Consider the following 72,089-nt stretch of genomic DNA (forward strand, 5'->3'; position numbering starts at 1 on the left):
CCTGAGACTGTACACGAGCCGTAAGGAAGGAGGCAGAGGACTAGTGAGTGTGAGAGCCACTGTCCAGGATGAAACATCCAAGATCCATAAATACATCAAGGACAAAGCCCCAACGGACGATGTGCTCAGCGAATGTCTCAGGCAATGGGGAACTGAAGACGAGGTGCTAGAGGTATCATCATGGGAGGACAAGCCCCTACATGGGATGTACCACCGACAAATAACTGAAGTGGCTGATATCAGGAAATCCTACCAATGGCTGGAGAAAGCTGGACTCAAGGACAGCACAGAGGCCCTCATCCTGGCTGCACAGGAACAGGCCCTAAACACCAGAGCAATAGAAGCTCAGATCTACCACACCAGACAAGACCCAAGGTGTAGGTTGTGCAAGGAGGCCTCTGAGACAGTCCAGCACATAACAGCAGGGTGCAAGATGCTGGCAGGGAAAGCGTACATGGAACGACATAACCAAGTGGCGGGCATAGTGTACAGGAACATCTGTGCAGAATATGGACTGGAAGCCCTGAGATCGAAGTGGGGAACACCCCCAAAGGTGGTGGAGAATGACCGAGCTAAGATCCTGTGGGACTTCCAGATCCAGACAGACAAAATGGTAATGGCGAACCAACTGGACATTGTGGTGGTGGATAAAGAACAGAGGAAAGCCGTTGTGGTGGATGTAGCAATACCAAGTGACCACAACATCAGGAAAAAGGAGCATGAGAAACTGGAGAAATACCAGGGCCTCAGAGAGGAACTGGAGAAGGCCTGGAAGGTGAAGACCACAGTGGTGCCTGTGGTCATCGGGGCCCTCGGGGCAGTCACCCCCAAACTGGAGCAGTGGCTCAAACAGATCCCAGGAACAACATCAGACATCTCAGTCCAGAAATGTGCAGTTCTAGGCACAGCCAAGATACTGTGCAGAACCCTCAAGCTCCCAGGCCTCTGGTAGAGGACCCGAGCTCAGAGGATGAAAGAGAGAGAGAGAGAGAGAGAGAGAGAGAGAGAGAGAGAGAGAGAGAGAGAGAGAGACCACCCATGGAGGGTGAGAAGGGATTTTTTTTTTTTATATATAAGTGGAACAAACAATGTCAGGCTCACCCTGTTAAAAACATGGCATCAGGATAACTCTAGTTTTTGAGCTCAAGCATATCTTTGAATATTTTATTTTCCTGCACTGACCAAAGTCTTTACCACTATTCCCAAATCGTACTCAACTCCTCGTGAATTTAAAAGCCTTTTCAGAGCCTGTTTAGTGCTGCTAATTAAATGTAAAACCACCGAAACATGAATTGTGTGTGTTCCATCTGACTACAGTTTTGCACACACTGCAAAGAATAACGGTAGAGAATAATGGTTGATGAAGTAGGGAAGACATGTACCACATGAAACCACATTTTGGCTACACCACAAAATAAAATTTTATACTTCTGTCTGTCATCCAGGAAGTATGGAAAGGATTAAAGGTTGGGGAGGGGATCTGTTTAATTTTGTGGTTCACGGCATGTCAGACTGCTTCTGCTAAGCAGTGAGTTGCTGCCAAAAGAGGCACAATGCTAAACATCCTTGTTGTTGTTGTTGTTGTTGTTTTTTACATAATCCTTTTTTCGGTATGGATTTTTCCCAGTCTATGCACCTCTTCAACTGTACGACTTTGCTGAACTCTGATATTCTGAAAGTGACATTTTGAAATTTTTATGATGTCATTGATTTTATGCTTCTGATCTGTTAATTCACAATTAATGTTAATTGGAGAACATCTGTGGATATATTTTTAAACATACCCACAGATGTGTGCCATTTTGTTATGCTCTTCTTCTGTATTGTGTAATGTGAAAACTCACTATGTTTGCCACAAAAAAAAAAATCCCTCAGAAAAATATTTTGTTCTGTTAAGCATGTCTGTTCAAAATTTGTAAGGCAGCCACCATGCTGTTGCATCTAGGATGTCAGAATAAAACGTAAATATTATCAAAGGGCAAAATATTATCATGTAACATTTAATTAATTATTTTGGTTTTTCTGTGAAGAAAATTTCAATTTCTGCTTAAAGAGCAGATGCATTCTGTCACACCGCGTTCCAGAAAAGTCCAGGGAAAAACATAAGATTACAATAACATAACTTAATTTCATATTTTGAGTTGTGTGGCGTAGAAGCACACAAACAATTTCTCCAAAAAAATGTATCTCCAACCCTCCAGGAGGAGGAGACATTCTCCATCTTAACACCTGCTCTCGTTTCTGTTCTCAATCAGGTGACGGACCGACAACCATAAGATCAACCGTTACAAGGCTACAGACACTGCCAGCCATGTTCTGCCTCGAAAAATAAATTACTGTTTTGGGTTTGTATTTTTTTATTTTATTTCATGTATTTTTTTTAGCATTTAAACGGGCATACCAAGATCAGTCTCGGGGGGGCATATCTAGTTTTTGTTTATTTTTCTAATCACATAACAGGACATAAAGGGGAAGGATAATAAAATGTCTTCGTCGGAGCAGGAGATGAGGTCTGGCGTTCAGCTGGTGAGCGCGCTGCTGCTGCTGCTCTCGCTCTCTGGTAAGACGCAAAAACAGCCAAAGCATTTCACATCCCGACGCCGATAATTCGCGGATCAATCAGTCAATACGATGGCGTGATCATTGTTTTTTTTGTGTGTGTGTGTTTGTTTTTTTTTTAACCATTGATATTTGAGTGTGTGTTTCATTGGAAGGCTATGTGGAGACAACATATGGATAGATGGATGGGGTGGGAGTAGATGCAACATAAGACAGTGTAACCGAATGAAGCCATTTTTATTTAATTCACCGATAAGGCCAAACATTAAAACCCACTTTCCCCTCCATTACTCAACTGAGCTGATTTCTCACCCTAATCAAGGTCCGTATGCATTAAATCACGTCTTTGTTTAGTCTTGCAGTTGCACCGCGTTTAAATGCAATTGTGACGCACAGCATGGAAAAACATACCTGTGCAATGTTGTTTTCTAACATAACTGGATCTGAATCCAGTGCTGATGCATAGAAACGTACAATGGGATGAAGCAACGCAACAACACACTTGCTGTGTGTTATTACTCTGTATGTTTAGCCAGGGCCAGACCATGGCTAAGTGGGGCCACACACAGATTTTGCTAGGGAGCCCAAGTAGATAAGCCCATTGCCAACTAAGCACAAAATGACCACTCAATGACCACTCTGTTTGCCCAGAGGCAATACATGAAAATTAGAGAAATCAACATTAAATCCTTTAGATTGACTTAATGTCAGTTTGCATTAGGCAGATTGCAAGTCTCCAATCTTACATTTTTTTCATTTTCCTATGCTTGCTGCCGCCAATTTGAGCAGTTTGACAGGTTTCTTTTCCACTAAGGCTTATTACTGACTTCTCTGTTCAGTCTGATCCTTCACTTCCTGATTGACATCAGGGCTGCCATCTTCAGCAGATTTTATTGTTGCCATGAAAGTCAATTTTATGACTTTCATGGCAGAAATAGGAGAAAACATGAAAACCTCTGTTAAGGAAAGTATTTTCTAACTTGACAAACTTTATACCCTGTAACTACTACAGGTCTCATGTTCCTTGACTTACTTCCTGCCCACATAATGCATGTTGTATTCTAATCGCTCAGACTTATTTATCCCCTTAAATCCAACTTCTCACTTTTTTATGTAATCCAGTGGTAAGAGATGTTCCATAAAAGAGATTGCTGTGGTGGATATGGAGAAATCTGTCCTTCCACCTGTGTTTGCCTCTAAAGAGAACGTCATTGTTTCCTGCAAAGATGATCCCTAAAAAAAAAACATGCTCACTGTGATACCAATACGCCACAACTCACGCATTCTGAAAATTTATGTTAAAAAGATCGTTTTTTTTATGTTTTTACTTGAATTACAAGCCTGGCAGCCCACCAGGCTTTTAATACGCTGGGGGAAAACTTGGCTTTGGCTCACCTACAGTATATACACTCACATTTATGAACATTTCAAGTCTGGTTTCCGACTCCTATACTGAAACTGCCCTCATAAAAATCAACAATCTCCTGCTGGCAGCTGTGGTCGACTTTCTCCTATCATTTTCCTGGATCTGAGTGTGACCTTGGATACAGTTTCTCACGCCATCCTCCTCCACAGATTATTTTCAATTGGCATTGCTTGCACGCTCGTTGGTTAGTTTTATTCCTACCTCTCCAGCTGCACTCCATGCAACTGAAGTTCTTTTGTTCCCATCCTTCCCCTGTCCCAACCGGTGTGCCCCAGGGCTCTGTCCTGGGAACACTAGACTTTATCATTCTTCCTTTTGGCAATTCTGCATAACAGTGAAATAAATGTTAAGCTTCCAGAAAATATTAGAATACAAATATCTCCCATTGTGGTAGATACCAGCTCCCTCTTACATGTAAAGCCAAATGCCACACTTCCACTCTCTTCCCTAACCTGCTTATCTCAAATACAATCCTGGTTCTTCTCCAACTTCCTTAAACTAAAAACAGAGATCTTCCTTGTCTGAATCAAATCTGTAATATCCAAAGCTGACAGTTCCTACCTTTCACTAGATAGTGCTACATTCTCCCCTCACCTGAGATGAAAAGTCTGGGTGTTACCCTCAACAGCACGCATCATTAATAAAACTCCCTCTTTTCACTACATGGCCTCAGTCTTGCAGCAGCTCCACTGGCTTTTTGTCAAATTCAGAATACATTTCAATAATTTCCTGTATGCATCCAAGGTTATTCATCATAACCTTGCCCCTCCCTACTCTTCCTTCTGCTCGACTCAGCACCATCGGGAGCAGAGCGGGACAAAGCTCGGCTCCCAAATTCTGGAATTCTCTCTCTCCGGACAATATTGACACTGTTCAAATCAAAACTCAAACCTGTCTCAGATTGCTTGCTCACTGTGATTGCCTGTTCCTGTGCAACTGTTTATGTTTAGTGTTTTAATTTGTGTTTGCTTGTCCTGAAGTGCTTGAGCGCTTTTAAAACGCTTCTTAATTTATTACTTTTACTCTGCTTTGGGTAACATAATTTAGCTGAAGAAAACAATGCAGTTAGGCAATTAATTCTAATGTTTTAAGGAATACCCAGTGAGTTTACAGCCTGGTGCACAACCGAAGGCAGCTATCATTCAACAAGCAACCCCATGTTTATTCATTTTCAATGAATGAACACATCACTTTAATTTTTCAGGGTATTTCTTCATACTTCAGTCTAGGCATTTCAATAACATAATTCAAGCAACACCAAAGTTTTAGTATTGCCTGCGGTCAGAAATCAAAGTGGCTGATGGCAAAATTGTTGGATGAATTTGTTTTTCATGGTCATCATCTAAACTTTGCTTAGCAACTGCAGAGTCACAGTTCCTCAGACAATGCACTAGAGGGCAGCAGCACAAAGACATTGGCACAGTCAATAACTATTCATAACAGCAAGTCACTCAACATATTTTCACATTGTTGGGAACTATGCACTTTTCAAAAGTCATACAATTATTTTTGTAGTTGCTTTTCATCATAGCCATTTATTTTTAGCAGGACATAGGGACTTATACCTGAAATTGGAAATTAGAGGACAGTTGAAAGATGTCTACAGCAGAGAGGGGTTTTTGCATGATGCAGGAAGTACATGGTGTTACTTGTGGAGATGTATTTAAAAACAAAACAAAGAATTTGCTTCATGTAGTTATTCATATCACATTTTGAAAAAGCAACATAAACACCATGGAAACACAATGACATTACATTGTTCTACACACAAAGGCATGCTCCTCTGCTGCTTGTTTGAACGTTTAAGCTGTATTGTTGTAAAGTGCACCCTTTAATATCCAGAATATATGACTAGCACCAGCAGACATGGTTGCCAATAATGCATAGTATACTTAAGGGGGCATGAGGTGCCTTAGGCAGACACTTCTTATTGCTCTAAACAAATTCTGTTTAGCTGCTATTGACACGGTAAAAACAAGGTCAGCATGAAAATTAGGCCTAGTTTGTGCCTTCGCTGTTGCCTCCCCAACACTGTGGTAACATGCAGTGTGATGCATACCTTACCTGCACTTTTTTGCTTATTTAATATCCCCCAGAATGCTGTGCGGTTCTTCATCGGAATTCAGTGAAGTTATAAAAATTCACTATTTTTGATCAAGTGTCTGTCACAAAAGATGTTGTTACTGTTTTATAGCCCAGTTTTATATGTGCAGCAAGGCCAGCACAGATGAGATTTGAGTATTTTTTGGTGTTAGGCGAAAGCTCTCAGTTCCTCACCACCCCTAATTGCCTGGATTTTAATAATTGACATTGTCTGTTGAATTATCAACTCGCTCCAAAGCTCATATGTGACTCTGTAGTGGTCAGAGACATATAGGCATATATACAGGAACACAAGCCTTGTATATTTTTGATATCTTCTTGTGTGATCTGGCAGTCTATTTTAAAAGGCTAAAAACCGAATCAAACACTGGTAAAAATGTTTATTGTGAACTTAAGGAGTGGCTTGTTTTAAACTCCAACAAGTAATATTTAAACTATGGAAAAAATTATAAAAACAACTTTCGGTAAATAAAAGAAGGATGTTACACTTAAATTATGTCAGACAACTTGAGTACTAAAGAATTAAACACAATGGGTGCGTATTTCATCAGAATAGTTTTGTGCAGTCCTCAAATGTCACTGCTACTGATGAAAATACGGTTTACAGAGGTGGAGCGACCTGTTCTGTCTCTGCATACTTTACCGCAACCTGTCCAGCATCTGCAAATGTCACAAAGTGATGACGCACCAATTTGAAGCACTATATTTGCTTCAGATATGCCAGCCAGACTGTTTGTCATCACTTCAGAGGCGTGACACCTGCAGGTTGTGTTCAAACCTCTTTTCCAGGTCAATTCTGACAGAAAACATCAACAGCTAAATACACGTACAGTTAAAACCACAAGATTACTTACACCAAATAAAAAGACACAATCACCTTCTTTTCCCGCTGTCTGAAGTTAACTATGACCAAACTTCTCTGGTTTTATGTGAGCGAGAATATGCAATTAGCTAAGCTTTAATTTCCCTTTACTTTATTTGCTGGAGTAGAATGTTGTGGATTAGTGAACATTTAGAAAAACGAATGTAAATGCATCCAATTACAGTCTTTCTTTTGGAGTAATGTGTTCTTCCTTGCCTAGTGGTGTTTCAGGCCATGTCAGGAAGGGACACATTTCACTGTGGATAATGGCGCCGTCTCATCAGCTTCAGAACAAGGTCTTTGACTTTTCTTCTGGGGTTGATTTGCATATTTCAATCTAAACCACATTCACCTCTGGGACACTCCTTATGGAGCAATATTATGTTCGGAATGGACATCCTGATCATGTCTATCGTTGCATATAATTGTTTGAACAGATGAATCATCGATCATCTAGAAATTGTTCCAGACTGGTTCAGCTCCACAGTTTTCTTCTTCATCTTGTTGTTTGAGTTCTTTTCAATTTCCTACTATGTCAAACTAGAAAGCAGTTTGTTTGAGATGTGACTTCAGAAGACATTCAGAGGTATCCCTCCATTTTATTAGTTAACTTTCAAAGCCATGACGTCCTCAATTGATTGCTTAAAAATATAGTCATCATTCTGGATGCAAACTTCTGATTTTGAAAGCGTTAAAATACAAACCTCCGAGAATGAGTCATTCTCTCATTATTGTGGCATTTAGCAAATCTAAATAGTTTTGATAATTCTAACTTACCTAAAACAAGAAAAGTTTGGGGTGATTTAATTTCATAAAATGAAGGGGAAAAAAAGGTTTATGTGTCTTTTCATTTGGTGGTATGTACCCTTTCAGTTTCAACTGTAAGCACCAGACTGAACTGGTTTCAAAAAGGCTTGTGAATTTCATTGGAAGTGAACATCCCTTCAAATGACTGAGCTAATATAAGTTGAGTGGAAGTAAAACTGTTGTTGAGTAGCAGTTTCCTGCTTCCCACTTCATTTACGGTCCTGTGCCCTTGTACCACAAGGTCCAGACAGTCTTTTTCTGACCTTTTCCAATTATGATGCATAAAGAAGAACCAACTCAAAATATGCTCTCTCAAATGAAGCAAAAAATCGTTTGCTATGAAAATCCTGACGTGAAAGGGTAAAAAAAACAACGTGTTACAGACGTCTGAACATTTTAGAAATGCATAAGCTAAAGAAATGTAGGGAGTTCTGGACAGTTCAGATGCTAATGGAGTGTGAGGGCTGAGGGCTTTAGAAAGCTTTCAGGATGGAGGTGAGACGAGGAAAGGAAGGTGGACAAAGATGGGGAGAGTAAAAAGGGAGAGGCAGAGGGAGGGAGGAGCCACATGCAGGGGGGCCTCACTGCAGTATTTCATGTTAGGAAGTCTCTGCATTTGCCTCCCTTTTTTTTTTTTTTTTTTTTACTAGCCACATGACTGCTGAATCAGCAGGAGTCTGAACCGAAAGGTTTCTCATGCTGTATAGCTGAGCTAAACTGACTGCAACAAGGGCACATATGTTTGCAGCACTTCAGAGGTGTTTGCTTTAATGTGAGGTGTGTGTACATGTGGGCTTGTTTGCAAAGATGACATTGACATAGCACATTCAGAGAGGCGAGCTCACTGCTGATGATGCAGACCTAGAGGGTGAACCGCATGCATGTGTGTTTATGTGTTAGAGTCCTCTAAAGTAGGTAATGGCCCTGACCCATCGCGTATGAATATGTGTGCATGTGTAAACTATGTATACTTCGAGTAAGTGGAGAAAGGAGGGGTGGTAGTCTGACTGTGTGGTGCAGAGATGCAGGCTTATGAGTGGTGCAGCAGCTGTGGGAAGGGAGCCAGAAACACTCGACTGCAGAGGAGAGATTGGTGCAGAGTCCCATCGCACACAAACAACACAGCTGAGAGAACATGGGCTGGAGTGAGGTGGGGGTGGCGAGGAGGTCTGTGATGAGACAAAAGGCTTTCAATAGAAGAACAAACTTGTACAACTAATAATAATCTCAATTACTGTTAGTCATTACTTCTGTTATCACAGGTAATCTTGAATTGGCATGCAGAGGTTTGGGTCACATAAAATATCTTGGATATCATTACTTAATAAATAACGATATGCATATTAAACGACATGATGTTAAACACATCTTTGTTTCAGTTCGAGTGTGCCTGGGGCTCTCCTGAACGCTTAAATTGGGAAGTTTGTTAATCCCCAGAGGCGATGTTGCGTTTGTATATTTGTTCAGAAGGATGAACCATCCACACAATATGTGTTAAGATCCACACTGATCATGTCTATCTAATCTCTTCATCTTGTCCTGGTTAATAGGATATTTAACACTTGCCTCATGATGATGTGACAAAAAAATAAAATGTGTCCCTACTTACCACCTGTGCTCGACCATTCCTTGTGTCTGAAGAGTAAAAAGAAGAAAACAATTACTTCACTTTTGCTATCTTGTGAAAAAGCACCAAAGACAGTCAGTCATTCCTTTTTCAATTTAAGTTAGGTTTTGCCAGTAAAAATATTGACAATTTTTTTTTTTTTCTGCAATGAACTTGTACTGCATGTTCTGTACATTCTGACTTCCCACATACTCCACTTTCATCTGAGTGCATTTGTGGGCCTGTCTGCCATCCATCTCTGTGCCTTGCGCCTGATGGCTGACGGGGAGAATCCTGCAAATTCACTGTTCTGCAGAACTGGCCAACTGCGCCCAACTCAACATAAGCTTTATGTTATGACGGCTGAACTCTGGGCTTAAAATCAAAATCTGCATTTTTAAAAAGGCCAAACTAGTATTGGCAGCAAGAACCAGGATATAATTCTTGTGATTTATTTCACATTTAGCTAGTTAGCTGTTTTAATCTTATTTGAATCATCAACGTTATTTGTTTTTAAAACAGGTTGTTCGAGCATGGATGTGCTAGTGTCCAGTTACATCAATGCACTCAATGGAACAACCGTCACAATCCCCTGCACCTTCACTTCCTGCTACAAGATTGACCGGACCAAGTTTGCTATGAATTGGACTTACCAAGAGACCCTGAACAATACAGAGGAAAAGGTGAGCTGCCAAACCCTTCAATACATTAATACCAAGAATACTCGCCTTCAAAGCTTAAACCCGTATTTAAGCCACACTTTCTTTTCCTTTAGTTCATGACTTATGATAAGAATAAAGGAATGCAACCAGTACCTTCAAACCGGTTTGGAGAGAGGGTTGTGTTTTCTGGTAACCTGGAGAAGAACGACTTATCGATCACGCTGCAGGACGTTCAACTGGAGGACGAGGGGTTGTACCACTGTTATGTGAGGAACCCCCCAGATCGCATCCAAGGACATGGTGTCATTGACTTCAAAGTTGTCACAGAGCGTAAGATGTGACGTAACATTCTTCTGCAAATACATGAAGCATAACCCTGTGCAACCGTTTCCATACTTTTCAGCTAATGACATAAAACAACATGGGCAGTGGTATACATCTCCAACTATCACTGCTTGATGCAGACACTTACTGAGCCTAAGTGACAAGAAAAAGCATCTTGCCTCACTCTAGGGTTTTTATCCATGTATGGTGACTGTGTGTAATAATTAGAGGAAAAAATACTCTTAAAATTCATTTCTAAAATTAATTTTGTTTTCACATATCACCTTTAGTCCTCTAACTTTGTTCATCTTAACACCTCGGTTATAAACTATGGCTCTGCAGGACATGTTTTTGTGGTTCATGCAATAAATGTTTGTACATTGCAATTTAGGTTGTCCATTTAGGAAAATGTGACAATTGCTATTTAACACAGGATCTGCAAAAAAAGCTGACGAAATCATTAAAGAACCAATACTTTTCCATTGGACTGCAGGTTTTCAAATGCGACCTTTCAAACTTGGTCGCATTTGACCAAACAGCTGCAGACGGGTACAAAACATTACTTTACATTTTTCACGACGTAATAATTTTCATGCGTATACATGTAATTCAAGTAACGTTAGTGTCTAAATGTCTGTTTTCTTGGGAGTGTTGAGATCTATTTGTGATGAGTCAGCTTCTTACTTATTAACGACTAACAAGAGGTTGAACTTCGTGCATCACTCCTGCTCTTCCACACACACACAAGCCCACATCATATACAGGCTAGCTCAGCAGCACTTTCTTTCCACTTGTTTAATCAGAGCTTTTAGCGAGCGCCGCACTCGACTCCATTCTTTGTCTGCAGGAAAAGTTAACTCTCTCCTTTCTCCTTCTCTCAGTTCCCCCTCCGAGAGATTCAACCATTGCTGTTGCCATTGGGGCATCAGTGGGGGGAGCTTTAGCTCTGCTGATCCTTTCCATGGTGGTGGTGAAATGTCTCCGCCGACATCGGAAGCAAGAACTGATTTCAGAGGAAAAGATGGAAGAGGAGGGAAAGCTCGAGCCTGAAGCTGTTGCAGAGGAGGGAACAAAGTAAGAAATCGGAACATAAAATCCCTAATTTAAAAACTGAAGCAGCTTCAATGTCAAAGAAGAAGCTTTTAATCCAGCAAATCTCTTAGTGCCATAATCAAATCTATTGTGGTTTAGCAGCACCTGCTCTATGTAATTCAGCTGTGTGCACTGTGAGTCAGACAACCATTAGTTCTACTGTATATCAGATTAGATATAGAAGCTTAAAGGGGCAGTATTATGTACTCTCCAGGCACGTAGGGCTATTTTATAGCACAATCATGTACCTATGCTACCTTGAGTTATTATAAAAATGCTGTATATATCTCATAAAACGTTAAAAAACAACATTTGACTTTGCAGTTTAACGCCTTTTCCTTGTAAAGTGACAATGTTAAAAGATGAATGTGGAATTAAACACAGCAGCCCTACATTCTTTCCAAACACAAGTACACAAAAACACTGAAAGTCAGGCTTAGTTAGCCTCTATGTTAAAAAGACACCTATTAACCAAATTTTGCCACTGTATAAACAAAAGGTGATGTTATATATATATATATATATTTTTTTTTTTTTTTTTAATTGACAGTGGAGTTTGGGTCTGGAAATATGTATATTTTAACTTTCACTGTACAGAAAAATAAAACACTTTCCTAAGTTTAGCACTTAGGAAAGCACCAAAAACAAAACAGCTTACTGCTAAAATGTCGTGCTTTCCTTCTCTTACTTTATTTCAGATTACCACAGTAGTCCGAACCAGTCTCTGGATCTTCGACTTCCTGCTCCTCGTTTTGGTAAATAGATGTAATAAACATATCACGATGATTTTTTTTTGTTGTTGTTGTTGTTGAGCAGTAATTTATTTTTTCTAATTTGGGTTTTATCTTGAGGTTCGCGCATGCCGACATTGTACATATATGAATTGGTTTCTAAAGTCATAATGTTGTTTTTCCTCTCTTTTTTTATTTCAGAGCTGTGTGCCACCTCCTTCAGAAACTATAGTAACCACTGCTTGAATCATCTCACTGGCCAAACCTATTTGCATGTGTCTGTCTTTGTGTGCCACATGCACAAAAGAGAGAAGATCTTGTGTTTGTAAGGACTGAATGTATTGATGTACATATTCATCAATGAAATGGCTGTTTTTAGCTTTCTTCCTTTAATCATAGACTAAAAACTCCGGACTTATTTTATCTATATTCCCAAGATTTCATCAACAACAATAATGAATTTCCTGATATTTCCACACCTTTCCCACCATTGTCAGGTCAGTACTGGAAAAGTTATAATTTACAACTGAGATTTCAACACGACGATATTTTTGCTCTTCCTTTGATTTTTTCCCAACCTACACTACAGTAGTCTGGGAATGTTAAATTTTTACAGCAGACAGACATTTTGGTATTTAATTCCCAAATTAGCTAAATTAGATATACAAACTTCCAACCAGTAAATGGTTCCAATATGATTTTTGGTATGTGTTGCATATGAATTGACAGTTATTAGTGATATACTTAAATCACCTTGGCTGTTGAATAATTTGAGTCAAATACAAGAAAATAGCGTTTGAGGACTCAAAGCAGGTTAAAAGTTACAAGAATGCAATAACACAGAAATAACATATCTTTTGGCTAAAAAAAAATTTACAATATATATACATTTATTTATTTATTGTTCTTTATTTTAAAGTTCTAAAAGTTTACAGCAGAGTCTAGGTTCAAGATAGATGAAGCCAAATGAAGAAAACCAAGTTTTATTTTAATCCAGTACAGCACTGCTGTTCAGACAAGACAAATTTCAAATTTCACAAGTACTTCAGAACAACAAATAGAGGTTTACAACGCAGGCTAAAAGATCATTGGTGGTAAAAATGGCACTTTATGTTACCATAAACTGTTTTCAATCGCAAATTTTAGATCCTTATTGCAATTTTAAGGAGAACAAAGAAAAACATCAAAAGCTGTAATCTTACCGATGTCTGATGATAGGCTTATGTTGATATTTTGAATTTACATAATATAAGGCCAAGGGATCCTGCATTGTGCTCAGCTAAGCTTTTTTTTTTTTTCAGTTCACGTCCAGTCATAGCTAATGCAGCTAGCATTAGTATTGTTGACCGGCTGTCATCACAGCTGGTCAGCAGCTGCTTGACAACTCAGCCAAACGATGTTTTTGTGCCAGTAATGTCGACTTATGTCTGAGCCAGAGATTATTCTCAAACATTCCAACAATTGTGAACTTTTGACAAATCGGATGCCTTTATTCATTTGGCCTTTTTAGAGGAGACAATTTTTATTTTTTTTTTGTCACAGTGGAAAAAGCACAAATACAGCTAATCACATTCGCAATAGCGCCGGCCGATTTACACAAGTTAACGATTATGGTACGCTCTTTGCACTTTTGAGTCTTTAAATTGTTTAAGTGAAATGCCTTTTTTAGATATTCAAAAAAATAAAAATAATATAAAAAGAGTTAACAGAAAAACTCCAGAGGTGCACTGTGTCTTATATAGGAGCTGTGAAGGCGACATTTTAATGACATTACTACAGTCAGCGGGAAAACTAGAAGCAATCACAGGAAGAGACTAAAACTTTCTGGACCTGTATGCACACTGTCTTCTTTCATTGTCACTTTTTATTAATTGCATTTGTTAATGTTCATTGAGAGGTTAGTGATACATTTATGTTTTATTAATATATATATATATATATATATATATATATATATATATATATATATATATATATATATATATATATATATATATATATATATAAAATAAGTGACCTGGTTAATGTTATGTGAGTTGTGTGTTCAGAGCACTTTAGCAGATTTAATACAAACAGCCAAACAATGTCTATTATATTTCCGGAGAAGATTATAATATTGTATATTATCATATCATGGCCTAAACCCACCATACAAAAAATTCCCTTAAGGTTAGGATTATTCTTTTTTAAAAGGAGATAGATATAGATCTGGAGGAATGTGTTGCTTGCCTTGTTACGTTTTATATAAAGTCTAGAAGAAAATGAGCTTTTCCTGCAGTAATATGACCTTGCACTGACAAAAACAACCTCTATTTTGAATACATGGATGCAGTGGGGAAAATATTATAGGATTATTCCCATAGTAGTAAATACAGTTAAGTTATTAATACTCATTGCAAATTTAGATATGAACTTCAGTTTTTTTTCACCATAATGTTTATTTATGATCCTAAATGAAAGAAGGCTCTCTCTCAGAATATAACAAAATAGTCTAAAAGATTATTCTTATAAATATTGACCATCTTTTTGCAAGGTATTTTGACCATTTATCTTTGGTCATGAACTTCAAGTTATTATTGTAATCTTGAGCTCCCTTTAATATCAGATTTAAATTGAGTCTGGCTGAGCTACTGTGAAACATTAACTTTCAGGCAGAAGAAATGTTGGAAAAATTACTGCTTCTCTTGAACCAACTCTACCCTACAGATGTTCATTGGGATTTAGATTGTGATTTCTGTGGAAGAAAGATTCTTTTGTGTACAGAAAATTATTTATGTGCTTTGTGAGACCCAGTGAGGACCAATTTTTAACTTTCTGGTAGAGTCCAAAAGATTCTTATTAAACATATTTTGGTATTTCAATAAGTTCAACTGTATGTCAGATCCTCTACTGTATTTGACTGTGAACAAAGTGATATGTATTTTTCTGTTTAATAACAAAGGGTGATTGTGGTGAAAGGGTCGATTTTGGTCTCTTGAATTTAGTCAATTGGAAACATTAACATTTTTGATTAAAACGTTTTTTTTGGGTTTTTTTCCAGCACTCACACAACTAATTACCATGTACAAAGTGTCTGATTTTGTCAAAAACAACTATTTACCTCCCTTCATATAAATTACTAAAATTAAAGACCAAAGGCCTTTTTGCAGAACTTTACAAGAGTTCCTTGGAAAACACACATTTGTATGTGACAAAACTGATTTTACACAGTTACTTAAAGAACAAAACAACTTTAGAATATAAACTTACTCTACTATTACCTGGAGGTTCACTGGATTGACAGTCACATTGTCATTTCACTCAAAATTATTCTCATTTGTTCTTCTAGGAATGAGAATCATTTAGTGTCAGATGAAGTGAAATATTAAAAACCAGATTATTTCTTTTTGCCAGCCAGAAACATATCAATAAAAAAAAATGTATATTGCGCCCACAATCATGTTTCATAATGGTGTTAATAAATGTCGTCACATTTTATAAAAGTCATGAAATAAAGACACATAAACAACGGTTATTTAGTAATAACAATGCATATCAGGGACCCATAAGATCTTAGTACTAGCAGTGGTCATTTTACAAAACAATACCAAATGATGAACAACAAAATGTTTTACATTCTGTTGATAAACCGACTGGAAGGAGCACACAGTGTAGTGCTAATAAACCTGCTTTTCTGCGAGATTTAATCATCCACCAAAGCCAGTAAAATGAATTGTTTTGGCAGCTGAAGCATGCACATTTTAAAGCGCTGCCATGAATGCATGTCACATTCCACATATCAGAAGAAATATCTAATATGAAGGTAACAACACTTCTTTTTGATATAAAAACACATAGCGATGCGAGTCGCAGCATGTTTAAGCTTACATTTGCTTCAGCAGTCAGTGGTGCAGTTTATCACTCTTCGTAAGTTTCTCTTTATTTTTTTGACATGTATTAGCTGCACATATAATTTAGTGTCAGTAACTTATGTGCACTTTATTGTGATTCGTTTGTAACTGTTACCTTTGAAGCTGAATATATTTTAAAAGATCCTATGAGCTATATTGTTTATTGACAAGTGGAGTTTATTTTTAAAGACTGAAATAAAATGAGATTCACTGCAAAAAAAATCTGAAATGTAGAAAATACTTGTGAAGTTCAGCTGGTAATAAGATATGGCAATAAAATGTGAGCCAAGGGAAGCTGGATTTGCAAATAGTTTAAACTTTACTGTTAGATTTGAAAAAAGAAAAGAACTGCAGTTCTAAGAAAAAGCAACACGAGTTCAGTAGCTAAGATTAAAACAATCCTAGCTTCTTCGATTGATAGATTCTAAATGTTTTTATTGCCAAGCCACTCCTCTAACTATAGAAATAAAGACAAGTAGTTTAATAGCTGGTCCATTTGTGACTTTATGTGATATCGACTGTTGTTCCATTAGAATCAGCTTGGAACTGTGTGGTATCTTGTTGCTTATTAGCTGAAGCTTGGTGATGTCTTGTTTTGCTTGGGGTGAGGTGAAGTTTGGAGTTTAATAATAAGTCATTTAGGAGCTGTTTTTTTACAGGAAGAGAACACTTTTCCATGGAGAGAAAATCTATGAGTGCAATACAAAAAAACAGCAGAACTGTACACAATAAAAAAGAGTAGCTTTCTTTCCCCCTATTTTTATGTAAAAACAATAGTAGAAAGGGTTGGAAAACTCTATTACTTGAAAAGTGGGTGGAACCTATGTATTTAAATTTGAACTTTACGATGCAACAGTGATATAGTCATAATTACATGCAGTTTTCAAAGACCTCTAATTAGCATTAGACAACAGAGCTGTTAGCAGTCGGTACAAAGCTGTGATTTGTTGACATGTCGAATCGTTTCTGCAGAGTTGTTTCAGTAGGAAAAATTCAAATTTGTGTTAGCTTGGGCACATTGCTTTCTGTGTATCCACGCATGTTCTGTAGATCAGGAGGGGATGGCAGAATATTATGTGGGGTAAAAGGATGTCTATATTGGCTGTATGATGTCATATACCATACTGTTTATGATGGGATGTCTTGTATTTCCATGCAGAAAGAAATAAACAGAAAAAACATTATTACTACGATAAAATTTTTTTTGATTTTGTGTTATTGTATCTCACCTCTGGCAATGAATTTCCACAAACTATTTTTTTTTTTCACTTTGAATGTTAGTTGACACTATGCTACTTCTAAACAAGTTTAATCACATCATGTAATTAGAATGAAGATTAAGAAACATTCCTGTGATCATGTTTTGTTACAAACACACCACTAGTTTCTCATGATACTCATGAGGTTCAGTATTAAGCTAACTATCCTGGCCATTAGCTTCTTGTGCAATTACACAAAAAATAAAAATTCTCGCTTCCAGCACAGTCTGGGCTTTCTCCCCTTGACTTTGATTGTCTCCAGTAGATTTTTTTTTTTTTACCTGGCCAATCAGCGAAAAGAAGGAGAACTTGTGAATGATGACGCTGATTTTGTAGTGGGCCTGTAGTTTTAGCAATGGAAGAGAACGAAGCCGTTCAGTCCGTGTTGGCCACACTTCCAAATATTGACCTAACATTAACAGCTGTAGCTTGGCTCTTTTCTCTTTGCAGTGGTGGACGGTCGTTTACAGCGCAGACAAATTTCAGTAAGCTTCTTATTGTCACCGGCAAACATTAGCTATTGGGTAAAAGTTAAAACTTCAATAGAGCCCACGTCTCCAGGAAGCAGTCCCTTCTCAATAGTCAAGAGCTTAGACCCTCTGAACAGAGCAAATACCAAAGGGGATGAATTTTACCAGACTAAGCTAAACAATATTCAGTTCCAGATGACTGGACATATTTATGCATATATTATGTACCCAATTCAGTCCTGTTTTTTCTTTAACCATAAGCATTTATTTGCATTGAAAGAGGAAATTGCACAAACAAACATACAATTGATGTAATTACATAAATGAAATTCATGAAGACTACAGACAGGTCAATCTCTTTGGTGACATACTATTTTTCCCCCAATCAAACAGGTTACAGTGCTAAACCAGACCCGACGCCTTTGTAGCACTGTCTTTCTGTTCACACAAGCTAAGTACTTGACACTTTTAATGCAAAGTTGCTTTAAAAGTTGCATTGAAAGTCCATTAAAAATGCCAACTTTGCATTAAATTGTCATTATTTACAAAATCATGCAAAGTTGGCACTTTTAATGGACTTTCAATGCAACTTTTAGAGCAACTTTGCATTAAAAGTGTAATTATTTACCAAATGACACTTCGTGACAACTGTCATAAACATTTATAAAGACTTCTTTATGTTCATGACAGGTGTTATGTCATGTTTATGACAGTGTCATGTCAGTCTTATGCACACCTCTTCAAATAAAGTGTTACCTAAAAAAGTAATATGTGTTTTCCAATTGATCCTAGTTATGAAACAGTGCAGTAAGCTCAATTATTTAAAGTAGTTTAAACAGTTTCTAAAGAAAACCAGCAGATTGCATCGAGCTATTAATGTGCAGTGTTTTTTCCTCCTAATTAAGCACAGAGCAACAGCAGAAAATCAATGAGTGAAAAGTATTCAGATGAACAATAAAAGTCATGGTTATAAAATGACTACATGAGGCAACTTTGGAGTCCTGCTGGGTGTGAACTTTTATGTATTGTGTTCATAATCTAACAGTAAGAAAGAGACTGGGCAAAAATTACACCCAGGTCAAAATCACTGCTAACCAAAAAAACAATACTAATAAAATAACACAACTTCCTTATTTAGCAAAAACTTATTTATGATCTGAAGACAAAGACCTTCAGAAACTGATAGCATTTCAGAACAGGAACAACAATCGATCATGGTGGTAGTAGTGTGATAGTCAGGGTTGCTGTGATTCTTTATGACCTGGACAATTCACTGTAATTGTTAAAACAATTCAATCTATTTTCTACAAGAAAATTCAAAAGGACAATGCAGCAGGTTTATGATCTAAAACAAAGCAGAATCTCCAGTCTGAAGACTAAGAAGACAACATAGAAAACATTTTGAAGTGACCTAGTCAAGGCAGATTTCAACACAAATCATCATTTGAAAACTAATTGTATTGACTCTGGTTATCTTTATTTGGTGTTAAAATTTGTTTGCTGATCGTGAACTTGAAACCAGCAGTAAAACAGAAACGTGTAAGGCGGCACGTGCTTTTTCAGGACACAATGCTATCAGCATGACTTAAAACTGCTGGGGTCAAGGACAAACCACAAAACAGGTAAGTAGAAGACAATCCTGTCTCCCAAAGCCTCAAGAAGAAAACTATTTTAGGATTCTGCTGATTAAACAAATAACTTTATATCAAAGAAAAGTTAGCTGTGACTTTCATATTGCATCAGTCTAAATGCTACAGACTAGACCAACAGCACAGGTGCACAAGAAAAGTAGGACAGTCGGGTTGATGAAGAGAGTGCAAAAAAATAAATAAAATCTAAGCATGAATTTGAAGCAACCAACATGAATTATGCACATGAAGAAAAGATACCACACTTCACAAGAAAATATGTCACTCTGTATTGAAATGTAAATAAAGGTATGGCTGTCATTACACAGCAAATTCTAGTGTTTTAACTGAATTATGTAATAAAAGAAGATAAAAGACAAAAGTGAATGAATTCCCATCTCCTATGACCCTTTGTCTGAGCATGCACAGACACCCTGCAATATGATACATTGACATCCTTTTGCCAAAAGCTTTTGAGTGCAAGGTAAATTACAGGCACTTTTAAATAAGTTCAAATCAAACTATGAATCTACAGCTGCATAGTCTGCAGATTTCTCTCATATGTCAGCACTAACACTGAGCACTTTACAACTCCAACTTCCAAAGTAGGTTTAGGAGTGCACTAACCATTAAACTTCAGATCTGCTCTTAATGTTGGACAGGACTCACCTCTGGTTGTTGTTTCCCGTCAGCAGACACACAAAACGACAGATACAAACACAAAAGCAACACAGGACTGTGGTACAAAAGACCCACCAAAAAAGAAAGAACAACTGCCAATATGACTATCGGCACTGAAAAAAATAAAATGACTTAAAAAAAAAAGAAAAAAACAGAATTAGGAAATACATAGAGTGACAGACCGATCGTCCCAGAGAAATAAAAGAAGAACAAATGAAAAAGACGGGGAAACGAGGCCCACCCTACTTGTTCTCAGATGCGTTCTGAAATCTGCTCACTCACCGGCTGGTGTTAAGAGAAAGAGACAGAGGAAAGGGGGGAGGAGATAGCGAAGGTCGAAGTGTGGGGTGATGTGAAGGTTAATCTAGGAGGTGGCGATGGTGACAAATGAAGGTATGAGGGGGGAAAAAAGGAAAGTGCGGCAACTCTCTGAGCAAGTAGCTGTATTCGGGCCAGCTCATCTGGTCGGCTTCACTGCAGCATTTAGCTGCTTTGGCCGTCCCAGAAACAGCTCCTCGACTCTACATCTCTCCGCCTCTAAACTCACCTCCCTCCTCTTCCTCCTGTCATCTCTCCTCCCCTGGCTCTAGTTGCCTCCATGCCCCCCCACTTCATGCTGCCCTGTCCACCCTTACCTCTTTTGTTTCTTGTACCCATTCTGTCTTTACCCTGAACTCTTATTTGTCCCCTCTTACTCATATCCTCCATTCTTGATCTTTTAAAGATTTTTTTCCCATCACTTCACATCCTTTTTGTACATAGGCTCCAAGGTCATCCTGTCAAGAGACAGGTGTTCACAGGCGACTGAGTCCGTGTCAGCATGAATATGCAAAGGCAAATGCTCACTCATTATTATGTGCAAGCATTTTCACTGTCTTTATCTTTGTTATGCCAAGTGTTAGTATAATATAATATGGTTAGCTTCACCTTGTGTCTCCAAAATTGCCTGTAAGCCACAAAAGGTAGTAAAGCATTCATGTCAGCATCTATCACTGCACTCCAAATACGCTTGAACTTGGGAATGACATTAAACTCTAAGAGATGGATTACCTGACAACTCACGGGTGTGTGAGCTTGGAAGGTCATGCTTCCTTGAAAAAAAGGAAAGAAGAAAGTGCCTTGAAAAAGTATTAGCCTGGCCACTAGCTTCCTACCTACCGTACTGGTTGATTGTAATCTTCCTTCTAAGCACAGTCTCGACGTTCTCCCTTTAATTTGGATTCTTCTGGTAGAATTTCAACCAGGTCACTCAGCAAACACAAGGTGAAGTTGCGAACAGTGACGTCAATGTTCTGCGCTCTTTTACAATTGTAATCTGCATGTAGATTTAGCATTGAAGAAAGTCAAGCCAGGTATTCAGGCCGTGTTGGCCACGCCTCCAAATATTGCATTTACATTAATGGCTGCCTTGTTGAGCTTGGCACTTCTTTCTTCACAATGAGGGATGGTTGTTTACAGTGCAGGCAATTTCGGGTAAGCTTCATAGCACCGAATTGGCGAATATGTACCTGACGGGCAAATGTTAGGTACAGCCATCTGATCCTTGTTAAATATAAATAAATAACGGTTGCAAGTGTCACCAGCTCTATAAAGTCAGAGGCTTGTTGATTTGGAAAATATATCTAGACTTGCTGCATTTGTTTGCTCTTGACTATATCTCATATGTGGTTTACTTTGTTGATGGGTGTTGAAGTTTCTTTGAACTGAGGTCAGGCAATGCACCTAAAATCATAGACTGGTCAAACCTGGACTAGATTGTTTTACAATAAAATACAAATTATTCAAACCTAGTTTGAGATTTTTGCACAGTGACTCAAGGATCCAAACCAAACTGTTATTTTTTTGTTTTGTTTTGTTGTTGTTGTTGTGTCTTTTGATGAGGAAAGAAGACAGCGATGGATAGCATGCACCAATCAAAAGGACTGACAGCCTTCAGTGTAATCACAGATTTGCAGTGAAAAATTTCTACAAGGTAACATTCATACTTAATTACTTACTTAATTCTAAGTAAACTTAGTAAGATGCAATCAAATATTGCATTATGGTGAAGTTATGCATCTAATCATTGGTATCCCCGGTGAAAGTGCCCCACCGTAATGTAACCTACCATATGAAAAACTGGTGAGCATGTAGTTTACTATAGTCTTACATCTCCTCCGATGTAAAGAGAAACACCGTTTATGATGTAGTGGTATAAATCATTTGTGATTTGATCAAATCAACAAACTCATCAGGAGAGAGTGGGTATGGGTCGGTTTCTAAGCTCGGTATTTCCAACTTTTGTTAATAGATCTGTCTATGAGCCCCAGCTAGATTCTTTTCTGCACCTTGCAAGAGAATAGGAGGAATGGAAAAGTTAGCACAGTTCCTCAGTGTGGTTTTGTGAAACATTTGGGATGATGGTTAGGTACTATGAATGTTGTGGGGAATATGGCAAAACACAAAACCTGAATTACCACGCAGGACTATCAGTTGCCTTTCTCCTTGCCCATACATGGAGGATTTTGCAAAACACCTTCTGAAAAATACCAAAAGATTCCAAATGTCCACACTGAAAAAATAAATAAATAAAGATTTTCTGGGACTAGTTTAAGAAAGCCAGTTTTGAGATTATTTTTTACACATCAGAAAAGAAAATAGATGTAAAACAAAATTTGCTCATGCCTAGTTTTAAAACTCTGAGCAAAGTTTGAAATCAGTGGTTGACAAAGCCAAATGAGAACCCAAGATTATGCAAAGAGACGAAAGAACAAGCTTTCGTTTTTCTGTATGCTGTAACATTGTTGAGAGAAGGAGAGAGGTTGTACCACTAGCTGAAGGAAGCTGTGCAAAATGTTAAAATCTACATAGATTATATAAAACATAAAACTCCCTTTTTCACTGTCTGACATTATATCAGAATAAACTTTTCCTGTCAAACGGTAAGTTAGAATTACCAAAATATTTTTTTCTTTGGTAATGTTTTTCTTATTACCAAAATAAGTGTATATGCACAAAGACTAACATGCCTTTAAAAGTTGGAAAACCCATATGATGTCATGATTTTCTAAGCTTCTCATAGGTTTATTCAAAACATCTGACTCTATTGGAATTAAGCTCAGCAATGCATTTCTAGAGCCCAACTCAAGGATACTGCTTACTTGTAAGAGATCTTGGGAAAAACATCTGCATAGACATCATTTGTGGGTGCAAATCCCAACTGCAGGTGGTAAGTTCATCTGCTGACACATTGACACATACATGTTCAAGTTTTCACACCAATCGAATGTAGAGTTGTCATACTGTTCAGATGACTGTTCAGAAAGTATATGTGCCCAAGAAATGAACCTGATTTGATGCAAATTTGACCCTGTAATGTGTGGCTCAGTGGAACAAATCCTGTAATGAAATGTTCAGAAGTGTCAGCCTGGTAAAAACCTGACCCTTGTACTATGCTTTGCTTCGTACAAAGAGTTTAGGCTCTTGGCTATTGAGAAACGATTGCTTCCTGGAGGCGTGGACTCTGCTGAAATTTAAAATTTTACCCAAACTCTAATGTTTGGCTGTGATGTTTGTAACGTGCCAGTTCGATGCTACGATCCTACCAGAAAGTGCCTGCGTCGTAAACAACTGCCCTCCACTGCGAAGACAGAAATGCCGAGCCAAACGAGGCAGCTGTGAATGTAAATTCAATATTCGGAAGTGTGGCCAATATCGACTGAACAGCTTCATTCACTTCCTCTGGTGCCATTTCTAAAACTACGAGCAGAGAGAGGAGAGAATCAATGACATCATTCACGATGTTTCCTTCTGTTCACTGATTGGGCTGGTAGAAATTCTGCTGGAGGAAATAGATGGTATTACAAGGAAAGAACAATATATTGAAATACTGAAGCCGAATCTGAAGACATCAGCCCGGAAGTTAATGGTTGGGCAGAAACGGTCTGCCAAATACACCGACTATAAACACACTGTCAAATGAGTTACCCAATTCTGTCAAAAGAAATAGATTGCAATCCAAGCCAACTATGAGAATCTTGTGAAAGGATACCCCAAACATACAGCTTGCCAAATAGTAAGACTTTCCAAATTTGAAGAAAAGGATGTTTTAAAAAAAATTCTGATTATTCCAACATCTAGAAAGCAGAAATAAGTTCAGTGTTCCCAACTTACCTAAAGCAGGAAAAGTTTAGCCTGATTCAGTGTTAAGCAATGAGAAAAAAGGTTTTGCATCTGCTTGGACAGTTCATGTACGTTCCTGTATTTGCTTCAGGTTTTCCTTCATCTGGTGAGTAAACCGTCTTGCCAACGTCCAGTTAAATTTTTACTTTTGATTCAAACTTGCTTTGAATTCACTAAGTTGCTCGTGCCGTGGACAGATAGTAAATGACAAGGTTTCGCTTCATCGGCAGACTTACATGAGTGATTCTGGAAGGTTAAGGACATTAGATCTTTCTTGTGGCCAATTCTGAAGATCTGAGGGGAAAGTAAGGCAGTGTAAATCTGAACACATATGCTTACATTTTCTTTTTCACAGTAAATGTTTCACATCGATTGTCAGTGATGAAAAAAAAATAAACAATCTCTTTAACAAAGATGTGATTAGAAAGTCTCTTTCACTTTTGCCATGTTATTCAGATACATTTTAAGAATAGCTTTCGGTAATAATGGTGATTGTAGATCCATAGTTACAGAGTGATAAACTGATTACACTATGTAGATTTATATTTGTAAAATGAAATGAAATTCTTTCTGGTGTCATCTTGAGCAGGGACTTCTTAGGCCAATTTGTGACAAAGGTAAAACATTAGAGAAGATCAAATGAAAACTGCATGCTGACATTGTCAGTGTCGTGCTGGTGTCTACCAATTATGACAGTATATCATACAGCTGAAGAGAGAAAAGAGAAACTGGAGATAAAACTTGATTTATTGTTTGAGAAAATGCCAGGGCACAAAATCAGAGCTTGCCAATGAATTGCCCTGCCAACACAGGAGTACAGTAGAAGTGTGAAATGGGAGAAGCATGCAGGTGTAGCCATGAGTTCAGGGTCCAGCTAAAATACTGGCGTATTGTAAGGGAAAAGCACCCAGGTCACGTCCCACGGTGAGACCTGATTCAGCCTTACTCTGCAGGATGCGTACATGTGTGTGCCTCCATGTGGCAGCAGACGTCACCCCGTCACTCACACCGATTACTGTGTCCCCCTCCTTCTCTCTCTCTCTCTCTCTCTCTTGCTTTCTCCTCACCTCCATCTCTGCAGTAGCTATCTCTCTCTTTCCCTCTCTCTTGCTCATTTCTCTCTGTGCCGGCTTTCAGTGCACTTTCTGCTTTCCTACCCTCGCTGCTGGCTCTGCTCCAGCATCCCTCTGTGCCTCATGCGTGCTCTCCTCCACCCGTCCTGCAGCTTATGTTTTCCCCAGTGAGGTTTGCTGGCCAGGCTGCTTCCCTAGCTGTTGCTGCTGCTGGAGCAGAGGGGGCTGCTTGATACTGCACTGTTAAGGCGCCGCTGCCGCCGCTCTGCCTCACGTCTCATCTCTGCCTGTTCCCTCACAGTGTGATTTCTTGGATTTCTAGCCTTCCCGAACAGCGGCAGAGGACAGAGAAGGAGGGAGGGGAACAGACAGAGTCTCCTCGTTCTACTGCTGCATTGTCCCGCCTGTCTTTTTCTTTTACCGGGCTGCTGGAGAACAACTGGACAGAGGAGAGCTCTTCTCTTCAGTGCTTCCCATCTCTGCTCATTCCTGGGACAGGGTGCAGGGGAGGAGGGAAGAAGGAGGGACTGCAAACAGGAGTCCAGACTCCTTCTCTTAGCTGCACAGCTCAGTGTCCCACCTTGTTCTAGAGGCACATAAGTCCAAAACAAAACCTGTCACTGGTGGACAAGAAGGCAGCTTGTCAAGGACATACACTGTGGGCTTACAGAGGAACAGACGGGACCACAGACATGCAGGCAGGCAGGCAGGCAGGTGGTGTCGGTGTCATGGCGTCAGTGGACAGCACCGGTTTGAGTGTCTCTGGTCGGCTGCGATCAGGGGATCTGCTCCACGCTGGTCTTATACTTGTGCTACTGCTTGGTGAGTTGGACCCTACTCCCCTCTAAACATTTAAGTGACATGGTGTTCTTCTTTTCTACACCTTTTTGCTAGAACATTGTTTCTCGTTCTCTGTATTAGTGGGTTCAGACCAAGTTACTCAACCAGTATGACTTCCCTTAATTGATTAAATCAAACTTGGCAGTCTGTCCTTAACCCCCATCACATTTATTCAGTTTGCTTTGGCCTTGATGAAAGTGGGTGGGAGGTTCACTTTTGTTGCAATGTATAATTCTTCATTATTCTGTTCTATGACGCTGTCAGAGATGATCAGGACAGCGAGATGAAGGAACATAAAACTTTGAGTCTTATCTGAACTTATACATTTTGGAATTTAGTTGCTGAACTGTATTATCGACTGGCTAAATGTTTGTCTTTGCATGTCACAAGTGCTACCTGGTGAACATAAGAAAAGGGAAGCTAAGGAGTGGATGACTAAGTGCAATCATATCACTGTTAGTGACGTAGTGGTGCAGTGATGATCTGACTTTCTGCTCATCCCCACCCTGATTTTGTTTTACATGTCCACCAGCGGCCCCTCATCCCTAAATTTGAGATTTGAGGCAGGACTTCTAGATCATGAAATGTCTGATGATGACCTCATGAGGTGAAAACAGCCCTTAAAGCTGGACTGGCACAGCTGTGAGAATAAGAAGTTAAACCATCTCAGAGTAGCTGTTCATTTGTTTATGAAGTTTTCTTAATTTTGCTGTTCTTGGGTTTAACAACTGCCTAAAATCCCTCTCACTTCACAGAGACATCAAGCCTTCTCAGTTTTTGAAAATGTTTCATTAACATTACATCCCTATGCTCTGCTGTCCCACAGCATGTTCTGTTTATTGCAGTATGAACATAATTTATTCACGTAAGTGTTCTCTCTCTCTCTCTCTCTCTGTCTTTTTTTTAACGAAGTTTCAATGTTGCTATTTGGACTTGTTCCTTTCTGGCTTTGGTCACATCTGAGAAAGTTGGGTGTGAAACGGGACTGACTACTGTGGAATGTTCTGTAGCAACCAGGTGTCAGACCCAAGCAGAAGGACGTTTTATACCTAATCTGACAACCTCCAATTCGATGTGTGAAATATATGGAAGTATGTGCATAGTTTGGTTAAAAGATACTTTCACCATCCAACCATCCACTCATATTTTTCCACTTATCTGAGATCAGGTCAGGTCCCCAGCAACACAGTCTGACTTACTCTGTTATCCCAAGACGTTCCCAGGTGAGAAGGAATACATATCTCGTCTGGTGTCTGTCCCACAGCATCCTCTTCCTGGGATAACCTCACAAGGAAGGCGTTCTGATCATATGCCTTAAACACTTCAACTGGTTATTTTCAATGGGAAGGAGCTGTGGTTCTACCTTGAGCTCCTTTCAGGCAATCAAACTTCCTTTCCCTATCGCTTGGACCCTTTTTCTCAGACATGTTCACACTTGTCCTTTATTTTTTATTGCTTTACCTATTTATTTATTACTTTTTCCCTGTGTAATGCAAATAACAGAGGAGTTACTGCAATAACCAAGCATTTTTTAGTTTTTCCTAACTAAGCAAATCTCATTTTCTGAAATGGGATAGGAAATGTCAGTGAGTCTTAGATTGTCTTAATTAGACTGTGTTATTGTTGTTCAGTAATATTTTGTCAAACTGTGACAAGATTTTATCAACACTTTGCACATTTAAGAAAAAAACTATTCAGTTGATGAAGTTCAAGTATTTGTCTCTATAAACGTAAGTTTTTTTTTTACTTTTTTACAAAAATAGATTGTAAATAAAATATTCCAAATGTTTTTGGAGGAAAATAGGTTACATTACCGGAATGAGCAGCTACTCCATCTATGAGCAGCTCGACATGCACAGTAAATGTGATCTACTGCACATGGCGGTGATCGTTTGTGCAGATATAACATTACACTCTGGTAGTGTGTCGATGCGATGAGTAAATGTGAACTTACCCTGCCCAACACCAGTAGCTCCAATTAAGCGAGTTACTTAGCTGCTGGTGTTATGATTTCGCCCTGTCAGTCATTCACTTTGGTGAACTTCCACCACCCATAACAATTCAGTCTTCCCCTCCATGGCCTTTTATTCTCTGTTTGTTTAAATTTTTTCTTGTCTTTCCAACATTCCCATCACTTCTGCCTTTTCTCTCCCTCTCATAGAGGTAATAGTGTCCTCAGCCAGTTCTCTATGGGTTCACTCAGAAATACATTAACCCTTAAGTCTTTGGCCTACTTGAGGAAAAAAAAAAACAAAAAAAAACCCTCACCTTGATATTAAGTGAAGGACACATGCACATACACATACACACAGTCAGCTGCATTTCCTCCCACCAGTGATTCACATATTGATGTTTCCCAACTGGGACAAGTAGATACTTGATAGCGGGGCTAAAAATATCAAACATACCAGGGTATTACAAATGTGCACAACTGTGAATATATGTACTGCCTGTTCACACACATGCAAGTACGATCAGACGTACTGTACTAATGATGCAAGTCTAAAGGTGATATCAGCACAGACTTAGGAGAGTGCGGCAAAGAGAAAGGGAACAAGGAGATAAATGATAGTGGAGAGCTCTCAAGCAACAGGGGCATGAAATCTATTTCTGAAGAGGTGGCACGCTTTTCACATATGTAAACGATAATGCTTCCACTTGATGATAAGGAAGAACTTATGTAAGACTTAAAAATGAGACTTTTGCTTGGTTTCTGATAGGTTTTGCCTAAAAAAATAAACATTGTTTTTATGAAGCATTTTGACTTCAAATCTGCTCCCAAGTCCCAAACAATTACTCCGAATAGAGAATTGCTCTCAGCGCATGTTTTAAAAGTGAGATCAAGTGCTAGCGAAAGGTTTTTTAATAATCTGAAATTACTGGCTTTACCTTCTCAGTATAATTTCCACCTTTTTGTTCGTAAATATTAATTTTAAAATCCTTATTTTGCGATATTCACAGGTATTGTTTCTTAGGCTACATGCCACAAAGTCATATTTTGCACAATGTAAACGGGTATTTTGTAATAATAAAACTCTCAGTGTGGTTTCAAACAAACAATAGGCAACACACACTATATTGAATGTAAAGTAATTATATATTGACAAAATAGTTTTTAGTAGTAACATTCATAAGTTACACAGATTCCATTCATGTATAGAAGAGGAATCCCAAAGATCAATACCAATATGATCATTTAAAACATGCTATGCAAGTGTATGCACAGGATGAAAAGACATCCAGACGACATGTTCTCTAAACATGTCCAAGTGCAATGTGATCCTGGACAGTTCAGTGTCGAGGACAGCATTTATAAATAGATCCATGAGAGTAGGAGAGACATCAGAGAAACAGTCTGTCATACAAAACCAACATAACATATCTAGCAAGACTTGAATGCCAACTGAGTTCTCCCAGCGCTTTTGGAAATTGGAGAAAAAAAAAGAAAAAAAAAGAAAAGCTAAACACCACTGTACCATAGGACATCAGCATAAATTTGTTTGTAGTTAATTCCTATTTGGGGGATTCTGATTACACATTTTTATGTCACTCCTTCTGCAAGTTAGCATTACAGACACACCTTGACCACTGCCATTGTGCTGAGAAGTCATGCTGTACTGAGGTCATTCAAAATTTCTGTGTCAAGGAATTTTTGAATGAAGTGACCAGTTCATTCACTGCTTAACAAAGGGGTTGTACATTTAAAAAACCCAGGTAAATGCTATTGTTGAACATTCATCCATCTATTTTCTTACACCCTTGTCCCTAGTGGGGTTGGGAGAGGTGCCGGTGCCTATCTCCAGCTGTTAACAGGGGAGAGGCGGGGTACAATCTAATATTCAGGTGAACAAAATAAAATCTCACTAAACAACACAAAGTAGCCAATAATACAAAAACAAGTAAGACAATTTAATTTAAATTAAACAAAAACATGAGGAATTAATCAGTGTTAATCTTGGACTCAGTTTTTTCCCCCACCTTCCCAACTAGATTCATCACTGGAATTCACCAGGGTCCCACTATCCTCAGATCATTCTTACCCCATGGAGATTTTCATTCTAGGCATTCACCACTTGTACTAGAAAATATGTTTGATTCCCTTTGTCAGAGTCAGAGCTGCCCTAACAAGAACCTGTTTTTAATTCCTTCTATTCACAGCTATCCCAGCAGGAACTCTACCGATTCAAGTTTTGTGCACTTTCTACAGGTGTTTCTTATAAACAAGTTGTGTTGCCATCTATCCAATCGATACTTATCTAATGAATACAATCCACATTACGTACAAGTAATAAATCCTGTGGCTCCCTGCCAGCGGCTGGTGCGAGCGAGTGCCCAGTATACAGAAGCTACAGTCCTCAAGGCAGCCGTCCTGCGTAAATGTCCCAGAGACCTTTGCTGCGTGTCTTCCTCTCTTCTCTCTCGACTGTCAATAAAGGCTTCTGGTGCTGAAAAAAAAAAAGCACAGATGCAGAATCATGGATGGGACACAAATTACAGAAGAAATTTGCAAGAAGTAGATACAGTAGTGTAACAGTTTTGAGGGTGTTGGGCTTCTGGAGCCGGCATCTGTAAGGCGAGACTGATAAATTTGCACAGATGAATAAGGAAACGGTGTTCCTACTGTGTTGAGGGATTTTGTAGACTTAGGGAAGATGCTACAACCCATACATGTCATATTAAAATTTGTTCACATGGGAAAAGGTTTGTACCACATGAGACATTTTCCTTTTCTTTTTTTTTTTTCTTTTCATTTTTGGCCTCCATTTAATGCAGTGGCTGTCTTTAGTGTAGAAACCTCTCTTAAAATGCCAGCCAACACCTAGCAAAGCATTTCAACAAGGCTTTTTCTGCACATGAGGTTATTTCCAGCAATAGCCCGGCCGCTGCTCCTTCCAGGAAGGTGTCACAGTAGAACTTACAGCAGGCCAGGTGTGAGTTCTCTGAAAAGAAGAAACCAAAACCAGAGAGAGAGAACATCAGGTTTAAGGGTCAACCACTGCAGACAATGCATAATGGAGGATAGCAGGTGAAAGTAGCAGTGTGAAAAAAGGTGGTCAGTATTCCCTGCAGCAATCCACGTCGACAGCAGCATAAGTGGACTCCACGTTCTCTGCTCTCCGTAGGCAAGCTCTTTGAAGTTTCCACCGTTACGGGAGAGGATGTTTGGATTTTGTGATTTCATTGCAGCCGTTGAACAAGCTCACATTAAGGGTGTTAAACAAACAACACATCTTCACAGTAAGCTGCAAACGTATCTTCTTGTGTGTGGTTTTCACTTCTAAGGGTGTATTTTGATTTTCTCTTTGAATTTAATCGCATTATTATCTCATGTCTTTTTGTCTTTATTTTATGACTGTTAATTTCATTCTTGTTTAGTTTGTCACTGTGCAAAGCACTTTTGGGATGTACGTTGTTCAGAAGTGTGAAATATTATGACATGTTTTATTATTATTATTATTATTTAAAACTAATCATGTAATATTACCGTACTTTGAGGATTTCTAGGAATAAAAAGTTTCTGGTGGGTTGGTTGCCTGATCCTGTTTAGTATTAGTTTTAGATGAAGACATGCAAGTTGTGAAAAAATGTGAATCTAAAACATTTTAAAATGTAGTACACAATGTGGTGTTTTTATGCTCCAATAGCGAGTCATACTTCCTTTTTTTTATGGTTAAGTTTAATATTAATCAAACTCTATCTTTAGGTATTTTTCTCTGAATGTTGTGTTTCTGTTTGTCGTTCAGGTGCTTGGAGAGTTGGTGGATTGGAGGTTTCCACGGGTAAAGTTTCCTCAATAGAAGCAATGAATGGCTCCACAGTTCTGTTGCCCTGCACTTACTCATCTTGCATTGGCATCAAAAACCTCTACTTCAACTGGAAATACAATGACAATGGGACTTTTTTAAAGGTATGACAAAAGATTATGTGTACGTACAACCACTCCAAGTAAAAACTGCTTTTAAACTGAGACAGAACTGCAACTATGTGAAAGTTGATTGGATTTTTTACTGCCTTTTACCACTTCTCTATGTTGTTTCTGCCTTACAACTAAATTTAGAACTGAACTTGGCTTTGACTAGACCAGGCCTTTAAAACATAGTACTCTGTTTTGTTTTTTTTCTTTGCCTTCAAAAATAAGGATATATTTACTACCATCAATAAGCCTTTCAATTTTAACCTCATGTTCTAGATCTCAGTTATGTAACAATCACCACAACCCGACATGTCAAAATAAAATTATTTTACTTGGGGAATTGGTTTGTGCCACATGAGTTATTGTCCTTTTTTTAACTTTGAGCTCTGTTTATTGCAGTGTCTGTCTTGAAGGCACCTTTCTAAAATGACAGGCAATAAGTAGTAAATCATTTCAAACCCCCTTTTTTTTGCATGTAATGGGACATTTATTCTGTACAAATCATCTGAAGAGCAATTTATTGGCTCAATCTCATTGCTCAAGTCCAAACCTCCTTAAAGCAGAAGTGTAAAGTTCAGCCTATGTTGTACTTGTATTTTTACATGTGTCATTTGCTGAAGACAGAATTTGCAGATTACAACAAATCAGAAGGATGTCATTGTACAAAAATGTTAATTTGCTGAACGTGGTACAATGCAAACGGAAAATAAATTACAAAAAAAAAAAAAAAACAATAACCCCCTCAACAACAGACAGACATGATTACTTATTTTGTCATTACAGGGACACACACACATAGTAGTTTTGATATTTGAGAAGACATAGTGTTTGTATACAGAAAATAAAATTATTGTTTTTTAAAGTTATGGTTCCACTTTTGTCCGTTTTGCGATGTGAGAGTCAAGCCCCAGCCTGCAACATGTTCAAGTCTTTCTAAAAGAACATTGTGATTGACTGTGTCGAAAGCAACACTGAGATCTAACAAGTAGTTTTTATCTTTTCTCTTCCGACAAATGTATTTGTCATTGATTTGCACACGATAATTGTCATTTTATGCAAGGGGAATATTTTGAAACGGTTTACCATGCCCTTTATGTTACATCACAAAACCAGGCATTTTAAAATACCTTTTTCTACTTCTAAGTACTTCTTTTATTAACCAGAATTAATGTTTAAGTTTTAAGTTGTAATATGCAAGAAACAATGCCAAGAAAACGTAAATTTTTTTTAGGAAATAAAGTGGATAACCTATGCTTTCTGTCTAAGTAGATGTTTGTGTGTACAGCTGTGTGAAGCAGAGATTCCCACGGAGAAAGTGGAGCCAAAGGTCCATGTTTTCCACGAACGCGTTGAGTTTGTTGGCTCCTCAAAGACAAACAACATCTCCATCTTGTTGTGGAACATAACTTTTGAGGATGAAGGGGAATACACCTGTTTTGCCAGAAACCCAAAGGAGAAGAACCGCAACCACAGTGCTATCTTCACGCTTATCGTGGTCGACCAAAGTAGGTGACTCATGTAGTGACGTGCATACACCTGGAGCACGTAAATAAAGTTAATGCCATTCTTTCTCTTGCTCTTTACAGTGAAGGAGGTCGACAACACATTGACAGTCATAATTGTCTCAGTTCTGGGTGGAGTCATTGGTTTAGTTATCCTCATCATGGTGATAAAGGCAGTGGTCCTTCATGTTCTACACAAGGGTAATGAGAAGACGTGAGTATGATACCAACTAGAGTACAGTACTTTGCAAAACTACACTTTTTTGCATGTTATCACATTACTACCTCATACTTGAGTTTTCAGTTTATTTTCTTGTGGTTTTATGTCTTGTCAACATAAAGTAGCACCTAATTAGAAGAAGGAAGAAGAAAGATATAAAGTTTTCAAAGGTATTGTGCATATAGTCAGCACCTGAGCCAATCCTTTGTAGTTCCACTGTTTAATTATAGTTGCAAGTCTTTTGAGGTATGTCTCTGCCGGCTTTGCACATGTAGATTTCTTTTTAGAAATACCTCAAACACAGTGAAATAACTCCAACCATCCATCGGTTGTCCTCTGCTGATCTGGGGCCAGATCACGGCGGCAGCAGCCTAATCAGAGAACGGCTGCTGCCTCTCATCCTAAGCATCAGCCTGGGAATCCCGAGGCGTTCCCCGACCAGCTGAGAAATATAGTTCCTCCATCATGTTCTGGGTCTTCTTCCCTCAGGCAGCTGCCTAATAGTTTCCATATACATGGATTAGCTGCTCCTTTGCTACACCATGCATCGCCCCGAATGGGCCGCTCTAACACCTACAATAGTTTTTAACTATCCATTGTGGCTTCAGCGGAGTGTCTTTTGTCGTTGTCTGCTGGTAGGTGAACCCATGTTGTCCCAGTTCCAAGTGTTTCGGAGTGCTAAGCAAGCTTTATGTCAGGATCTTGGGTCGTTTGAGTTGGTTTGGGTTTTGTAATTCTGTGTTGCTTTGATTAGATCAGCCGTGTTTCTGTTTTAATTGGGTTCGGTCCTGTCCAGGTGATTCTGGTTTTATTAGGTGTCTTTCTTGTGTAGTCCTTTCTTTGTTTACTTTTATGTTTCTTATGTTTAGTCATTCTTTATTCTTAGATTAAATTCATAGTCCCCAGTGTGCCTTCCCTCACTCCCCTGTGTCACTTCCTCTTCTCTCTCTCCCTTCACACCTGCAACCCATTAGCTCATCGTTAATTTATTCTATCTCTACCTTCCTAGTCGTTGTTTTCAAAGAATAGAGCCTTTATCTCATGCTAGTCTTTTAACCTTTGCTTCTTTCTCTCTTCTGTAGTAAAGAGTGCCTGGTGAGCTCCTCAGGGAACGACAATACAGAAAATGGACTTTCAGGAGCCAAAGCTGACAACAAAGCTACACCAAAGGCTTAAGTGTAATGTAATGATTGTATGTTTGTAAATATGTTAGAGGATTATACATGCTGAAAGAAAAAAAGCTCTTATCAACGGACTGTTTTATCCTACTAGAATCTAAATAATGCAACTTCTGAATATCTATTTTAAATTATGCTTGAGATCTGGGAAGTGTAGACTGTGCAAGAAGCTGGATCACTCTGCATCTATTGTGAAAGCCCAGCAGGCACACAGAGTGCTGCCTGTTCTACGACTCTCATCTGTATGTTACTGAACCCAAAGCTTCAGAGGTTTTAGTTACGTCTGTCTGTAATTGTAGAACTGCCCATTAAATTATCGTCATTTATATTACCACATGATAGCCACAGACATGGATTAAACTGTTCAGTTTGAATTTACACCATTTAATTTAAATTCATACTTGAATCCAGACAAAACTAAACAGATTAAACACAGCTGGTGTTTAATCTACAAGTCATGAATAAAAATAAACATTTCTCAATCATCAGCAAACATAATAAATGAAACGATACATGTACATTACTGCCATAGGTGTTGTTAGCATTAACAACTTGATATTTTGCTACTGACTGAGAGTTTGAAACCATAACTTACTGTGCCAGTGAGTAATGAGGCAACTGCACATTTCTCCTCGGTTTTTCATGTTTACAACCAGGGGCGGGCGAGATCCACATTGATTTGCTTCACTAATGCCAGTGGAAGATTGACAGTACAGTACATCTGGCTAATCACTGTGGACAGCTTTTCTTGTGGGACAGAATGATCCAGTTGAGCACAGGTTTGAAGGTTTTGGTTCGGATAAACACTGGTGCCTGTTCTGCTTTTGCTCCCTCTGCTGATGGGAGGATAAAACTCATCAACATCCTAAAACTCCCCAAACCCTCCAAGACAATCCTGAGAGTACCATGCTCCCTATAGAGACGAACGACTTTAATCCTGCTGCTTCTAATACTCAATGCAATTTTAGCATGTGCGCATTTTGTACATTCTCACATGAGCGTATGCTGCACCATTACACACCAACAATAGTTTGTGTCTCATTTAGCATTTCCAAAGCCGGCTTAATTGCTGAAATAAACACTTTACACCAATTTAGGGTTATTTAAATTGCGACCCCTCTACCCCCATTTCTGTAAACCATCACCCTATTGGAGGAGTGTAAGATGTTGTTATTTTGGTTAGTTGATCTACATGAAACTAGTCTGGATTCCAGCTTTAACCCTCAAAGAAAACCTAAGCAAAACATCTTTAAAATACATTGCACAGCACAAATTATTATTGAAATTCCAGCAAAAAGAAAGTCACTGAAAAACAATCTAAAAACTATAGAGTCATACAGTTAAAACATAGTTACTGTTCCCGTTTCATAGAGAAGCTATATAAACTTTTTTATGTTCTAAAAGGAATTTATAATCATACCACAAGGCCTGTGGGTGGTTTACTAAGAAAAAATAACATTATATTTAGAGTTAACACATTAACACAGGGAAGATAGTATCTGGTGTCCATGAGAGTTTGTGGTACCTCGTGTGCACCAGATAGGGGAGCCCCAGCAGAAGCTTCTTAAAGAGACAGAAGCCAATTTCGAGGTGTCAGATTGTAAAGTCAAATTTCTTATAAGACATGTTTGATATACAACATTTTTATAACAACTGAAGGTAACACGTTTACTTGATTGTGCTATAAAATGTTACTATATGCCTGGAGAGTACATAATAAAACATAATATTAACAGAATAGAGGAAATTTGGGCTGCAACTGTCACCTTAAATACTAAATTATTTTTGTACAGTTTCACTGATTGGAGTAAATGTAAATAAGCATAAGCACAGGCGAGTGAGTTGGAGAAGAAAGCAATTGCACTTTTCAGTTTTGCAAGTTTTGCTTTAGTTTTTTTATTATCCAGCTTGAAAATTGTTTTATTTTTATAAATAATTTTGGTAGAGTGACATGTAATGTATAAATATAGTAAGAACGCAATAACCAAAGTACATGATGCACTTTCTGTATATTATTTAAAACAGTGGAGGTGGCTCCACTGTAGGCTACATCAAAACTTGGCATATGTTTGACAAAAGTCTTTTAGTAGAATGGCTGTCCTCTCTTTGGTCTAAGCTAGTTTACTGGGTGTGAAATTTTAGTCATTCAATGTTTACACTATTTACACAAAAATTTGAAACACGGTCTAATCACCTTTATTAATAACAGAAATCAACAAGTGCAGTGTATCCTCTTCTAAAAGATGATACAACATATTGGTTATTAAGGTTTATTTTCTTTACAATTTGATTTTGATAGACACAAATAAGCAAAAATATCGAATAACTATTTTTCATATTTTATACCAGTTCCACATTAGTTATTCAGCTAGTTATGTTATATCTTAGTTTGGCTTTCTGCTTTGGTAGCGACCCCGAAGTACGCTGCCCAGGACTTGGAAAGTGAGTGATAGGCGTCACTACTTTTGTTCCTGGAAACAGAAATTATACAGTTAGCCATATTTTTTCTTTCATGTAGGCCACAGAAAAATGTAGAAACTTTATTTTAGCCAGCTGACTGTCAGTGCACAGCAACAGAAGGGAGAATGGCAGTGCTGTGATACTTTATGCACCATAAAGCCATTTTAAGGACCCTAAACCATAAGATCAGTGTGATGGATAATTTTAGTGGTTATGAAACTGTCACTTCTTAAAAAACTGGATATAGTTTGATATTCATAAACAGCCCATGCTTAACATGCAGCGTCTAGCATAGTCCACATGTCAGAGTAGTCAGTAAGTTTCATTGGTCAGGTACTTTAAAGTTTGGTCACTGAACATCACAAGAAGTTTCCTTTTAGGTTGTAATTATTATGTAATTAGTATCCAGTAAAATTGTACAATTTTAGCAACTTTTGATGCTAAGTAGTTTGAAAAGTAAAGAACACAGAAATGCAAAAATGCATGTTGGAGCATGTCTTCGTAAAGTAACATTGACAAATTCCTATGATACTGTACAGTCAATAAAATCTCCATTTCCCCCATTTCAAGGTAACCATAGCAAAACATTGTGTTAAAAGCACTTAGGAAACCAGAGAATCTATTTATTTATTTACTTATTTATTTTAGATTTACAGCATGAGGTCACGTCTGTGCAGCAGGCAGACTTGACCCGCTGAACACACATTCAAAACCTCAGCAAGTGAAAGTCACACGCATACAGAAATCCATCCACACAGAGACTAACATGCTCCTAGCCACTTTAATACCACGAGATTGTAGACCGGCCTTTCAAAGAAAAAAAAAAAATCACGCACTTTACTAAAGCAAAATGCAATTTTGTACAAAGTTATAAATGGTGTTTCTGATTTTTTTTTTCCCACATTGTATTATTTAATTTGATCATTTTGAATTCTTCATTTGTACCAGTTCCTTGCTCTCCTTTATGAGAGTGCCGCTCTTGCTTTCAATGGAAGCAATAAGGCAGACATCAGATTATGCAATAACCTGTTGCAAGGCACTTTATAGATGTGTCTGGACAGCCAGGCAGCTCTGTCTGTCCTCGGCATATCTCATTGTACCAATGTGTATATCGATACCACACAAATGCATTTTGATCTAATGTTCTGGCATTAGCATCAAATAGCTTGATTGATTTGTGCTAGATAAAGGAAACTGCATTCCATTTACACTTAGCATTAAATTCACCGTGCAGATTTAACATCTGCAATTAGCCTCAAAGCCACAAAAAGTTATAAAAACCTCCTTATTGTTTCTTTAATGTGGAATTGGCATGAACTAAGATCTAATTGAACTGTGCTTCATGTACAGCTGCCAAGTAAATGGCTTCAAAAGAACTGACGAAAATCCAACTGCATATGCTTACATACTTTAACGCCACACAAAGCAGCCGATGTCCTGCTCTTGATATTATAAACGGATCGCAATTATCTGTTTCACTTATCAGAAGCCCATGTTGCTGATGCAGTTAGCATTATTAATATCCAACTCAGTCTTGTAGTACGCCATTGACAAGATCCTATTTGGCAATGTGCAATGCTGTATATTAAGAGGACGTTTTGTTGCGAATGTCTTGAGGAGACAGATGTGTTCACTTGAATGCCATCTGGATAAATGTGTCTCTTACTTTCCTAAATTAGTTCAGGCAATCAGATTTCATTCAGCAACTGCATGCGACACAAATGCTTCAAACTCATGAGACGCGACAGGGTTAAACAAAAATGGTTTAGATTATCCTCCATTTGGCAGTTTTAAGTGCAAACTGTCTATAGGTTGGAATTATTTTGCTTGGTGTAAATGGAAAGGAGAATGATTTATATTCCTAGAGCAGTGATTAGTTGGATGTAACCAAATACTGTGCAGAAATTGTGCGGTGTTGTATGTAACAGTGTCCTTAATATGCTCTAAAATGTGAATGTTATGGATGTAGGGATGCTCTACTGACACACATACTAACATCCAGGCACAATTGTAAAACCCTTCCTTTACAGATCCCTCAACAAAAAAAAAGGTGCATTTCTACATCCAATGTCTTCCTGCAGGCGAAAGCAATACTGGGTGGGGAGTCGATGTGTTTGTTAGTGTTAGTTTACCCGATATGTCTTACCCTCTCATTAGCATTATGGATACAGTACTTGTTTTCACAAAAAAAAAAAAAAAAATACTGTTCTATTTTTTTAATTTTATTTAGGGTTTCTGCAAGTTAAGGATTCTTGCTTGTGCAAAATTTTGTTCTTGCAAAAAAAGAAGGGGAAAAACAAAGAGCATGTGAAAGCAGTAATGTGAATACAAATTTAGAAAATATCTTAATTTCAGACTTGTAAACAATAATCTGGATTTTTTTTTTTCCTTTTACTTTTTAAGGATCAAAATTCAGAGTACTAAATTTGAAGCTTTTGTGATATGCAGAAACCATGTAATCTTCAACCTTCATTGTGTGTTTTCTCGAACGAAGACTACCGACTCCAGAAGACATGACCAAAATCTGCCTGTTAGCCTGGGCTTGTTTGCTTCATGTATACGATAATATTTAAGAGTGGTGCTCAGATTTAGCCAGACAAAATTACGCACCTTGCTTTAAAATTAGTTCTGATTGTCAAAGAGCTGCCTTTATGTCTAGGGACTTTGTAACAACCTCCATGCTAAAAGCAAAGTTGTTTTGTTTTTTCTCGTCCTGTTTTTGTATTCATGTTGGTACCTTGAGGTGTTTTCTCTTCTCCTCTGAGAAATATCCGCGCTGACGACAACATAGCTATGTATGTCAGCGACCTCCTCATATTGGCTGCTGAAGTCCAGATAGTATTTGTTCAAAATTCCACCTCTGCAGCAGTGTAAACAGAGCACAGAGGAAAAAAAGATCAAAAGATTGCCACCTAGTGGCAGAAAAATGCATAACATAACTCCCCTGAACGGCAAAGCCAGTGTAACATGCCAGATGCATCGAGTATATCTCAATTTGCAAAATTAGGATTGCAGCATGTAAAAAAGCGGTCATTTATAGTGCAAGCTGAAATATATGTTTAATTATCTATGTGGTAAGATCACTGACTACTTCCACTACAGTACACAGATATCCACAGTGTTGCATTTATTGATATTGCTTTGTGTAATAATACGAGTTGGAGCAGTTTAATTTTTTTGTAATAAATTAAAGGGATACTCATATTTAATAAGTTTAAAAAAATGTCTAAGTTTACAGAAAATCCATTGAAAAATACAGACATCAGTTTCTGCAAATGGACAATTGGCAAACTGCTGCCATTTGACAGCTAAGAGTGAGAAATGAACATTTGTAGACACCCAGGGGTCACTGTAACGACCCAGTGTTATGACTTCTGAGTGACCACTATAGTTGCTTAGGGTTAGTATTGCTCTTACTGCCAGAGCAGCTGAAACTCGTACTGCCAGTCCAAGAGTCTCACGTCTGCTGTTGTTACACCACTATTCCTACAACACAACTCTGAAACTACGTAGTCAAAACCCACAGTAACACTGTCAGCTTCCGTATTGTGTTACAAGTATTGCTCAGAACAAACTGCTGCAGTATGAGCAGGTGAAAGTCCCACTGCCACGCCAAACGTCTAATTCCCTCTGCCTCCCACATTCCAGTCCAGAGCTACAATGGTTTGTGAGTTAATCCATTAAAAAAGGAAAACTGCCAAATATTTTTTAAAACATATTTTAATATGTTTTAAAACTTTGAGAAAGTTAAGAAGAAAAAAAAAATCTTTTACACGGTTTAGTAGTGTCACTTTTATTTGTGACTCTTCCACAAACCTATTTAAGGATGAACACATCTAGTAACGTCAACTCTGTTTTGATAAGCTGTAATTGGCATTTTAGTCTGTTTCTGGACATATAAAAGACCGAAAACATTAAGACACCTGGGAGATAAATAAATAGTACATTAGTTGTACGTTGCAACTCTATTCCATAAATATTAAATGATGAAGTCATTGAGCTAATTGTGGTTTAAAACATAACAATTTGCTCCTGCTTTAAGAGTATTATATATGGAAAAGAAATATATTAACTTTTGTAAAAAAATAAATAAATAATATTAATAATAACAAAAGGAGAAACACACAGACCAAGGCAAGCTAGCTCAATGTATAACAAAACAAGCACATACTTAAACTGACCAATTCCCCTTTTCAGACAGCAGCTCTAAATTTTGGACTTCTTTAACATCTTTTACATATCCATCTAACTTAACGAAGACAACAGTTTCATATATTCACACGAGACCAAACACCTTGTAGAAAATGTTAGAACTTGGGTGTATAGCTTGAAATTTGTTCATAGTCAGTCTAACACATGTAAGCAAAGCAAGTCTGCAACTCTGTACTCCTGGGTCAACTTTCCTGTGAACGTTCAGCTGTTTGTCTTTGTGACCATGTTGCTCATGCTCCCTTCATGACTATGCACCTCAGCATTTTGACTTTAAAGTAATACAAGCTGAAAATTATAATAAAAACTAAATACAATAATAAAACATTCTGGAGTATAGCGTGGCTTTATTTTGTGTGATTTTCTTTTCAGTCTCTACTTTTTTCATGAGGTTACTGGAAAAAGAAATCAAATTGAAGAGGATTTAACCCTTGTGCGTGCGAGGACTGAGGCAAATGATACAAGTTTTACGTGTGTGGGGTCGGTTGGACCTCATTCCTAAACACAAGGGTTAAATCATATATTCCAAATATGTTGGTTTTCTTCTTGCAAACAGCTTTAAGAAAGTTGGCATGCAACCACATTAAGATTCTAGTGTTGCAACAGCACAAATATAGGAGTACAATTGTACAGTGACACCAGCTATTTTTATTCTGTGCCCTAAGATTGTGTTCTCAATTCATGAAGATCAACTCTTTCACAGTGAAAAGCAGCAAGTTAGTGTTATTTGTTTAAAAATAGCTTTTTCTTTTTTTCCAACAGCAATAGTTGAGCAAAGCTGTCTATCTATTTTGTCTATTAGAATTGTGGACTTACTCCGTTTTATTTATTTTTTTTGTATTTTATTTTTCTATTTCCCTATGCTTCTGAACTTGAGACTTAAATTAATGCAGAAAAAAAGTAAATTCCTCTACAAATCTGTGTACAATTGGCTGGTAATCTGTACATCCTTCTTAAAGCTGCAACAATTTTTATAGAAAAAAAAATATTGTTTTACAAATTTGTTGAAACTGTCACGATACCATGACAGTATGAGACAGACAATCTGTGAAAAAAAATTGAGCTCCTCTGTCTTCTCCCACTTCTCCCAGTGCTAACTAGAAACAACCAATCAGAGCCATGAAGCGGTACTTAGTGCTGTCAATCATCCTATGTGTAGAGATACTCATCCCTCCCACCCCTCACTACACTGCAGCTGGCAGAGCACGTTGTGACTGCTCAGGCTAGTTAGTGTTGCCACCCGCTGACGCTGGATTAACAGTTTTCCTGTAGCGGTAAGTTGTTTCTCCTTCGTTAGCATGTTGAGCAGGGAGCACATAGGATGATTGACAGTGCTGAGACCATTCTCATTGCTCTGATTGGTTGTTTTTGGTTGACAGTGGTGCATTTCTACAGACGGCAATAGTATCTCAGGAAAGAGGTAAAGGATATTGCTGTTTTCACAGATTATCTTTCTCATACTGTTATGGCATGGTAAGAGTTTTTACAAATATGTAAAAAATATTTGTTTTTAATAAAAGTTACATTTTGTAGCTTTAACTGTTTACAATATTTTGCTAAATTATTCATTGTATTAGTATTCAGCTCGCAGGTTATTAATTTGTAGAAGTACTTTTTTTTTTTTTGTTTTTGCAGATACAGAGCTTCAAATCTCTTAAAGTTTGTCAGTACCTTATTTGTAGATTTTGAACATTAAGTTTTTGCCTGTTCTTCTTTGATCAGCCTGTGGCATAATGAAAGCCCAGACTGCTTTAGGTCATCTGCCTTGTTGGCCTGGTGTCTGTCATCTTCTTCTTGACAGCCCATAGACCTTCTATGGGGTTAAGGTAAGGGTAAGGTAACATCATGGTCATTGAACCAGCTTTCGGCACTTTTGCTAGTGTGGGCAGGTGTCAAGTCTTACTGGATAATAAAAACAGAATATCCATGTAGCTTGTCAGCAGAGGGAAGAATGAAGTGCTCTAAAGTTTCCTGGTAGATGGCTAAATTGAATGTGGACTTCAGAAAACACACTGGATCAGCACCAGCAGATCTTGTCACAGGTACGGTAAAGAGGAAGCATTTTTAACATCTGGTTCAAAGTAAGATAACAAAATAAATCGTATCATCCTATTTATTACTTGATGCTCTTCGTTATATATATTGTCCCTTTATCTACTGCTCCTTTCTAATTGTGTCAAAAAATATGCAGCACAACAGCAATCCACTAATTATTGAATTGATTACAAAATAAATACCATGTATTCATATTAGGTGATTAACGTAGCGGTGCAGAATCTTCCAAAGGGATGCCCTTCATTTCATTAACCTAAACCCGGTAGATGAAACCACACACTTTTTAGCACCGCCACCACCAACTGACCATCTGACTTTTAAAAAGCTCTTGCAGCACAGTGGGGCCTTTTTTTTTTTCAAGTTTGATATGTGTATATACTGAGAAAATATTTGGTTGCATGTTGAACCGCATGGATGCATATTGCATGTGTGGGTGTTCCTCATATATGCTCATTGTCCTAAGACATATGCATTAGGTTAAGAGCCCTCCTTTAATTGCTCTCAGTCATGTGTGTGAACGTGAGAGTGTGTGTCGTAATCTATCTTGTCTTTGTGCTGCCCTGTGCTGCTGAAGTGGCATCTGTCCCATGATGCACCAGTCTTCCTGCTAAACTGACATCAAGGGTGCATTCACACTGCAGCCTGAAGTGACTCAATTCCGATTTTTTTGACGTAATGCGACCTGTATCCGATCTTTTCATGGCAGTGTGAACAGCACAGGTCGGATTCTTTTTTGAATGTGACCCATATCCGACACGTATCCGATTCAAATGCGACCTAACCTCCAGGTCGCCTTCATCTGAACGGAACGTCACTGATTCTCAACAAATCTCACTATTCTGCGTCCTGATAAGCGCAAGTGGGAAGAAAAACAACAACCATGACGGATTATATGAGGATTAAGTTGTTAATGTGCTGCTCCGGCCGGACAACAACTTGAAATATGTAAGCTAAGCTCCACCGTGAGCCTCCATGTTTACTTCCGCAAACACCGAGCACTTCTTCTTCTTTTTATGGCAGTTGGCAGAACACTGAGAACGCTGACGCTATTGCGCCCTCTACTGCGCATGCGGGACACTTTCAGGTCGTTTGCCCGTTTACACTGCAGAACACATAGAGGTCGCATTTACTGGCAGTGTGAACGGCCCCGGCAAAAAAATCGGAATTGCCAAAAAAATCGGAATTGAGTCACTTCAGGCTGCAGTGTGAACGTACCCCTAGAGACCGGCATCCAAAAAAACAGCAGAACATGTTGTTATGAGACCACAACTAGCCTGGACAGTAACTATCTATAGGAAATAAGTGTTAACTACTTATTTTATGCAATACACAACATTTTATTAACCTTTTAATAGGATAGATGCATGATACCAGGTTATAGCAAAACATGCTAATTTCCACCTGCGTCCCCTTGGACAAGTTTCTGGTAATCAAATATGATTTAACAGATTATGAATTGTTGAAAAGTCAGCATAACAATTGAATAAATATATGTATAGTAATTCATTATTTACATCTCACAAAAACCAAACAAACCAATCAAACTTCAATCCTACAGACGGTTCATATAAACTTTCCTTTGCCATCATCAATAATGAGTGCAAATCTACTTATTTAATTGCTGTTTTTGCCAAATGTGCAAAGATTTTTATAAATAGTACATGTTACAATTTCATTTGACAAACTATTTCCATTCAAGAGAAGGAAGTTTGATTAAAAACAGTCCTGCATTTTTTGATGTTGCATTCACCTTTGGAGGTCACCCTTGTGACACTAGTAAATTTATCTGATCACGAAGTGACAAACCTTGTTAAAGGTGGAGCAGACATGAACATGTCTGCAGCTTAATTTTTTTTTTCTTTCAGATGGAAAGCAATTTAGTCAAGTGTAACATCACTCTCATCTCAACACATCTGGGACCAAGAAAACAAAGTACATGACAATTCATCACAGGTCGAGTCAAATTTATTTGTATAGCACATTTAAGGCAGTTGTCTAATTAATATTTTAGGCAGACCAGTTTTACAGTAATCAGTGCTACTAAAGATAAATGCCTGGATGAGTGTCTCAAGATCTTGCTGGGACATTAGTCCTTTAATCGCAGACATTTTCTTAAGGTGATAGAAGGCCGACTTTGTAATCGTCTTTATTTACAGTCCAAGTGAAGCAGATGATTGCCATTCGTTCCAGATTCAGTAGTTAAAGGTAGTTTCCTCATCAAATACTATATACCTTTATGTCCTGTTCTAAGTTCTCAGCTGTCAGGAGACAGTGACATACGCTTGAGTATCAGCTAGTGTCTTTCTTGAGTTTCTTAAGCATCTCATTCAGTTATATGGCTCTTTAATTGCCTTGCAACCGGGAACTTGACATGATCAGGCTGTCTGCTGTTACTGGAAACGGGAGTAAATAACCCTGTTCGACTGTCCCATCGATTACTTGTCAAATGCCTTTGTTGACGTTCCTGCAGGATGAGAGGCTCTAAGAACCTCTCATCAAGCAGTCCTCAGAGATAAATGTATGCAAAGCCAACACAAACACTATCAATACTACTTCCACAAATTGTCTCTGGAGTGTATCACAATCTGTCTTTCATAGTGGGCACAGCCGTAACTGCAATTTACATCTTCAAAGAGGCCCAGCCTGGTAACCCTGGTAACCCACCAACTGTTTATCTATTTGTATCTGTTGTGTTTCTGTAGTAATTTGACTTATTTAAAGTATTACAGTTGCTTTACCAGCTGTTACATACAAAGGCTGCCCTTCACCTCCAACACTGCTGATAGACATCCACAAGAGGGCAATATAACAAAGAATTCTCACTGACGTTCAGCTAAAGTTTTTTGACTCTTGGCTAATCACTAGACTGACACAAAATGAGAAGCAATAAATAGACTGTGTACATATAGACCATAATGTTTTTCAGAATTCGTCTTTTTATTCTTCTTAAACTAATTGAATTGACCATTTCGTTAAATATTTGTGGTTTTCTGATGTAAAGATAAAGTAATGTTTTTATTCTAGTTACTGCTCAAGATTTAAACATAATGTTCTTTTAAAGCAAACAACACAACAGTAATGTGTTTCATTTTTTATATATGTTACTCTGTTGTTGTTTCTTCAGGGTTTTTTTTTTGTCCACAATGTTCATTAAATATTTGCCTTGTAAATGTGCAGCCTTCAATAATTCAGTTTGTTGCACGTAAGTTTAGCGTAAAATGTTCACCTATATTCAATCTTCTGATTTTATTGGCCTTCCTTTCGTTTATTAGTTTCAGGAAGATAAAAAACTAAGCGCATACCAATTAGCTTGTTTAATTTATTCGGCTCATCTTTTTTTGAGCGGATTACTAACTGTTTTTACCTTGCATGAACTGAGTAGCCCATGTATTAAAACTTGTGCCGCTTAGGACCATTAATGACTGCAAACTGCCGCTTCTGATTGAACGGATTATTCTCCACAAAGGGGCAGCACGCATTAAACCAATACACCCCTGCGGTATTTCCTTTAAACCCACAGAAGTAAAGGAGTTAGAAGAGAATAGTGGAAGTGATTAGTAGAATTATTTTTACAGTTTTACAACTAAACCACTGTCAAAAGGTATAACCAGGGGAAAAAAAAAAAAAAACTATGGCTGAGCCACCGATATGGCTTATTTGTGTGTCTTTTGAATATTTGATTTTTACTTCCAGGAAAAGATTGGATAAAGCGGTGATAAATATCCCTGTTGATCATTTGATTGATTACCTCACCCAAAGGTCACGCAGGCCCGGGTAATTTCCTTGCGCCCGAGGCTCCCTTTTCACTTTTAGTCTTTCTCTGCAGCTCTCGCAGCGCAGGTCATGTTATTTTTTTTAACCCCTTCACAACTACAGAATCTACGGGAAACAGATATCTGCTAACATACCAGTCGTTCTTTAAAACTTACTAGACGGGTTTATTTCGTTTATTATTATTATTATTATTATTATTCACTTTCCAACATGGGGGTCTCACAACTCCAATTAATTTCCAATAATTGCAACCCACACGCAGGGCTCGTGCACTCCGCTCCGCTCCACCGCCTTACCCTAATAAAACATTTATCTGGAGAAAGGGAAAAAGCAAAAAGAAAAAAAAGGAGGGAAAGAGAGGAGTGAGTTATTGTGGTGAATGAAAACTGTTTCTATTCAGACTAATTGAGCGCTCTACAGTTAAACCCCCTCCCTCGATTACCCCCGCGCGCTTGGTGGGAGTTTGTGTTTGTGCGTGCGCGCGGTGCGCCACCTTCTCAGACCCATCATTAATATTATTACAGCAGAGGTGCAACAGCAGATAAAGTTCCAGTTTGCTCGAGCTGCAAATCAGATAAAGACATTTTGGGAGGCAGCGCTATAGTTTTTTTTTTTTATTATTATTATTTAAAATTTTTATTTTATTAAGAAGATAGAATAACTTGCAAAAAAAATAATTTTGCACGTTTCATATTCGGTCAGATGAGAAAGTCAGGTATAAAATGGAAGCTGAGGGTGCAGACATTATCTGAGGTGGAACTGGCGGCTAATTTTTTATGGCAGTCCAGAGGCGCCAACAAGGGTTTTTCAGCCCTTTGCTGAATTATGCTGCCCAGAGCTCCTGCCCCACTTGGCCAGCCAGTTTCTGTATCACCCATAACCTTTTATTGATATGAATCTAAAACGTGATAGAACACATTAAAAAAGGTATTTGTTGATTTGAGTTTTTTGTCGCTATCACATATTGCCTATCATTCTCCCAACAACCTAATAAATATCCTTAACGTCTTTTAAAGCTTCAGGTTCCCACGATGTGTGTCCCCCCCACCTGGCCACCCCATTTTTTTTGAAACTTTCTGTCTCCGTTTCAGCACTCGTGGGGGCTGAGCAGTTCGCGTTTGCACCGTCAGCAGCATCTCCAGCTGATGTCATTAATTGCCAATTACTTTAATTACATCCCGTCGATGCGTCTAGGCAGCCAAGCCACACCTTTAAGAGATAATGATTTAGCTGTATTTTAATAGGCTGAGGCAAACTCGTTAAAGAAGGCCGTAGAGGGAACAAGAATGGCACGTAGTGTCTGCATCCTATGCGTCTATGATGTATGAACGGCGGTTTACTGTGATTTCCGTGGCTGTGCCGATTATGAGTGAGATAATTCCTTATTAAAAATAATTATTATTATATGTATACAATAAAAAAGGAAACAAAACCGACCGTGAAAAATCTAATAAAAAAAAAAAAAGAGAGATTTCCTCTCTTAATGGATCTGCCCCCTTTTCAGGTCAGATCACGTAAAAACACCCTTTTTGAGCTCTGTGGCAATTAGCAAGTGATGGAATTAACACACAAGCGGAGACGTCTCAAATGGCCAATAATACTAAAAGAACAGCATATTAACAATTATCTGCGCAAAGAGAGAATGTAGAGGGAGGAGAACGAGGAAGAAAAAAAGGGGAAAAAAGAGAACTCTCATATTTAAAAAAAATGGATGGAAAGTTTTCATTCATTTCCAGTGCTTCAGTGATTACATCGCAATTAAAATATGTGGACCCTCTTAATGGCTTTCACTGCGCATCTGTCATTTTTAAGACAACGTTGATTAATGTGACTTAATTTGAAGAGGGAAGGTGGGCTAGGTTGTATCTTAGATCTTAGAGTCTGCAAAAACAGAAAAAAAATACATGTCTTCATTCCGAAAACCTTTTATTAAGACACTAAAACTGCGTCTGTAATATTAACTTATTACACCCTAATATTACATTCGTAATATTAGTTTTAAAAAGTGTTGTTAAAGATATTTTCACCATTGAAACATTTCGCTCTCTCTCTCTTTTTTTTTTACAGTTGTAGGTTAATTTAAAGTTCGATGTGCACAAGAACCAGGAGCTATATTTATTTATCTCTCATCTCAAGAAATAAGCACGGAACGAGATGTCCTCGAATCTTTCCCCACACATCTTCATCCGATCAGTCCAATATCAAAGTAATAAATCGTCTCAAACTTTTTTCTTTTTTTTTTTTTCTGGCACATGCTGCCCGGCAGATTCCGCGCTGTGCGCATGTGCGAAGGTGTCCAGACTGACAATGCCGGAGAGATAGTGCGTTTGGACCAAGAAACCCAGAGAAAAGGGGGACAGAGAAAAATCAAAAAAGAAGGAGGACAAAAAAGAAAAAAAAAGATTCAAGAAAACATCCAAACAAAACCCACGCCGCAGAGACTGGCACCATGAGGTCCAAAGGCAGGGCGCGGAAACTGGCCACGAGTAGGTGCAACATCCCTTTCTCTTTTTTTTTCCTTCTCAAAAATGCCATTTTATATACCTATAAGTTGTCGCTGTTACCACTTCGTACTTTCTGTAACGTCTTCATCTCCAAACAAAAGCGCGTAATCCTGTCTTTCTCCCGGTAGGAAAGAACACATCACGATGTGGTTGTGAAGTGGCATTAAAAAAAAATAAAATTAAATTAAAAAAAAAAAGTCAGAGCGACTGTAGAGGAAGAGCAAAAAGTTAAAAAGTTGAAGGAGCGACGAGAGAACTTTCTGCCAGGCGTCCGCTCCGCTTTTAGCGCTTCTGCTTGCATGTAGTGGGCGCTGTAGTGTAGAGTTAAAAAGTCCCGTGTGCTGAGCATCGGCGCTTATTGCATCTGCTGCGCTGCTGCTGCTGCTGCGCACCTCTGTTTCTGCCTGAGGAAAGTTTTTGGGGAAAAGGAAGTAAATGGCGAGAAATAAGGAGAAGATAATATTTCGAGGGTGGAGGGCAAAACAAGTTGATTTCGAGTTGAAACAATGAACATTAAGAGTTCGTGCGATCTTGAAAATGACCTAACTCACTTTTCATTTCTGCATGCACAGCTCCGGAACTTACAGACTTTAATTTGCATGTTATCTCGTTATTGCATTTTTCTTGTTAGTTTTTGTTTGTTTTTTTATGTGCAGAAAAAATAATTCGGGTAAATTAAAAGCTTGGCATGTTTATTTAAAATGATAAAAGTTGCATATTTCGGATTAAAATCGATTTGAGAACTTGCAACCAATTAGCTATATGTGAGGAGAAGAACGGTGCGTCTGTGGAGGCATTGATTTGCGGCAATAAATTATGGCGCATGCTTTATTCCAGTCTGACGTTCTCTTAATCAGATTTTTCAGTTTGATTCATGGCGGGTGTGGCATTGTTGCTTTCTTGTTGTGTCTTTAATTGCTACCCTCCGAACGCTCCATCAGGGCATCTTTTTTTATTAGTATTTCAGGCTGATCTGTCCCTGTCTTTATTTAACTCAGAAAAAATACATCCCCAGTTGGAGTTTTTCTTCCAGACTTTCTGTACAAACCTAATGACCCTGACAACTTTTCAACCCTTTTCAACCACGTCAGGTGACGTTTTCATTTAGACGTCTTTTCATATATCACATTTCAACCACAATTTAAAGTTAACATCGTTTTTTTTTTTTTTTTTTTTATGTCCTCTCCACAAGATGTTGCTCGGGGCAAGACAAGTTGCAACATGCACCACGTGAACGTTTTAATATTGAAAAAATACGTTTTCCCTCTAAACAACACAAGCATTCAGATGACTCCGACTTACACTTTTTTATTTTTGATTTAAATGTTAACATTTTCTCTAACCACAACATTCTGCTCTTGTTGAAAGTAGATTTCTATTTGATTTTTACTTTGAAATGATCAATAGAGCAGAGGTCAGAAAGAATTCATTCATATCTAATGCAGTAAAAAAGGTGATAAATTGTCAATTAATTAAATAAATACAGAACACATCAGGCACATTAACAGGGGCCTAAGTAGTGTGTGTGTGGGGGGGGGGGACTCTTAAATTTCGTTTGCTGATGTTTTGGATGTAGAAATGCATAATTTTTTTTAAATATTATTCGTGTAGAGACGAATAAGTATAACGATTATGTTTTTGCAAAGAAAGAGAAAGAGTTCTGCTGGTATGTTTTAGAAGAGGAACAGGACGAAGCGGGCCCACCCTGGCCCTCAGCCAGCTCTGCACAGTGTCAGCGGTGAATATTTAAATTCCCAGACCCCTCATAAGGGGCTCTACTGGTAAATGCGTTCAGTGAGTGCCTCCCCTCCTGTACAGAAAAGTCGTGTGATTAGGCAAAAAAGAAGAAAAAGAGGGGTGTAATAGAGAAGGTGATGGAGAGGTGGTAAACGTAAGCGTGATAGATGGAGGCTGTCTGATTAGTCCGCGTGTCCAGATGTGATGCGGTGCGCCACAGAAAAACTTCCCACTGCATGTAATGCCAAGGCGAACAGAGCCGCACCCCGCGGTGAAGAGGGAGGAATAGGAGGAGGGGGAGGAGGAGGGTGGTCTAAAGTGACTCCTCCTGGGCCTCATTAAAAGTCAGCACATTTGTGTCTCAGAAATATCACCGTTTTTTTATTGTCCAAAAAAAAAAAAAGGTTAAAATTATTAACTGTTACAGATCTTTTTTCTTTTTTTAAGAAACTTTCCATTAACCTAATAAGACAACTTAAGAAGTAGATGCAGCGGTTGTTATACGAATATCTCCGGAATTTGTGTCCTCTTGTCCATTTTCTTATCTTAACAGCTGACATCTCTGATTGGCAGAGAAAAGGCGCGTCTATGCTAGTGAGAGCGTGTGTCGCGTCCGTCAGCGCGTCAACCTCTCTAATGGATTGTTCAATGGACCATGCATCTCGCGTTTGTTTGGCGGAGCTCATTAAAACGCTTAATAGATCGGACCATTTGAAAGGTGAGAGGAGCGGCCCGGCGCGATGAAAGTGAAATAGAGAGCTCATTAAAGGGCGCTTGCTGTCCCGGAGCAGCGCTCTCTGTCCCTGTGCTGTTTCGTGCCAAAGCTGCGTAAATACGAATGCCTTATATGTCCTTCATATAAATCGGGGTTTGAACTTGATATATTGTTTTAAACGCATAAATGACTTTTTTTTTTGTTTGATTCTTGCAAGTGATATATAACAGTGTTTGCATCGTTTTGTGAGTTTTTTTTTTAAATTAATTGTATCAAATTTGGTTACACAGTGCGCATTACAGTTTTTGACCAGATTAATACAACGTCTGTAAATATACATGATTACACTGCAATAACACAGGGCATAGACTTTTCCTGTTGCTTGTGTTTAGGATGCACCTCAGAGGTTATTACTGGCTGGTGCCGTTTTCCAGTTTTCTTTGCACAGTTAAATTGGAAGTGTTCAGTCAACTCCTACAGAATTGAATTCAACACTTTGAAAGTGTCTATATTGGTCCACTCTGGATGGTGTAGAAATTACACTTTTGAAAGTGTTATTTGTGATACAGTTGAATCAACACTCACAGTAGTTGAAATCAAACACACTTCAGTGTTAATCTACCCAACACTAGTGTATTTTGTCAAAAGTTAACACTATGAATGTGTTAATCTAGCACAGAACAATGTAAAGTATATATCAACATAGAAATCTGAGTTTTAAAATACTACTGGCAGAGTGTGCTGTGGTGGCGCAGGGGTTAAGCACAACCCACATATGAAGGCTCTAGTTTTCAATGCGGCTGTCGTGGGTTGGCTTCCTGGTCTTCCCCTTCTCTCATTACCCACTTTTTTTTTTTTTTGTCAATTTACTACCAAATAAAAGCCACTAGAGCAATTAAAACCTTTTTCCCCCCCAGAAACTATTGGCCATCAATAATCCCCAAATTCATTTTAAAAGACATTAGATGCCACATTAGATGCTACAAAAACACCAGCACCATTTGCAGAATATAATTTACTTTTATTTCAAAACATCAAACAGCACTGACAGCAATATACAACAAAGGTCATACATTCATGGTACTTTGCACTGAAGGTGAAGTGTGCTTTGAAAGTTCATTGGAAGTGGCCATGGATGGTCTTGTGATCACTGATGGTGAAGTGTCTTTGGTGCTGCTCTTGTTTTCGCCAACATGAAGGAATAAGACTTCCAACCTGGAAGGAAAAACAAAAATATAGCAGAAACATTAGGATAATAAATAAATATTTTAACAAGAAGTGTGAACAAAACTAATCAGACTCACCTGTGTGTGTCACCATCATATTCATTTAAATTACTCTACCCAACTGTTTTACAAAATAAAGCATAAAACAGTCAAAAATAATTACTAAAGAAATTAGTTAGTTTATAGAAACATTTTTGGACAGCATTAACAGTTGTGCCAACCTGTCTGAAAAATTGTGTTGAAGTCATCATAACAGGCTTCAGTCACCAACATGACATAATAATAATAATAATAATAATAATAATAATAATAATAATAATAATAATAATAATAATAATAATAAACATTTTGGCAGTTTTTAGGTATGCCACAGGTACAAAACACCAGAGTCAAATGGCTCAATTGCCTCCTCATTGCGTAGATATGTTCTCCAGAGTTCTGCTAATCACCTAATTATTGTATTCAGGTGTAGTGCTGAATGGCACATCTAAATGTTGCAGGACAGTGGCCCTCCAGGACTGGAGTTTGACACCTGTGGCTTAGATCAAGCCAATGGTCCAGCACAGCCACTCCCCCGTTTTGCAGTCTACAGCCAAAAACTTAAAGAAAACGACCTCCGCAGCTAAATAATGTTAACTCAAATGGCCTCCAGATTTTCCTGATAGTTTCAATGTTCGGTTAAGATAATAAACAGTCGTATATACCGTGATATCCAAACAAATAAACGTACATTAAGCGAACTATGTATATGAATCGATACTCTTGCGTAAACGGATGCCTCCATAAAAAATAGTCAAAAACATGATCATTTTAACATGGAACTTACCTTGTTATAATAAGCTCCTGTTGCTGTTGTTTGTTTTAGTCATAAAAGAGAAAACAGAGAATAATTGTAAGGAATTACAAAAATCCTGCCCATTTATGCGTTAACCTTCATAATGTTTCATCAAATAAAACATGAACCAAATGTCATGCTCTTTGTTGATGCTTTTGAGATAGGAGGTGGTAATGCTCTTAGTTTCAATAAATTTGATTAACAGGAAATACTGTACATTTTCTTGTATTTCACCTGCCGATCACTGATCAGAGAAAAAATTAACTGGCTCCATTGTCTGTCTTTAGTTGCTATGTCAACAGCAATGAAGCAAAATAAAATGTTTTTTACACATTGACTTTGACGATGCATTTCAAAAATTCCAAGTGTGACTTGGAAAAAAAACCCAACAGACATTATTAAAGGAAAGACTGTTGAAGTTTTTCACCAACCCAAAGCTCAAAATTCAATATGGCTTCCTTGCATTTATTATTTGCATAGATGCAGTAATGATTTGAAACCCACTAAGTGTTTCACACATAATACTTTGCAATGTCTTGTAGTAAATGGTGCTGCAGTATTTTTATATTGGCTTCAGCAGGTAGACAAGCCACTAAACATATAAGCTATCAAATCCTGTTGTTTTTTGTGACTTGGAAGTGGATCAGGTTAGGTTGGGTTTGATGCAATTCCACGTCAGAGGTTTGGTTTCAATATTCAAATGGAAAGCATCCACTGCTGTCCCATTTTTCACAGCCATTTTATTTATTTTGCAAATAAATACCAAAGTCTCTACTGAGTACAACTAAAGGCAGCACAGGTATCGCATGTGGTGTTCATACCACAGTTTAATAAATATTTTTTAAGACTATTAAACCCTGCTCCGTGCATGTCAATATGTTTAAAGGTATGTGAAAATGCATTTCTGGAAGGAGTCTTTATGGTATGTATTTAATTAGTTCTTTATGGGCTTGTGCACAGTGTTGCGGCAGCAGTTTTTGACGGTCAGTTGTTGTGAGACCCAGGACTTTTTAATCTATCAACAATGTATGAAAATGGCTCCTTTGGAAGGTCTCTGATGTTAATGAGTCGTCCAGGAATCAGGCTTCAGGCTATAAACAGAGAGCTGATGAGGTTAGTGGTTTGTTTGGGCGCTGTTGTCACCCATTTGAAGGATGGCCTCTGTCCTGAGCCACAAGGATCCCTCCCGGGGGATTCTTCCCCGTCTTTACTCCCCCTTTTTCAAAATGCAGTTCCGTCTCTCCGAGATCATACGCCATTATGTGCTGGGGGAATTTCATAATTCATAAAATGCAGTGTTTGGATATTGGTGATGATGTGTATTTGTGTTGGGAGGGTGGTGATGATGCTCTGACCCAGACAGGCCAGTGTGGGAACACTAAGGGCTGGATGCAGGGAGGGTGGTGGGGGTGTAGCTGTGCTGCAACATGTCAAGCCTGGGAACCAGTGTGTGTTTACAGCAGGGAAACTGTACCAATACAGAACAATGAGCGAGCCTTACCCCTTCTAAATAATAAAAAAGCAATTCTGCTTTCTTCCCCCCCAAAGGTCACAGAGTTAGAGATAGGGAGTCAACACAAAAGCCTCCAGTCTGTCGGCAGTCTGGTCTGGCCCAGCGCAGTGCCAAGGCTGAGGTCATTATCAACAGAGCTGTCCCAGGCTGAACATATTTTTATAGATTGTGTGTGTGTGTGTGTGTGTGTGTTTTCTTGAAACTGTGTGCTTATTCTGTTGTAGTATCTACATGCAAGTTTTAACACACATCTAAACAAAAAGCACCGTTCAAGCTGAATGATCAAACTGCAAAATGTGAGACGTGCCAACGCTTTCCCATCACAAACTGGTGCACGATTCATGGCAGATTGCTGAGTTTAAAAAAGTTTCCATCAAAGTGATTTGTGTGTCGTTATGATGTCTGAGGAGATATAACGTCAGCAGATTGCTGATGGCGCACTTTCACCATCAGCGGCGATTGCTGCAGTGGGATTGTGAAGTTAGCACTCCTCTGGCATGCTGTGAGGAGTCTGTACCTCTGTTAGCTAATTAAAGGATCTCAATCATTTTATATGCACCAATCAATTACCTGGAGAAGGTGGTAGAAACAGGGCCCAGCACTCTGGCCTCATGTCTCACATCAGCTAACAACCATCAGTTACTTTATTACTTTGTTGAGGGCTTTTATGGGAAGGAAAGCAAAACATGATTTGAAATGTGTGTTTTTTTTTTATTATCGTTTGCTGCACTTTGATATTAACTGCAGCTGCAGTCATATTAGTTTTACATGATAGGTGAAAAAAAATGTAGCATGACCAGTTTACTGTGCCATGAAAAAGTATTTGCTGCCTTATGGATTCAAAGATAAAAAGATGAAAAAATATATTAAAAGTTAAAACTTTTTTTTGTCATGTTGTGTATAGATAGAAAGTGGCCCAAATTGCAAACCAGAGTTGATGGATATGATGAATTAATGTTTAATTAAAATCCCAAAAAACTCTTACATATGTTAGGATGAACACACAGGGAGCAAAGGAACACAGAGACCAAGGAACAGTAATGAGGTATAACGGACGTAACCAGCAAGTGAGAGAGAGATAGAGAGAGAGAGAAAGTAAGAGAGAAAGAGAGGAAAGAGAGAGGCACAATGGAGAGAGGAAGAGCAAACACAAGCAGGGGAACTGGGTCTTCAAATTTTATGAAAAAAACAAAAAAAACAAAAAACAACTAAGCACAGGGAAAGAAATAAACATAATTTAACTAGAACAACCAAGAACGGACTGGACTGAAGTAAAACAGAAACAAAGCTGGTCTAATCAAATTCAGAATAACTAAGGAAAACAGATAAACCAAACTACAAACCCAGAAAAACCCAAATAACCCTACACAATGTGAAGCAGGCCAAAAGGTCTCACAAACCAACAAATCATGTCCTGATCTCAAGAAACTTAAGAACAGATAAAAGTCAGTAACATCTATCAGTCTGGAAATGGTTACAAACTCATTTCTGAGGCTTGGGGTTTCCAGCAAACCACAGTGAGAGTTAATACCAAATAACGAAAACAACAAGGAACATCGGCGAACCATTCCAGGAGTGTCCGGCCTATTACAAATTCTCAGAGAGAGTATGAACGACTTGTAATTCACAACGTCACAAAGTATCCAGAATAAAATCTAAAGCTGTGCTCACAGTTCGACAACAAAGAAAGAGAAAAGTCAAAATGACATGCATGTGAGACCAAAAATGCTGCTGGGTGTAAAGAACGCAAAGACAAGTTTCATATTTACTTAAGATTCACCTTAAAACTTTTAGGAAAATATTCGTTGGAGTGAAGATACAAAATTAGAACTTTTTGGATGATCTGGGTGTTCAGAAAAAGTACATCATACCAACAGTCAAACATGATGATGGTAGGTGGCAATATGTGGTTGCTTTACTGCTTTGGGACCTGGAACTTGCTTTAATTGGTGGAACAATGGTCTTCTATAAAAACCCTAAAGAAGAATTCATTAGGACAATGAGAGAAAGCAAACCATGTGGCACACACACATACATACGCGCAAACACGCACTCACACACGCAGACACACGCACACACACACACACACACACAGACACACACACAAAAAAAACCCAAACAAAAACAAAAGGAACATTTTCGAAAGGCCTAGTCAAAGTCTGGACTTTCTGTGGCATGACTTCAAACAGAATATTAAAATTGAAAAATAAACCAAAATGACTAAATGAAAAATAATTTTACAACAAATAGTTGTAAAATTATTTGTTTTACAACAATTTACGTCTCCCTCCACGGTGACGTAAAAGTCTCAATTGTCACAAATGTTTAAAGGCAGTTTGTTTCTTCCAAGCATAGCACAACCAGCTGTCAGGCTTACGGAACAGTTAGTTTTTCTTAATGCAACAGGTTGGAAAGTTAAAATTAACTAAAAATGCTTTTTGCAGCTATTCAGGCTTTGCTTGATATGAAAATGACTCTGATCACTTGAAACATTCAAGTGTGACAAATGAGAAGAAACAGAGTGGACACGTAAGCAAGCAAATACCTTTTCACAACCCCGAACCTTTTCTTGTAGTTTTGTGTTTTCCAAGTCCCTCATTTCGTTTATTCTTTTTTGACCCTGAAGGGCTTTATTGAACTGTAAATAGGCAGGAAACAGGGTGAAGAGAGAGGAGGAAGACATGCAGCAAACGGCCCGAGACTGGTAATCAAACCCAGGACGACTCCGCCGATGACTGTAGCTCCTGCACATCGTGCGTCTGCTCTACCAACCAGCTGAGCTGCCTAGAGCCACCTTGGCCTCTTCTTTATGTGAAAACTGATTTGTGTTTACCTTATTCCAGCTGAGCAGGCTTTATTGATTCTTCTGCGCGTTTTGGAAGTGATCAGTGTTCTTTAAGAGTGGTAGGAACAACTTTATGCCTACAGACGGGATTAAATGGAATTCCTTGCTTGTGAACACATTTTGATGGTTGTCCTGGAGGGCTGTGTAAGCACTGTGAAAACAGTGCTTACACACCAGAGGGAGCGCATAGCTATAAACAGGAATTACCCAACAATCGTTTTGTGAATGTGGTGATAACAGCGTGTTCCAGCACCGCTTGGGGATCTCCCTGGGTGGAGCTGCTTGGACCAATGAAAGGAGGTAATGAGAGGGTCGTCATTTTAGATTATTAGTAAGGAACAAATAAGCTCACACGGGGAAACTAGAAGTGGGATACTGTTTTCATGTATGTGTTTGAAGGTCATGCTTATTTGATTTCTGTTCACCTTTTATCTTTGCTGTAACTTGCACTCCTTCCTTGTGCTCCACCCTGAGGCTCATTTACCTGATGACCTCTCACCTCTGCAGGATGGGAGTATAAAGAGGGGAGGCGATCAAAGCTGAGGTCCTCCTCACGAAGGTTGGACTGCAGAACTTTCATGTAATAATACAAGAAGAAGGTTTTTAAAGAGGTCATAGCAATGAACAATCAAGTGGAGAATGCGATAGCTACCCGAGCAGAAATTATCAGAGATCTGCAAAGCAAGTAATGGTAGTTTGGAAACACAATCTCAACTTCAGTAGGATACAGGGAACCTTTGCACATTTTGTCATATTGCCTTCGTTGGGATTTTACGTGACAGGCCACCACAAATCAGTGTCTGGTAAAGGTGCAGAGAGAAGGATACACTGCTTTCAAAACCTTTTACAAAGAAAAGTCAGAAATTTGTTTCAGATTTTTAGCTGTAATTAAAGCTAGAAGTATTTCTGAATACGTCTCCATCAGCTTTACATATCTGGAGACAGTATTTGTATTGTTTTTTTCAAGCTGAGCTATAACAGATGGATAGAGTCTGTATACATCAATTGTTGTCTTTCCTAGGTTTTCACATTCGGCGTGAAGTCTAGATTTTGACTGAACTGTTCTAACAGATTAATATGCTCTAAAGTAAACCATTCAATTGTTGGTCTGCTCTTACGCTTATAATTACTGAACAAAAACTTACAGGAAGGTAAACCCTCTGCTAGAGTCTCAAATCTTTTATAGCTTCTAACAGGTTTACTTCTGGGATTGGCCTAGCTTTCCTGCCCATGCTGAAGATATGCTTTTCTACAGCTCATTGCTGCCATCACCAGGCTGCGTAACCTCCATGACGTGTTGCAAAAAATGCAACACGTCATGGAGGTTACTTCATTTGGCTTTTCTGCAACACTGGCTTTCTTCCCGTCATTGCCCCATATAGGCCACATACATGCAAAAGCATGTCAATGACTTGCACTTTCCATCGGATCTTGTCTTTTACCTCATTGCTTTCTTACTATCAATGTAGGTAAGTGGCCATGTCGATGTAGGCTATCTGTTGGGGCATATTCCTTTAACTTTCTCTCACTAGGCCACATTTGGTATGGCTTGAGGAAAAGCACAAACAAGATTTTATGGATCTCTGCAACTCCTCCAGGGGTATGGACTGGTGCAGTGCCTCTCTGCTCCTTGCCTTGTTTTGGTTGGTTTTCCTTTGCTATTACTTTTCATTTTTTGATGATGGATTAAAGAGTGATCTGGGAGATGTTCAAAGCTTAAGATAGTGTTTATAATTTTTCTTTCTTCCTCACCTTTCTGCAGTGGTTCGTGGTCTTTGTGGTACTGTTATTTAGTTTAGTTGTTATTTAGTTAGAAACGTTATTTAGTAAAAAAAACTGAAGTTCATTCTACTACTTCACAGTTATAAACTACTTTGTGTTGGTTCGCCACATAAAATCCCATTAAAATACATTGCAAATTGTGGTTGCAATGTGACAAAATATTTCTGTTTCAGGCGTATGTTTTTATTTGACTTTCCACCACAACTAACTGGATTCTTTGTGTTTGGATGAGTACCTTGTTATCATTAGTGACACTTTTGGTCCAGTATTGTCCTTACTCATCCAAGTTTTTCTCTGAGGAAAGGAAAATTCACATCCCTGCCCTTAAAAAATCTGCCTCGATGTCTCCCTAATTACGTATGCGGCTCCTTGCTGTTTGTGGATGTGTGCACCGTGCACACGTGCTGCCGGTCATCCAGGGTTGTGGCAAAGGAAAGAACATGGAAAAGAATGCGGGGCTGATTAGTGCCGCTTACCTGTGTGTGAACTGGATGCACCGGCGTGTGATGAGACCTAGGAAACAAGGGAACAATAGGACAGTAGAGATTCCTTTCCCCGTCACATACCAGCAGTCCTCTGGCCGAGGCCCCCCGCCTGGAGCTTTGATGAACCCTCCTCACCGCTTCCTGGGATTGTCGCTCCTCCGCAAACACAAAAACACGAAGAAGGCCGACGAGCGGGGCCGGGGGAGAGAGAGCACGGCCCTCTTCAGGATGTCCTGTTTTGATTAGTGTTAGCATCCTAAAAGCACCGTAGGAATATTATTCTAACACGGAGAAGAGCTTAATGGCGACACATACACTTCTTTCCACTCTGCGACCTTCAGGGTCAAATACACTACAATGAGCTGGGAATCAAAGAGCTGCTCCCCACTCAGTTATTCTGTGGAGGAAATCAAGAGAGGAAAAGGAGTTGATAAAATGATAAGGAGGGGTTACAGGCTCTGTCAACAGGTGTAAAGAATTTGTTCTGTCAGTGTTTGTAGAGTTTTCAATAAATATTTAATTGTATATGAAAAGTGGAGATGAAAAGTATACACGGGCCTTTTAAATAATTTATGAAACATTTGTCCTGTTCAAATTAACTGAAAAAGAAACAAATCAGTTTGGAGGAAATTGCAAAAGAAATGTCCAAAATCCAAAGGTGTACACTTAAAGTAATATTTTGTTGAAGCACTTTTTGAATTTCAGCATCAATCTTCATTGGTTTGAGTTTACAGGCATCCCACATATTGACTTAATCATTTTTGCTCCCTCTACTTTGTGAGATTACTCTAAATCTGTTTTAAGGATATCACTTGTCAGAAGCCTCTCTTCGAGTCATTACATAGATTTAGTTCTGGAATAGTGGAATGCAAAAACCTTCATTTTTGTTTTATGAAGCTGTTCTTGTGTCGATTTGGATTCATGTTGATAAAAAAATGTAAAACCTCCATTCAATCTCAGCTTTCTAGCAGACAACTGAAGTTTTTGGGTGTAACTGTCTCATATTAACAACCGTTGAATATATAGCTTGACAAAACATTTACTTCCATTTGAAAATAAGTAGTTCCATAGCATGTTTGGTACCACCACCGTATTTTACTATTGCCGTGACGTTCTCCTACAAGGTTTGGTGATATTTCAGCTTAGTCTGGATGTTTTTTTTTTTTCTTTCTTTAAAGATTTCTTTGGTACTGGTGGGCCTTTATTGAAAGTAGAGAAACAAGAATTAGATTTGAGAGAGAAGGGGAAGACATGCAGCAACACATTATACGAAAATCAATGAAAACATGTAAACTGGTTCAGAAGGCAGCCAAAGGCCAACAGTACCACCAAGAGTCAAATCCAAGACAATGTCACCGAGAACTATAATCTCTGGACGTGGTGCACACGCTCTTCCAACTGAGCCACCATGCATCCTGGGCCTGGATGTTTTTGTTGAGAGACAAGAGTTTGGTTTTACAATCCACTTTCTTTGTTTAGAGATAAAGGTATAAAGTATGCATCAGGTTGTTCTCACAACTAGAACATGCCAGTATAACTCCTTTAGTGGTTCTGTTGGCCTTTGGCTGCTTTCTGAGCCAGTTTGCATGTTTTCATTGATTTTCGTATAATGTATTGATCACTGTCTTCGCAGCAGCATACATAAACTGCCGTTTAATTGCTTTGTGTCCTGCTGACTGAAACCTCTGTGCAGTGAGATCATGTTTAGCCATTGTAATTGTTGGGTTTCAAAAAAATACTATTTGTTTAATTAGGGAGATGAGAGTCAGCTAATTCCTCTCCAGACATTTATTAGAAGGATCAACACAGGTGGTATAATACAAAAAGCTGTGCATTAACAGTAACAGGTCACACTTTTATACCTTACTATGACATTAAAACCAGATTACAGTAGGTACCGGCAGCCAATTTTTTTTCTTTAGATTTTTGGTACTCTAAATGCATTTTTCTACTAAGTGTATTACCAGAAAAGAGCAGAAAAAATTTCAGCCCATTATCTCTAACGGTTTTTGAGATTTTGGGGGTTAGGTGTACCTTCCCACAAACGCACTTTGGAGTAGAAAAAGATGTGGTTTTTGAAACTCGATTACTCAAAAAATAAATCAATTTAACACTTATTTGTAATTACATTCTTTAAATAGATATAAATTATATTGTAAAACATGAAAATGTGCAGTATAATTAGCTTACTTTAAAAATGAAGGTTCTTTAAAAAATTGAATTTTTAAAATAACTGAAATTTCAATATTTACCCTGACAGCAGAGATGGCATGTTTGGGATATGATATTAAAAAATATATATTGAAACTAAGGCCCAAAAGCCATTTTTACCAGGCTGCTATGTGATTTTAACAAGCCCAATTTTTTGTAGGGGTCTGAGACAGTCAAACAAAAAATTATTTGGCTGCAAAAATGCTTCCTAAGCTAATTTGACCGACGGAACAAAATTTCAAAAATAGACAAAATTGAGTATTTTTTGACCACTCCTCAAATTTGTATCTTTCATTGGATTTCAATGAAACTTCTTTAGTACAAGTAAATTAGGTTGCTGAACATTATAAAGACATCCATTTTTGGCTACCTTCAACAGTTTCCTTAATATTGCAGGTAGGAAAGATGGATTTTGAGGCGTTTTTTTTTTAAATTCGTATTTTAGACAATTTTTGACTTGCTCCAAAATGTTTGTTGTTTTATGCGTTTCATAGAAACTTCCTTCCTAGATGTCAATTAGGCTGCTGCATCAGATAAAGACATTTATTTAGGGCTATCTTCAGTAGTTTTCTTAATAAAGCTGGCACAGAAAATATAGATTTTTCCTTTTTTTAATGGAAAATTCACTATTAGCGACCATCTGAAAAAGTGCCAAAGAAGGTGCCATTTTTCATAAAAATGGTCTAGAGTTAACGAGTAGTAGTCATCATTCACTGAAAAACAAGAAAGCAGCAATGAATATTCTCAATATCAAATTTTTTTAAGCTTTACACGTATTTGAGCTTCTACTGAAATTAGATACCCTGATTTTCTTTATTGCTCACGTTGATTTTGATTATAAAAATGAACACATCTTATTGTTAAAAAAAAAACACAAAATAAAACTAATAAACATGAAAAAACACCATGTTCATTTGTTTAATTTTTCATCCATGAACTGTCATGTCGGATGTTTTTCTGTACACAGACATTGGGAAATCGATCGATTTCACAGACTCTCGTCTGTGAAACCTCGCACGTTTGTGCTGCGATGTCACCAGACAAGTAAAATTAAATAGAGTCTATAAAAAGAGTCCGATATGAGAAATGAAGTAACAACGTATCTTTAATAACTAGCATGTATAATGAGCATTGATATTTTTGTTTCTTAACCGCTGGTTGTAGCGTAAGCGGCACACTAATGAAAAAAAAAAAAAATCCGCTCCAAGACCGAACCCATTTCTCTGAGAATATACAATCAATATTATTTATTTTATTGACCAGGTATCTAAATTCACACATATGCGCTCCATCTTCTACCACTCCGTTTTGTATTTTAAGCGTAAGCTATATAGAAACCCAGCTAAAAACAAGCAGCTTGCTAACAGGACGGCGAAGTTAGAGAAAGCCCGACCAGATCGGCAGAAACCGCCTTCCCACACCGGATTAAATAGCTACAATCACATATCAAAATAACGCTAACTATTATCTTTACATTACTTTAAAGATATCTGATGTAAGAAGGTGTGTCTAACTTACCCAAGTATGGAATTAGTACGTCCGGAATAGAGCAGTGATCCGAACAGTCAGCAGCGTCCACAGAAGGCGGCTCCATTTTTTTATGCTAGAGGGGCGACGTGCCTTTCGTTGATGATATGCTCGGCGCGTCACGCACATTGATTCTACAAGTGTGATTCCTGTATTATATTAAAGCTAACAAATTAATCTTTATTTTGATACCCAGTTTGTCTGGTTTATTTTTTATAATTTGTTCGCTATTTGACGAAGTTTTGATACTTTTATGATTTACAAAAAAACTAAAAAAATAATCCTTGACAAACCGGGTATGTAGAGAAAGCCTATAGTTTAAGGTTTAATATGATATCACTGTTGACTCATTTGGTCATATGTTCGTGACGCGCCAACTGATTTTCTTGAACTATGTGTCAGGAGGGGCGTTCGAATTAGCATAAATAATGCGGCTTTTCGAAAAAATTATGAAAATTACTGGGAAATTTAAAGTGTTTAATTTGCTTCAACATACATAAAACTGGTATTATTGGAAAGGAAAATCAATGAACTTTAACACAGTAGTGTTGCTTTTGGAAAAAAAATATTCTAAAAAGGACTTTTGATGGTGGGAAGTTAGGGCATTTTCTATGATCAGCGCGCGTTCTCTCCCATTCCTGAGTGGAAAGAGCGTCGCTGCCGGTACCTAGTGTAACAGATCATAACATCTGATTTAATATTCAAAATGTGTCCTCAGACAACTAAAAGTGTAAAAGTTATGTGAACATTCTGATATTTTACAGAGTGTTACCAAAATATTTATATAAATGAGTTAGGTTTGGAGGCTGGTTCTAGACCAGATTTACCACAGGGGCCAGGATAGTCGATGTTTTTCAATGGCAACACTTGAAAAAGAATGAAACAAAAAAACCCTAGAGGTCAGCCCGTAGACCAACAGGACTCACTATGAACCCTAGAGGTAAGCCCGTAGACCAACAGGACTCGCTATGAACCCTAGAGGTCAGCCCGTAGACCAACAGGACTCGCTATGAACCCTAGAGGTCAGCCCGTAGACCAACAGGACTCACTATGAACCCTAGAGGTAAGCCTGTAGACCAACAGGACTCGCTATGAACCCTAGAGGTCAGCCCGTAGACCAACAGGACTCGCTATGAACCCTAGAGGTCAGCCCGGAGACCAACAGAACTCGCTATGAGCCCTAGAGGTCAGCCTGGAGACCAACAAGACTCCCTATGAGCCCTAGAGGTCAGCCCGCAGACCAACAGGACTCGCTATAAAGCCCTAGAGGTCAGCCCGTAGACCAACAGGACTCGCTATGAACCATAGAGGTCAGCCCGGAGACCAACAGGACTCGCTATGAAGCCCTAGAGGTCAGCCCGTAGACCAACAGGACTCGCTATGAACCATAGAGGTCAGCCCGTAGACCAACAGGACTCGCTATAAAGCCCTAGAGATCAGCCCGTAGACCAACAGGACTCGCTATGAACCATAGAGGTCAGCCCGGAGACCAACAGGAGTCGCTATGAGCCCTAGACCAACAGGACTCGCTATGAAGCCCTAGAGGTAAGCCGGTACACCAACAGGACTCGCTATGAAGCCCTAGAGGTCATCCCGTACAGCAACAGGAGTCGCTATGAGCCCTAGAGGTCAGCCCATAGACCAACAGGACTCGCTATGAAGCCCTAGAGGTCAGCCCGTAGACCAACAGGACTCACTATGAACCCTAAAGGTCAGCCCGTAGACCAACAGGACTCGCTATGAAGCCCTTGAGGTCAGCCCGGAGACCAACAGAACTCGCTATGAGCCCTAGAGATCAGCCTGGAGACCAACAAGACTCCCTATGAGCCCTAGAGGTCAGCCCGGAGACCAACAGGAGTCGCAATGAGCCCTAGAGGTCAGCCCGTAGACCAACAGGACTCGCTATAAAGCCCTAGAGGTCAGCCCGTAGACCAACAGGACTCGCTATGAACCATAGAGGTCAGCCCGGAGACCAACAGGACTCGCTATGAGCCCTAGAGGTCAGCCCGTAGACCAACAGGACTCGCTATGAAGCCCTAGAGGTCAGCCCGGAGACCAACAGGACTCGCTATAAAGCCCTAGAGGTCAGCCCGTAGACCAACAGGACTCGCTATGAACCATAGAGGTCAGCCCGGAGACCAACAGGACTCGCTATGAGCCCTAGAGGTCAGCCCGTAGACCAACAGGACTCGCTATGAAGCCCTAGAGGTCAGCCCGGAGACCAACAGAACTCGCTATGAGCCCTAGAGGTCAGCCCGTAGACCAACAAGACTCCCTATGAGCCCTAGAGGTCAGCCCGCAGACCAACAAGACTCCCTATGAGCCCTAGAGGTCAGCCCGTAGACCAACAGGACTCGCTATAAAGCCCTAGAGGTCAGCCCGTAGACCAACAGGACTCGCTATGAACCATAGAGGTCAGCCCGGAGACCAACAGGAGTCGCTATGAGCCCTAGAGGTCAGCCCGTAGACCAACAGGACTCGCTATGAAGCCCTAGAGGTAAGCCGGTACACCAGCAGGACTCGCTATGAAGCCCTAGAGGTCATCCCGTACAGCAACAGGAGTCGCTATGAGCCCTAGAGGTCAGCCCATAGACCAACAGGACTCGCTATGAAGCCCTAGAGGTCAGCCCGTAGACCAACAGGACTCACTATGAACCCTAGAGGTCAGCCCGTAGACCAACAGGACTCGCTATGAAGCCCTTGAGGTCAGCCCGGAGACCAACAGAACTCGCTATGAGCCCTAGAGATCAGCCTGGAGACCAACAAGACTCCCTATGAGCCCTAGAGGTCAGCCCGGAGACCAACAGGACTCGCTATGAGCCCTAGAGGTCAGCCCGTAGACCAACAGGAGTCGCTATGAGCCCTAGAGGTCAGCCCGTAGACCAACAGGACTCGCTATGAAGCCCTAGAGGTCAGCCCGGAGACCAACAGGACTCGCTATGAGCCCTAGAGGTCAGCCCGTAGACCAACAGGACTCGCTATGAAGCCCTAGAGGTCAGCCCGTAGACCAACAGGACTCGCTATGAAGCCCTAGAGGACGGACAGGAGACCAACAGGACTCGCTATGAAGCCCTAGAGGACGGACAGGAGACCAACAGGACTCGCCATGAAGCCCTAGAGGTCAGCCCAGAGACAAACAGGACTTGCTACGAAGCCATCGAGGTTGGACAGGACTCTCTATGAACCCCTGGACGATCACTTCTTCATTTAGAAGTACCACCTTTCGACCCAGTACCTTAGAGTGCCTGATTGGTACATTTTCAGAAGTGTGTTGCAGACGCCTCCTATCACACGTCTGAATGGATGTGGCTTCTTCTGTGGCTCGTCTGAAACCCACTGGCTGTCTTTGTGGGTTTCCTCTTCAGATGGCTGCTGGTTTTGTTGTTCCTCTATGTCTCTCAGCCTTTTGTTCAGCTGTTCTACCTCAAGCTCCAAGTTGGCGTTTTGCTCCTCCAAGAGGTTGTTTACCTGCTCGAAGTCAGATTTTTCCAGCTGCAGGGCGTTGTTTTCCTCCTTCATCGCGTTGTTTTCCTCCTTCATCGCGGTGGTTTCCTCCTTCATCGCGGTGGTTTCCTCCTCCATCGTGGTTTTTTCCTTCTTCAGTGCGGCATTTTCTTTCTTCAAGACAGTGTTTTCCTTATCCAGAACCTTCCTTTCTTGCCTCAGGTCGGAGACTTCCTCGGCAAAAACTGAGTTTTCCACCTTCAGGGCAGTGTTTTCCTGCTCCAGGGAGGAGTTTTTCTCCTCCAGAGTGTTGACTTTCAGCTTCAGGTTGATGTTATCCTCATCCAGATCCCTGAATTTCTGCTTCAGGGTGCTGATTTCCTTGTCGTATTCGGCATTTTTCTTTTCCATGTCTGTGCTTATCTTCTCCAGTGTGGCATAATCCACTTCTAAACTGTTGTTTCTGTCAATCAGCATTTTTAATTCTTCGTCTTTATCCCGAATAAGCTTGTCTTTTTGAAGTGCTGCTTGTTTTAAGTTCACTACTTCAATCTTTAATTCCTCATTTACTCTAATTAGTGACTGTGTCTCAATGGCCATCCTGCCGACATCTTCCAAGATTTCACGGAGTTTCTGCGTTTCTCTCGCTAACATCTGTTGTGTTTCTTCTTCCTCTGAGTCAGAAGACGACATCTTGCTGCTGTGACTCGTGGTTAATTCTTTGTCTGGACAAATCGTTTTCAATCGTTCTCTTGTTGGGATACAATCCTTCTCCTTTCTCTCCTGGTTCTGCAATAGTTATGACATAGAATTCAAGAGTGCAGCTTTTTGTCACTCTTTGTGACATCATATTGCGTGATGTCACAAATTGATGTCACTACTTCAGCAGAACAACTAGAAAACTGCTCAAGTTCGAATAAAAACAAACTTTACGGCTGAATGCAGCTCGGTTAAGCTGATGGCCATTGGAGACAGTTCAGCTGGTAAAATATCACCAAAGCTGAAATCCACACTTGGGAGACAGAGGCTCTTGAGGACAATGGACTGGCACAGCAGGGTGCCAGAACCAACTGTCAAAAGAAAAGTTTGTGCCCGAAAACAGAAAAAGGGGAAACGGGCGAGCGTGTTACCCAACTGGTGCCTATGAAGCCACCAATTCTGACTCTCTTTCTGGCTAATGTCCGCTCACTGGATAAGATGTTGGACTTGTTACATCTGAGGGTGAGAGTTTCTGCAGAGATGGACTGTGCCATTCTTTGCCTAACGTAAACCTGGCTTAACAGCAACATGCCGTTGAGCCTTCCAGATTAACAGCATTCAGTTATCCCAAGCGGACCTCGACCAACACTCAGAAAAAACAATGTATGTCAGAAGGAGCAGGACAATGTATGTAAGTGAATGCAGATTGGTGAACGAACTGTGGACTGGTTAACAGTTGTCAGCCATCCTATCTGCCTCAGGAGTTTACTACGGTGTTCGTCACCATTGTTTACATTCCACCGGGTGCTAACGGCAACAAAGCATCGAAAGAGCTGTATGACACGTTAGCTCAATGCAGATGAAGCACCCGGAGGCGTTTTACGTGAGCTGGGGGACTTTAACCATGTGAAACTGACGGACACTTTGCCCAGTTTTTACCGGCATGTCATCCATCTTACACTCTGGACTGTGTGTACACACCAACATTCACGGTGCGTACAGAGCTCTTCCTCACCCTCATCTTGGCCTCTCCGACCACATCTCCATCCTTCTGGCGCCAGCATATCGTCCACTGATGAGACAGATTGGACCAACGAAGAAGACAGTCACTGTGTGGCCTAGAGAGGCAGCCTGTGTGCTCCAGGACTGTTTTCAGCACACAGATTGGCAGATCTTCTGAGAGGCAGCTACTTATGAGGGAGAGGTGGACCTGGAGGAATACACCTCCTCTGTTCTTGGGTTTGTCTCTGTAACACTCACTATGTGATTACAGTGCTAGACTCAGAACAGGACCAGTGCTAGGTTCGGCTACGGGAGTAGGGAGAAGTGCAAGTGTATCAATGACCACAGACCAGAAAATAAGTTTAAACTGCCGGCTTATTATTTTTGTAGAAAAGAAAATAAACAACAATTATACAAACAGTTTACATACAATGACACAAATTCAATACAAAATAGTTTCCCTGTTCCTTTCCAAAGGTTTTATTTTATATAATCCCTTTTTTGAAATTGAAACCTATCGTTAGGTATTAAAGGATTTTATTTAAACCTAGGTTATAGTTCTACTTAAGTTCAAGTTGATACTGTTAATCTATTTAATTTACAGTTTGTTTAAATCTTTTAAATCTATTTTAGTTTAGTGTTCTTTTAAGAAGTTAGTTTTTTAATTTTCTGTTTAACCATTTCTTATTTATATTTTAAACCCAACAAACAATTTCACATTCCACATACTGTAACAACAGACATTGAATGTGGTTCAAAGGAAAAACCCAATAAAACATGACACAATCCAGCAGAAGACCGAATAACTTGTGCTTCAAATCAATGTTTTTTTCTCTCTGATGATCCTGAAGGGTTAATCCCGTTTCTCTGAATCCACTGCTATTTCAGCAGGAAAACATGGGCAGGTCATACCAGTTTGGATGATGCGCAGTATCCAGCAAAGGGCGCAGCTTTACAGTTGTGCGTTTTTTTCATAGCTATTTCCTGACCTAATTTGATGCATCTCCACTGCATTGCATCTCCATTCTCCATTGATGCACTTCATTATCAGACACTGCTCCGAACAACACTCTGAGCACTTGGAGAACTATTTTCTCTGGCTCTGTTATATAAACTACAAACCATCTAAAGTTAATTTTGATAAGCACTGCAGTTTTACAGAGAACACATACCAATGACGAACACGAGCAATTCTCTAAAGAGACATATATTTAGGCTAAGATTAAATCTGCAAACAATAAAAACGTTAGTTTTGTGCTTCAGCAATCAGACTCTTCCTTGCTCCAACTGTAAGTCCAGCAGTTCTTTATTCTAAAATCTGCCTCTTTCATCAGTCGCTGCTCCATCTTCAATGTGTCCTTTTGGAATCAAAAAGCAGCAAAGCTTTGCTTCATGGTCTGTTGTTCTGCTGGTGCTTGAGGACTTTGGTTTGACAGGAGGCCACCACTTTGTTCACCTCAGCATCCACATGTGACCCCCGGGGACCCGGACGTCTCAGTCAGAGCCTGCAGCAAGACCGGGGGCAACGGAGGGGCGGGGGGGCACTGTGCTCACTGGGTCAATGGACAAGCTAATCGATTTTATCTCAGTTTCAAACACCACGCCAAACCCCTGTTGGCCTGATATTCACATGTTCACTGTTCAGAGGATTTCTTTCTCCCATGATCTCTCTTTTGATATTTTTTTTAGTTTTGCATGAGTTTTTATTCCCTTTTGCACTCACGTTACTTTTTATGTGTTATATTTTTAATCTTTCTTTAACCATCTTTGATTCTTAAGGCCATCTGCCCTTTTCTTAATTATCCACCTCTTTGTTTCCTTGCTCCTTTTCAGTGTAAATCTATTTTTCTGTCACTACACAAAGGTAAAATTTGCAGTAAATTCATATAAGTATGCTTGTCCCTTATTGATAAGTCGTGTCTTATGAGATTTATTTTTTTTGATAAATCAACTTTTGAACACATAAGACGTAGAGATACATATAATCAGTAGAGTAGATCACACATTATCCTAGTCAGATTAAGCCTTGAAACCATTTTCTGTAACAAATTGTTAGAATTCCAATCTAGTTTTGTTTA

The 72,089-nt window shown here is 39.0% G+C and overlaps 3 protein-coding genes across 3 annotated transcripts; 2 read left to right on the top strand and 1 right to left on the bottom strand.

Annotated features, from left to right (window-relative positions):
- The first annotated feature begins 2,100 nt into the window (after positions 1 to 2,100).
- scn2b (sodium channel, voltage-gated, type II, beta) lies at positions 2,101 to 14,107 on the top strand. Its single transcript, XM_014994895.2, has 6 exons — positions 2,101 to 2,560; positions 9,886 to 10,046; positions 10,139 to 10,355; positions 11,231 to 11,423; positions 12,140 to 12,196; positions 12,374 to 14,107. Exons 1-5 carry the CDS (start codon positions 2,485 to 2,487, stop codon positions 12,150 to 12,152), a joined length of 660 nt encoding a protein of 219 aa, XP_014850381.1. The 5' UTR covers positions 2,101 to 2,484; the 3' UTR covers positions 12,153 to 12,196; positions 12,374 to 14,107.
- An 11,690-nt stretch (positions 14,108 to 25,797) lies between these two features.
- Positions 25,798 to 36,289, top strand: scn4ba (sodium channel, voltage-gated, type IV, beta a). The gene is made up of 5 exons (XM_014994891.2): positions 25,798 to 26,156; positions 31,919 to 32,082; positions 33,374 to 33,593; positions 33,675 to 33,804; positions 34,893 to 36,289. Exons 1-5 carry the CDS (start codon positions 26,027 to 26,029, stop codon positions 34,984 to 34,986), a joined length of 738 nt encoding a protein of 245 aa, XP_014850377.1. The 5' UTR covers positions 25,798 to 26,026; the 3' UTR covers positions 34,987 to 36,289.
- A 31,766-nt stretch (positions 36,290 to 68,055) lies between these two features.
- Positions 68,056 to 69,003, bottom strand: LOC106932399 (uncharacterized). Its single transcript, XM_015011087.2, has one exon. The coding sequence runs from the start codon at positions 69,001 to 69,003 to the stop codon at positions 68,074 to 68,076; it is 930 nt and encodes a 309-aa protein (XP_014866573.1). The 3' UTR covers positions 68,056 to 68,073.
- Between the last annotated feature and the right edge of the window lie 3,086 nt (positions 69,004 to 72,089).

Source organism: Poecilia mexicana, unplaced genomic scaffold, assembly GCF_051168715.1.
Source record: "Poecilia mexicana isolate PSO_F unplaced genomic scaffold, ASM5116871v1 scaffold_13, whole genome shotgun sequence".
Lineage (NCBI taxonomy): Eukaryota > Metazoa > Chordata > Actinopteri > Cyprinodontiformes > Poeciliidae > Poecilia > Poecilia mexicana.

What these genes read in the sequence shown, in the direction of transcription:
- scn2b (XM_014994895.2), top strand. Translation starts at nt 2,485, where the DNA reads ATGTCTTCGTCGGAGCAGGAGATGAGGTCTGGCGTTCAGCTGGTGAGC. An exon ending in TGAACAATACAGAGGAAAAG is followed by an intron (nt 10,047 to 10,138) that starts GTGAGCTGCCAA and finishes CTTTTCCTTTAG; the next exon opens with TTCATGACTTATGATAAGAA. An exon ending in CTTCAAAGTTGTCACAGAGC is followed by an intron (nt 10,356 to 11,230) that starts GTAAGATGTGAC and finishes TCCTTCTCTCAG; the next exon opens with TTCCCCCTCCGAGAGATTCA.
- scn4ba (XM_014994891.2), top strand. Translation starts at nt 26,027, where the DNA reads ATGCAGGCAGGCAGGCAGGCAGGTGGTGTCGGTGTCATGGCGTCAGTG. An exon ending in ACAATGGGACTTTTTTAAAG is followed by an intron (nt 32,083 to 33,373) that starts GTATGACAAAAG and finishes TTGTGTGTACAG; the next exon opens with CTGTGTGAAGCAGAGATTCC. An exon ending in CACAAGGGTAATGAGAAGAC is followed by an intron (nt 33,805 to 34,892) that starts GTGAGTATGATA and finishes TCTCTTCTGTAG; the next exon opens with TAAAGAGTGCCTGGTGAGCT.
- LOC106932399 (XM_015011087.2), bottom strand. Translation starts at nt 69,003, where the DNA reads ATGTCGTCTTCTGACTCAGAGGAAGAAGAAACACAACAGATGTTAGCG.